The following is a 72,089-nucleotide window of genomic DNA, read 5'->3' as shown; positions in this document are numbered from 1 at the left end:
GCCAAAGTTGAGAAGAGATAGTGGCTCTGAACGCCAAAGCTGAGAAGAGATAGTGGCTATGAATGTCCCAATGAAAAACGCGGCTCTGTACGCCAAATGGAAGAAGTGGCTCTGAACGCCAAACCGAAAAAGTGGCTCTAAACGCTAAATGAAAAACGTGATAGCACTGGATGTCAAAATGAAAACACGGCTCTGAATGCTAAACTGAAAAAAACGGCTCTGAACGACAAGCGGAAAGCGAACAATGGCTCTGAACGCCAAAATGAAACAACGGCTCTGAACGCCAAATGAAAAAATATGATAGCACTGGACGCTGGAATGAGACTACGGCTCTGAACGCCAAACTAGAAAAGAACGGCTTTGAACACCAAAATGAAAACGAATAATGGCTTTGAACGCCAAGCAAAAACGAATAATGGCTCTGAACGCCAAACTAAAAAAAGTGGCCTTGAACGCCAAACGGAAAGCGATAGCACTAGATGTCGAAATGAAAATGCGGCTCTGAACGCCAAATGGAAAAAACAGCCCTGAACACCAAACTGAAAAAGTGGCTCTGAACACCAAACGGAAAGCGATAGCGCTGGATGTCGAAATGAAAACGCGGCTCTGAATGCCAAATGGAAAAAGTGGCTCTGAACGCAAAACTGAAAAAGAGGCTTTGAACGCCAAACTGAAAACGAACAATGGCTCTGAACGCCAAAGTGAAACTGCGGCTCTTAACGCCAAATGGAAAATGAACGATGGCTTTGAACATCAAACTGAGAAGAGATAGTGGCTATGAACGCCAAACTAAGAAGAGATAGTGGCTCTGAATGCCAAAGCTGAGAAGAGATAGTGGCTCTGAACGCCAAAGCTGAGAAGAGATAGTGGCTATGAACGTCCCAATGAAAAACGCGGCTCTGTACGCCAAATGGAAGAAGTGGCTCTGAACGCCAAACCGAAAAAGTGGCTCTAAACGCTAAATGAAAAACGTGATAACACTGGATGTCAAAATGAAAACACGGCTCTGAACGCCAAACTGAAAAAAACGGCTCTGAACGACAAGCGGAAAGCGAACAATGGCTCTGAACGCCAAAACGAAACAATGGCTTTGAACGCCAAATGAAAAAAATATGATAGCACTGGACGCCGGAATGAGACTACGGCTCTGAACACCAAACTGGAAAAGAACGGCTTTGAACGCCAAAATGAAAACGAATAATGGCTTTAAACGCCAAGCAAAAACGAATAATGGCTCTGAACGCCAAACTAAAAAAAGTGGCCCTGAACGCCAAACGGAAAACGATAGCACTGGATGTCGAAATGAAAATGCGGCTCTAAACGCCAAATGGAAAAAGCAGCCCTGAACGCCAAACTGAAAAAATGGCTCTGAACGCCAAACTGAAAACGAACAATGGCTCTGAACGCCAAACTGAAACTGCGGCTCTGAACGCCAAAGTGAAATTGCGACTCTGAACGCCAAATGGAAAATGAACAATGGCTCTGAACGTCAAACTAAGAAGAGATAGTGGCTATGAACGCCAAACTAAGAAAAGATAGTGGCTTTGAACACCAAAGCTGAGAAGAGATAGTGGCTCTGAACGGCAAAGCTGAGAAGAGATAGTGGTTATGAATGTCCCAATGAAAAACGCGGCTCTGTACGCCAAATGGAAGAAGTGGCTCTGAACGCCAAACCGAAAAAGTGGCTCTAAACGCTAAATGAAAAACGCGACAGCACTGGATGTCAAAATGAAAACACGGCTCTGAACACCAAACTGAAAAAAACAGCTTTGAATGTCGAACAAAGCGAAAAATGGCTCTGAACACTGAAATCGGGGACGCAAATCGGAACATCAAACTAAGAAGTGATGATGATGGCTCTGAACGCCGATACTGAGAAGTGACAACGATGACTCTGAACGCCGAACGAAGATGTGATGATGGCTCTGAACGCTAAAATCGGGAATGTGACTCTGAACGTCGAACGAAGCGAAACATGGCTCTGAATGTTGAACGAAGCGAAAAATGGCTCTGAAGGTCGAAATCGGGGACGCAAATCGGAACGTCAAACTAAGAAGTGATGATGATGGCTCTAAACGCCAATACTGAGAAGTGATAACGATGACTCTGAACGCCGAACGAAGATGTGATGATGGCTCTGAACGCTAAAACCGGGAATGTGACTCTGAACGTCGAACGAAGCGAAACATGGCTCTGAATGTCGAACGAAGCGAAAAATGGCTCTGAACGCCGAAATCGGGGACGCAAATCGGAACGTCAAACTAAGAAGTGATGATGATGACTCTGAATGTCGATACTGAAAATGCGACAATGATGGCTCTGAACGCCAAAACTGAAAATACTACTCTGAGCACCAATCTGGGTAGTGATGACGATGGCTCTGAACGCCGAACGAAGATGTGATGATGGCTTTGAACACTAAAATCGGGGACGCAAATCGGAACGTCAAACTAAGAAGTGATAATGATGGCTCTGAACGCCGATACTGAGAAGTGATAATGATGATTCTGAACACCGAACGAAGATGTGATGATGGCTCTGAACGCTAAAATCGAGAATGCGACAGTGATGGCTCTAAACGCCAAAACTGAAGATGTGACTCTGAACGTCAAACTAGGAAGTGATGATGATGGCTCTGAACGCCGAAACTAAAAAGTGATGATGGCTCTGAACGCCGAACTACAAGGAAATGATGAGAGAGAAATATGCCCCAGTGTGGCATGGCGCTGCAAATCTCAATCCGCTGGAAGGGTCTGAAAGAGACTCTATGAGCCCCGAAAAACGCTCTGCTAGCTAGTCAGAATGATCAGGTCGACGGTGAACATAGTCTCAGGACCTGCCCGAAAAAAAATCACGAGGTCTGCCAGAGTGTCGTAATAAGCCAAACTCCTCTAACTCATAATGCTCTGCCTGAAGGACCCATCGTCGTCTCGAACGGATAATCAGATAGTCTCAGGGAGTAGTCTGGTAAGAGACACACCATGATCTTAACATAACCATTTACTGAAAATTCCTGGCTAATGAGACGATCCAAACCCGAACATCGTGCTCCACTGAAAGCCTATCTCGCAGGAATAGCAATCAGTAAGGCAAATACAGTATATCCTGGCTGAGGGATGGAAACTGTGAAGGATCTGTGAGAGAACGATCGCCTCCCCAACTAAATGAGGGAAATATGCCCCAGTATGGCATCGTATGTACCCGATCTGTCCTGATAACTCAAGAGTACCTCCACGGGGACGTACAAAGGATCTAACATGTACTCCGCTGAAAGGGTGAAACAGGAATCCACGCACCTGAGATAAACTCCATCCAAGAATCACGACTATATCAGAAAACATGAATCGGGCTGAAAGACTCGAGAGAGGCTCCACAAAGTATCAGGACACGATGAAATCGAATCATCAACCCAATGTGTATCTCAAAATTGGGGGCGATCATGCCAATCAGTGGGGGATCTACAAATCTCGGCCGAAATGGGGAATATGCCTCAATGTGGCATCAAAACGCGACATATCGGAAAATCAAATGAGCTCGAATCATCCATATCTGCAACTGAATCAGGCCCACGAATCAAAGGGGCGCCTCCCGGAAGGAAAGCAGGATGACATCGAAGCGTCAAGAAGTGTAGGCCTAACTGGGTAACTCCCGAGAGGCTCCACCGAGGAAATCATCGTAAAGATAGCAGATAGATCATCGTCTCGATGTACGTCTCATAAATGGGAATAAACGCACAACTCCGCCAAGATCTGTAAATCTCATCCAAAACGGTAATATGCCTCAGTATGGCATCGAACGTATGACAGGTCAGAAATCGGGCGACATGAAATCATCTATCATCGAACATGCGACATAAGTGAAGAACCATAAATCACATTTGAAACGGAAAATATGCCCTAATATGGGCATCGGATGCACGACAGGTCAGAAATCGGGTGACATGAAATCATTTATCATCGAATACGCGACATAAGCGAAGAACCATAAATCACATCTGAAACGGAAAATATGCCCCAGTATGGGCATCGGGTGCACGGCAGGTCCGAAGAACAAATGTCATGAAATCATCTGTCGTCGCACATGTAACCTCCGTGAAGATCCGTAAATCTCATCCGAAACAGAAAATATGCCCCAGTATGGGCATCGGGTGCGCGACAGGTCCGAAGAACAAATGTCATGAAATCATCTGTCGTCGCACATGTAACCTCCGTGAAGATCCGTAAATCTCATCCGAAACAGAAAATATGCCCCAGTATGGGCATCGGGTGCGCGACAGGTCCGAATAACAAATGTCATGAAATCATCTATCGCCGCACATGTAACACTGGTTGTCCAAATCCATAACTGAATCGTGCACATATATCCAAGATGTACCTCCCAGATGGAGAGGCATGATGGCATCTAAGTGTCGAGAAGTGCGGACCTAGCTGGATGGATCTCGGGGGCTCTGTAAGGTAACGATCATGTCCATGTCTCAGTGAGCATCCGGTAAGTGATAATGATCATGCAAGTCTGCGAGGATCCATAAACCTCCAAATGAAGTGGGATATGCCCCCAGTGTGGCACCAGAGGTACGATAGGTCAAAAATCAGGTGACACCAAGTCAATCATAGCCAAACTCACGATCCCAGTAATCCGAACACAACTGAATCGGTCCTACACATCAAAGAGGCGACTCCCAGAAGAAGAAGCATGACGATATCTAAATGTCAACCAGATCTCAAACACCTGTCCAAGTAGAGGCTGTCAAAGACGACATTTGATCCCATGGCCTCAGGGTGGTCTTAAGACACGGGACGTAACGTAGGCTAGGGTGATAGGGTAATAGAAATGAATAGAAACTAGGCTCAAATACCCAATGATCAGAAAACCATGCCCTCATATATGAAATGCAACATGTATAGTAAGTCCCGTGAGCCATGGACTTGAGGATGCCTAACGTGGATATGATGTCGATAAGGAGACAAATGAAGCAAAATGAACTAATAGTGATATGTGTAATGATGATGCGAAGTGAGTATCAAACCCGAGATGGGTTGCTGTAAGGAGAGAAATAAGATGTGAAGGGAATGAGATGAATCACAAGCAACGATAAAAACGACAGCGGAACAATGAATATGTGAAGAAATGTGGTGATCGACTCAGATCAAACATGAAGTGAAGCCACATCAATAATGAATATAATGATGGAAAGGACAATGACTCGGAGTCCTTAGGAGAAGGTCACTCATCTCTCTCACAAATAGATATGACAAGGCAATACAAATAACATGGGATCTCAAAGAGCTCACATACGAACTCCCAATAACGAACATACTCGATAAAAATGACCCCCAAACATCAATATACATACCCAACAATGGAGAATACTATGCACATACACACATGTGCTTATTTTTCTTTCCTTTTCATCATTTTTTTTTTTTACATATATCCAAATACACATACCCTGAACATAAACAAATGAACCCCAAAGATGATATCAATAATGAATAGACACACTCCCAAGTGCTAAGGTAACAAAAACTCTCTCTGACAAGATAACCTTCTCAAACTAAGGATCTCTAAATCAGTGTCCGTATGATAAATAGTGGAAATGATGTGACTATCCCCCATGTAATGAACTGAGGAGGATTACCACTCGGGGTGGAGAGAATATGAAGCAAAACAAGTAGATAGAATAAATAATGAGAGATGAAAAACACAACTAATGGGATATGAAGGAATGTAGTAGTGCGATGGTAGAAAAAAATAATGAGAGAAAGATGCACTTGTAGGTCCAAGGCTCATGAGGCTTCCAAACAATGCATGCATACACTAAAGGGCCCCAATCCCGGTGTAAAAATGTGAGCAAGGCGATAAGATAGAAAGCTATAATGCGCATGCGAGGCTCAATGGGCTAGCAGTGGACTATGTATCAAAAAGGGAATAACAAGGTATATGGCTAACCGAAATGATGGCCACCCATCCTGCGACCATGGTCTCAAACATAGTACTTTTCCAACTGGTCTACAATAGTTGGCTTCGAGAATCGGTTTCCATCTAGATCCATCAACCATGCAGCGTCCTCTAGGGTCAGCTCCCTGGTGAAGTAAGGTCCGCTCTAATTGGGTCTGAACTTCCCTCTAGGACCTCTGATCAATCCCCTAATGACCCTCAAGATCATCCCAAGTTGCTGAACTATCAGATACCCTCAACTGTCTGATATGCTGCTCAATAAGATCCATGCATGTGTGAGTATCCTCAAGGACTATGGTATGTACTACTGCAGGTGAGGCAACCTCAGAATGACCATGTAATAGATAAGGTGGCACTGTCGAACCAAGTGGCGGTGGCAATGAATCATAAGGCGTCTCATCCTGAACTACAAACTGTCTACTCTGCTGACTGTCTATCTCCTGTTTGAGACTGGCCGAGGCCTCCTGAATAGAAGCCATGGCGGTTGTGAACTGATCAACTGCGACAACCCGCTGATCCATGTCTAATTTCTCGAAAAAAAAAACTAAGCTCCCCTCTACTTTGACCCAAGATGGTAAATCCATACTAAGAATGAAAAACCAATCCTGAAGAGCATGAAGCACGAGATAGAAAAATGCTAGTCTGAATTGGAATGAGCAAGGCATCAAAGTGTAAAAGGACTGTCCGACTGTAACTCAAACCCGTACTGATCTCGGTGCACCCTCAATTGGAGACTAAAAGATGGAATAATGAATCCAAACTATGACCAAAGAGGCTCTGAAGGCCCTCAGATGCACCCACGTGTAGGGAGGGAATCATAGTCGAATGATCTAAAGCTCAACCTACAGGGTCAAGGTGACTCTAAAAGGATAAAGATAGACTTTAAAAGATCCCTAGCAGAAACGATCATACCCTTCGGCGATACGCAACCCTCTGCATGCCTCTAAAGAGACGGGGCGCTTCCATGCAAGGTGGTCATCACCTCCACACATGCACTACCTCAACATCCCAGGGAGTTTCCTATGGTGAAACCTCTCAAAACTCTCAACACTCAGTAGTTGACTAAAGTGCATGGTGAGCGGTGTGGGTGCATCCGAAAATCCTATGAAGCTAAAGTAGAAAACGAGACACACTGATCACACAAATATCCATGAAACCTAGCTCTGGGCTATACAGGTCTTCAAATATCGAACACCAATCAACATCAATGTGTCGGCCTCCTCCAGAATGCTCCCAAACATCGATATAGCCCATCATTAAACCCTACTCCTAATCACTAGCTCGGTCGAAGAGCAAACAAAGTGACAAGTCTCATATCAAATACGAGATCAAGGAAAACAATGTTGAACCGAGACTAGGGACTTGGAAATAAGGGGATAAGTGTGTGTCCCACATAGACACACAACTCATGCAGTCACATCAGGATGAGAAGAGTCATGCAACAGACAGTCATGCAAAACAAGTATATATCATCCAAATCTACACACAAGCTAATCGATAGGAATATCTGACAATGATAGCATGCTCCATAATAATCAAGATAATATATAGCCGAGAGAATCAATCATGTCCAATCAAATGATATACAATGGTGAGTCTATACATGCGAGGTAATCAGAACAAACATGGCAAAATCAGGGCCACTACGCTAAGCAAGGTAAGATGAGCTATCAACATAATCAACATATCAATGTCCAAACATATATAGCTATGAAGCACGGGAAAAAAAAAATCGCCACAATCGGAATGCTCACTCAAGATAAACAAGCATCATAATCAGCATGTCCATGCCCTAAATGAATACAATATCTAAGCATGCATCCAATGACGTCTAGAACTCTCAATACGCAATCAAGAGACAAGTATCCACTGACCGACCAATCAAACGCCACATTTGCCTCAATTTATGTTCAAGCTTGACCCTCTAGTCGTCCCCAGCGGAGTCGCCATTTTGTGGACCCCGCATTTCGGCTCATGCGCTTCCTACTCGATGGCGAGCTCGATTTTTATTTTGAGAAATTGATTTATTGATTGAGAAAATGACTTGGAGTCGCCACTTATTTTTGTTTTATTTTTAAAGGGGTAAACAAAATAAGAAAAAAAACCCTAGGTGTGACTCCTTGTTTTGGAAAAGGTTGGTCTACGAAAAACCGGATCAGGTTCGGGGGTCAGGTTACTTATCGGGAAGGTACGGTAAAGACCGTCGCACCCCTTTAAGTCCCTAAAGACAGGTCTCTACTAATAAAATGAAGCAATCATGACAATTAATTAATCGAGCATGGATACTGAATGAATATCACTCAAAACAAAATAATTGAATGAACAAGAGAGGCAAATAATATACCTGAGTGATGAACTGGTTTACTTCAATGAAAACAAATGTTAGCAATTAAACACAAAATAATCGTGTGTGTATCATAGAATACTGTAAATCAATCACATATAGCAATCAAATCAATCAATCCACCAATCGATCATAAAATCACGCACGTGGGGCCCCTACCAAAGCCCAATCTATCTTGCATTAAAGATGAGTGACAGTTCAGGAGACTTGGTCGTCAGTATTATCGGAGTTTGCCCTTTGACTGTGGGCGGAAATGGATCCGGCGAATCGCGAGTGTCTGAGGAGCCAAGCTGTCCGGGGAATCTGAATTGTCGGCTACGGATGCTCTCCGGGTAAGCGCTATCAGAGGATCTGGACATGTCTGACCGGGGAAGTTGAATCGCCCTTCTCTCCCATCCGGCGTCAGGCGTCGGATGTGAAATATCCGGAGAAGGTGGAACGTCGGCTGGACAGAACTCCGGATGTGAGATATCCGAAGAAGGTGGAATGTCGACCGGACAGAATTCTGGATGTGAGATATCCGGAGAAGGTGGAACGTCGGCCGGCAGAATTTCGGATGTGAGATATCCGGAGAAGGTGGAACGTCGGTCAGACAAAATTCCGAATGTGAGATATCTGGAAAAGGTGGAATGTCAGCGGACAAAATTTCGGATGTGAGATATTTGGAGAAGGTGGAACGTCGACGGACAAAATTTCGAATGTGAGATATCCGGAGAAGGTGGAACGTCAGCCGGACAGAATTCCGGATGTGAGATATCTGGAGAAGGTGGAACGTCGACGGACAGAATTTCGGATGTGGGATATTTGGAGAAGGTGGAACGTCGGTGAACAAAATTCCGGATATGAGATATCCGGAGAAGGTGGAACGTCGGCCGGACAGAATTCTTCCCCGGGTGGAATGAGCTAATGTCACGCGTCGCAAGGGGACCGTCTGCGTGTGCAAGGGAGAGAGAGCCACGTGGCATTTTTTAGGGAGAATCCCACAAGTAGGTGAAGGTTTAGAGAGAGAAACGGGTTTGGTGGTATGGTTAAATGGGTGTACACATGGGTATGGTAGAACATGATTATGAGTAGCATGAAGGATGGGTATGGGTTGTATGGATATGGAGGCTTGGGTGAGTGGTTTTAATGGGTATGTGAAGGAGTGAAGGATAGCATGCACCCGTGAGACTCCATGTAAGTGAGGGAGTAGGATGGAGAATGAATGAGAGGAAAATGGGTGTGGTGGAGGATACTTGATTCCTACAAGCTTGAGTGAGGAAATAGGTATGGTTGACGCGAACAGTGAAGAAGGCGTAGGCATGTGGTAACCGTGTTATTCATCATGAGAACATGAAGCCTTTGCTTGGACAAGTTAAACTTTTCTCCATGCACATGGGCCATTTAGAAGGGAAAAAAAAACGAGAGCAGCAAAAAGGACCAAAACAGAGCATATATGGGCAGATAATCACATTCAACCCAAAACCATCTTGTGGCTCTTGATGTCCACAGAAAACCAACAAATAAAACCCAAAAACTATCAAGAAACAGGATAGATCTCTTGAGAATGTACAAAATAGTGCGGAAATCATACCTAGATCGAACTAACAAGCTCTTTCCCTGCTCTCCGCGACTCCACCTGGGCCTCCTCTCAATTCTTCTGCGATTTTTTCTCTTCCCCCTTCACCCAGACAACCCCCACTCTTCCTCGATACTCCGCTGGTCACCATCCCAACTAACACCATGGCCACGGTCAGCTGCTCCGCCATGTGTTTCATGCAGCTGATCTTCCAAGGAGCAGGCCCCCCACTCCAAACGCCCTTCTCCGAGTGCTCCAAAAGTGGCGGGAAGGCTCAGAATCGATGGGATACATATATATATAAACCAAGCCAAAAGAGGGGTCTACACCTACATATCATTAGTGCACCATTCAATCCTTTTTTTTGTATCATTTGAACTTTAGGATTTTGTGAGATCATTTCTTTGTAAATCTTTGAGATGAAGAATCTAAGTGTGATGTATCACTTAGAGATTCTCAAGTGTGGGGTATCACTTGAGGGGTTATTCAAGAGTGAGGTATCTCTTGAGGTTTGTAAAGGGTGCTTGGAGCCAAAAGTCCAAGAGGGTGGATTGGAACCATAATCCAATTGTATTGCTTGAAGGCTTAGTTTGAAAGTCTTGAACTAGTGGAACCTCAAGCTTGGGATTAAAGCTAGAGGAGAGTAGATGTAGGCCGGGTTGTCGAACCACTATAAAATCTTGTATTTGCATTGTCTCTTCCCTACTCTTTTAATTTATATGCAATTGTCTTTATATTGTTTTATTTTATACTTGTATATAATTGTTTCTTACATTCACATAGTTTGAATTTGCAAAAAGTAAGGATGAAAATATCGGTAATCATGGATATATCGGTACTTTTATTTTATGGATATATCGAATATATCGAAGATATATCGACTGATATTTTGGAAAAAAATATCAATAAACCTAAAATTGATCAAAATTTATAAAAATATAATAAAATTTTTATAAAAATGTAATTAGAAGTATAATGATATTTTTAAGTTGTTTTATTAAATAATTTGATGTATGTATAATATGATTTATCATATTTGATAATAATATCGTATGCATCGATAAAAATATGAATTTTATAAATGTACATTTATTATTAAATTACATCTAATATTATGATATTTGATTATAATATGTCTATTCTTAAAATATATATATATATATTAATATTAAAATTATGATACATTTAATTCAATTGTATTAAACAATATAAAATAAATTATGATATATGTACAATTTTTTAATATTTAATTCATTATTAATGATATTAAAAACACTATGAAGAAAATTATATAATTTTATATTTTTGGTAATTAATTAAAAGAAAATTTTACATTTAATTATAAAATAATTATAATTAATTTACTCTTTAAAATATTTTTTAAATATTTTATTTATATAATGAGTTTAACTATATATATGTTTAGTACATATTATATAATAAGGACAAGTTAGCCCAGATGGGGGCCTTTTTTCAAGCACTTAGCGACTGTAGCGCTTTGACTTACTCTAACGCGTTTGATCGTCGTTAACCCGCATTGACCATGTGATATATAGGGAAAAATCGGTGATTTATCTCCAAAATTGCCGATTTATCACGAGATATCGCCGATTTTTGGAGATTTCTCCCAAAATTTTGCCGAATCAATATTTCTCCATGAAATATTGTATCGATACCCTTCGATACACGATATATCGCCGACATATTGCGATATTTTCTTCCTTGACAAAAAGAAATCATCATCATTTTCACCCCTTTTAGGGTGATTACCTTATATTGGATTAACCTAATTTTTCTGACCGATAGTATTAATTTTTCTTATAGTAAAAAATAAAAAACAAAAATGTTTATAATAATATAATATAATATAAAGAACCTTGTTATGACTTCGATGAAATTTTTTTCTTGCTTCGAAAAGTAATAACTTCACTGCTATGTAAATAGTAGGAGAAGGGTATGGATCAAATAAAACCAGACTAAATGAAGGGGTAGGAGTGAGAATAAGAATAATAATAAAGTTGGTAGAGTATTTCTAAACTCGTGACTTTAATCACTTGTCATTTGTATAAGGTTTGAATCAATCGTGGGAGTCATAAATGAAGGGGTAGGAGTAGGGGTCTCCAATGGGCGGGCCGGGCCGTAAATAGGAGGCCCGCGCCCCAGCTCGGGCCGGGCCTATGGGCTCGTTGACTGGTCAAAGGGCCAGGCCGGGCCGGGCCATGCTAAAATACTAGGCCCGCGGCCCTACCTATGAGCCCGCGGGCTGGCCGGCGAGCTTTTTGAATTAAGCCAAAATGACTTTCAAAAAAGCCAAGAGAAGGGAGAAGGGGGGGGATTCAAACCCCTCCCCTCATGTTTAAACTTTAAGCTTCTAACCAGCTAAACTACATTCTTTTTATGTTTATTAATTGAGTTAGTTATATATATATAAAAATAAAGTATATTATTTTTTTAAAAAAAATTAAAGGCTCTAACGGTCATGTGACCGTTGGAGCCTAGCTCCAGCCCATGTGACCGTTGGAGCTAAGCCTCCAACGGTCACATGACCAATTATTTTGAATTTTGAATTTTTTTTTTAACCTTCCTATAAATACATTTTCTTCATTTTCATTTTTTCATCAAATTCTCTCTATTTCTCTCTCTACTTCTCTCACATTCTACAATATTTCAAATTCTTTTATTTTTCCCTCAAATTATACAATATTGTTGGTGGTGCAAAACAAGCATTGGTGGCTTCAAGAGTTCAAATTTGCTAGGAATTTCTGCATCGGTTCTCTAATTGAGTAACATACTTCACCCCTACTACTTTATTTTTTTGTTACATTTTTTTTTTATATTTATTACTTTATTATTTTTGGCATAATATTTTATCAATAATTATAATATGACAAGTGCTTCTTCATTTAGTCCATGTGATGAAATATCATCAAACAAAAAATTTACTTAAAAAATATATGGAATTTTTTTTATAGAATAGAAATAATTTTAGAAAATAATAAAAAAGAAATAAAAGCAAAATGTAAAATTTGTAATAAATTTCTTACTGGTGGCTCAAATGCAGGCACAAGTCATTTAAAAAGACATCATGAAAATTGTAAAACTAAAAATAATGTAGATATTAGAAATTATATGCAATTAGGTAAAAATGAAAGTGGAAATTTAAAAACATTTTCTTATGATGAATCTAACTGTCGTGAAGAAATGATTGATTATATAATAAGAGCAGAACAACCTTTCAACATGATGGAAACTCATGATTTTGCAGGAACAATTCAACGAGGTATTAATCCTCAATTTAAAGGTTGGTCTGGAAATACAGTTAAAAGAGATATTATGAAAAAAATTTATACACAAAAAGAAATTTTAAAATTTTTTTTTGCAAATTTTGAAGGAAATATTTGTTTAACATCTGATATTTGGACATCTTTAACTCACACTGGTTTTTTATGTATAACTGCTCACTACATTGATAATGAATGGAAATTAAATAAAAGAATAATTTCATTTAAATTAATAAATGCTCCACATAGTGGTAAAAATATAGCATCTTTAATAAATGATGAAATTATAGATTTAGGCATTCGTGATAAAATATTGACAACAACATTAAATAATGCTGCTAATAATGATGCAGCAATACATAGACTAAAACGATATTGGCATGTAAAAGAAGATCATGCTAAAATATTTCATGTGCGTTGTTGTGCACATATTTTAAATTTAATTGTAAAGAATGGATTAAAAAATGTTGATAGTACATTGGAAAAAATTAGAGGCATTGCATATAGTATTAATAGTTCTCAAGCAAAACATGAATTATTTTTTGATTGTTGCAAAATGTTAAATGTGAAAAGAAAAAATATAAATTTGGATATGACCATTAGATGGAATTCCACATATAAACTTTTACAAAATATTACAAAATATAGAAAAGTAGTCGAATTATATGAAATACAATTAATTAATAATGATTGTGAAGCAGATATTTATGCATTAAATGATTATGATTGGCATATTGCGGATCTTTTTGAAATTTTTGATACTTCAACAAACATTTTTTGTAGTGTATATTATCCAACTTCAAATCGAGTTATTATGCAAATAACTAATATTTTTATTGTACTTCAAAAATATTTAAGTTTTGAAATATTTAATGATACAATATTTGCAATGATAGAAAAATTTAGAAAATATTGGGGAGAAATACCTTTAATTTTTTATATTGCTTTAATTGTGGACCCTAGATTGAAATTTGAAGCTTTGGATGAATGGTTAACAATTATTTATTTTAATGACCAAATAAAAATTGAAGAAATTAAAAATGAAATAAATTCATTATTATATAATTTATATAACTATTATAAAGAAAAATATGGTAATGATATTAATACTATTAAATTACCACCTACATCTACAAACTCCTCATCTTTTTATAAAGGAGCTCTAGAAATGTTGAAAAGTCGAAAAAAGACAACAAATAGTTCTCCAAATAATACATCTGATTTAGATAAATATCTTAATATTGATATAATTTCATTTGAAGATCAAGAAGATTTTGATATTTTAATATGGTGGAAATCACATCAACACAATTATCCTGTGCTTTCTATAATTGCTCGTGATGTACTAACAGTTCCTGTGAGTACAGTTGCATCAGAAGCTGCTTTTAGTGCAAGTGGAAGAGTAGTTAGTAAAAAACGATGCAACTTAGCGCCAGATGTTATTGAAGCAGGGATATGTATGAAAGATTGGGAAATAGCAGATAAAAGGATGTACGATTCCATTCGAGAAACAGATATGCTTGCCGATATGGAATCTTTAAAATTATCAAGATCTTCATGGATGCATGATAGTTCGCCATCACCGCCAGAAAATAATGACTAAATGTATATTATATTTTTATTTTTATTTTTTGTGATTGAAAAATACAGATGATTGACAAATAAATAGGTCCCAACCTAGTTGGGATGTATTTATTTTGTAGTGATGTAAACTTTTCCCACATTTTCAAATGTAATTATACATTCAATGAATAAAATTTTGAAATGAATATTTTTTTTAATACTTTTTATTTTTGTAGTTTTTTTTTAAAGGGGCGGGCTGGCCCGCGGGGCCTAAAATTAGGCCTGCAGCCTGGCCCGGCGGGCTTGGGCCGAGCTTTAGCCCATCGGGCCGGGCCTTAGCCCGTCGGGCAGGCCGGGCCTAAAACGGGTTGCGGGCCGCGAGCTTTTTGGAGACCCTTAGGTAGAGTGAGAATAAGAATAATAATAAAGTTGGTAGAGTAGGTGCTCAAGGAAAATGAAAGCATTTGTGTACCAATTTCTAAACTCGGGACTTTAATCACTTGTCATCTGGATAAGGTTTGAATCAATCGTGGGAGTCATAACCGTACATCACTGATCATCAATGATTGTGAATGTCAACGTAAGCCCTATAACCCCATCTTCAAGTGTAAGTCATTTACATATTCCTCAGCCACTTGCATCTTGTTTGGGATATTTTTTTATGTTTTTTTTGTTTTACTTGGAAGTTGAAACTCAAACTAAAATCATAATTTTTCAAAAATAATATTGGGATTATAAAAGTTTTATTAAACAAAAAAAAAAAAAAAAGAACTTTTTACATAAGCAACACAAATTTTTTATAAAAAGTAGTATTTTTCCCACATTTGTATTAATTTTTGTGTTAAGGCATATGCATAATTTTACTGTAACTCTTGTTGTAAAAGAGGAAAAAATAGAGAAGTACCTAAAAAGAAATTCAAGTTAAGTTCAGCTCCTACTTATTAAATTCAAACTATAATTAGTATAGTAAATAATTTGTAATTATATAAATATCTCCAAGACTAATATAAGAAATGGAATATTCATGATTACTACACACAATTATAACATTTGTTACTACATTAGACTATATAATTTAAGTTGTAAATTTTGTTTCATTCATTTACTATAAGATTTTTCTAGATTGTGTATATTATTCTTTGTTGAAGATTAAAGGTTATTGCATGATCAATCAAGATGACACAAGTAAGTATAGAAAGGTTCGAAAAAGATTAATTGGATTTAATTTAAGGCATCAAGATGAGAAGTTTTTAATTAAGCAAAAAATAAATAAATAAATTGATTTTAAAAACTCCTTGAGTGCTTAGTTGTTGCTTGGAGTAAAAAATGTTTTAAAATGTTATGTTTGATTCCCAAAAAATATTAAGAAATGATAAAAAAAGAAAAAACGAAAAATGATTTTCTCATATTTGATTGTCCAATAAAAAATATAAAAAATAAATAAATATAATTAAAACTAGTTAAAAGCTTATGAATTTTTAACTTATTTAATCTTTATATCGATAAATTAAAATAAGTTTGAAATAATAAATAAAAATAATTTATTGAATTTTAATTTATTTTTTATTTTCTTTCAGTTTTTCATTTTTTCTAATTTTTCACTTTATTTTTTTTCCTTACATTTTCCCTCAAGTTTTTTAGGAACCAAACATAACCAAAATGATTTAAAAAACTCTTCGAGTGTCACGTGCGGAATTCAAAAGTGAGAAATTTTTTGTAAATTATGAATTTGTATTGAAAAATTCATTTTTTATAAATCTTGCGAGCTGAACTCAAGTATGAGGTATTACTTAAGAGAAAAATATAAGTATTATGTATTATTTGGGGAGTTCAAAAGTGAGAATCTCTTAAGCAAATTTGTAAGTGGCTATTCGAGTTGGTTAATCCAAATATAAAGCTTTAAGGCTTGGTTTGAAAGTTTTGATATAATAAAACCTAAGCTTAAGATTAAAATTAGAGGAGAGTGGATGTAAGCCAATAGACCAAATTACTATAAATCTTATAAATCTTGAGTTTGAATTTCTCACTTTTTTACTCTATTTATATGCTATTATTCTTTATTATTTTTATTATATTATTGCTTCTTTTTCTCTAACATTCATCATAGTTCATATTTGTTATAATTTGTAAAAGGGACCAATGTCCAATTCACCCTCTTCTTAGGTGTAGGTTGATATTATTAGAATCCTAACATAAACCATATATAATTGCTTTTGTAAAGTCCTCTAGATTTCAAATTAGTCGTGGGCATCAGAGATGAATGGAATCATTTTTTTTATTCAAACATAAAAGAGACAACCCTATAACGCCATCCCTAGACATAAGCCATTGAGGTTTGTTAGCCACAAACATCTATTTCACAACGCACTCCATATTTAATACTAGCTATCTTTTTTCAAAAAAAAAAAATAGTGAGATTTGATAAATTTCTCAATAACAAATACAACTTAAGATATTGTTTTGTTTGGAAATGCGGGCATAGCGTGTTGTTGTTTCTCAATAATAGCACTCAAGTAAAAACATCAAGGCTTATTTCGTAATTTTATTTTTCATAATAAAAAATTATTTTTAAACATAAAAAATACATTTGATAAATTTATAATAAAAATTTAATTTTTCAAAATTTATTCTAAAAACATATTTTTTTTAGAATGATTTTAAGATGTGTTTTTAATTATTTTTGTGAATTTTTTAATAACAATTAAAAAATTAAAAAAAAAAACACTTTTAAAATATCTATATTATAGATAAATGCACAATACCTTTACGGATATATAATAAGTCGAGAAAATTATTTATTATATTTGAATTCCCAAAAGAAAATTAAAAAATAATTATCAACTATTTTAAAATCTGATTTTAAAAACTTTTTTTCTTTTTTAGAGAATTGGTTTTAAAAAAACCATCAAATAAATCCCTAATTGCTTCCATCATTTTCCTTTTCTTTTTAACTATTTAATTTTCGGTCACAAAATTGAAAATAAAGAAGGTGGAAGTGAAAAAAATGTCAGTGATTCTTTAATGATAGTTTACATATTTTGTTAAAAATGAATATTGTTGGTCCTCACTAGGGATTTTTTTTTTTTTTAAATTTAAGTTAAACAAAGGTGGGAGGATAAAAGTACACTCTCCCTTAAGCATAAATTTATATTTATCTTTTCCTTTTATTTCCTTCGTTCTAACACACGATAAATAGATAAATTAATCCATTTTTATGTTACCTCAATGTGCCGATTAACGAGCTAAATCGACCACTCATATATATTGCTCTACTTACCACATTTTAGAATTATTAGTGTTGATAGATTTAAACAACATAAAAATCAAAGGGTTAACACAAAATTGGTAATACTTCTATTTGGTGGTGATGGAGAAAAGAATTAATATTTCTACTTTTTAACTATTCTATTAAAATTATATATAAATAATTAATTATATCTTAATAATATAACATAAATTAATAAAATAAAATGATTAATTAATGTGTCAATACTCAATCGAGTACAATTTTGTTTTTACTATTTTTTAAAACAGAAAAATAAATTCTTTTTCAATTGTATTTCTAATTTTTATGACTATTAGCCATTATAGTACCAAATTTGTTTCTAGTTGTAGAATAAAAATATCTTTTTATTATTATGAAATAAAAATAAAGAAAATATGTTATAATTATTTCTTATGATTTTTGAAGAATTTTTTCATCAGTCTATAAATATGAAACCTTGTTGGTTTAATAAAAATAAATAAATAAATTGCAAATAAGTTATCGTTGATGATTTTTTATTTTAAAAAATTTAGAAAAGAAAAAACTTTTTTATACTTTTATGTTTTATTCTTATTATCAAATTTAAAGATAATTAGTTTTAGTAGGTTATCAAAAAATTTGAAATTATTAAAACTTTGTAATATTAAAAAAATATAAAAACAAAACAAAAAAAATCCTAAATTAATATATTTTTAAGAGACATAATACTACAAATAAGTTTGATTAAATAATAAGTCAAAATTATTATTTTCTATTAATGTGTAGAGTCATGGAATGTATGATAGTGTTAGTACTTAAAAATACTTCCAATTTTATTTTGGTTTCAATGATACGATATACAAAATCTCTATTATTCTTGGTTTTCTTTTAGAAGTTTTTTTTTTGTTTGCTTTATTATTCTTTATGGTGTAGATTATGTTTAGTTGAGCTTTTAGCAATTTTATAATATTATGATAAAATTACATCATCTAACATATTTTGTACATAAAAATAAATTTAATCAATTAGCTTGTATCAATTAATTCAAATATATTTTTTGGAATATGCATAATAAACCATATATGATTACTTTTGTACTCATGTAAGACGTTAAAAGATAATAATTATAGTAAGCCAAAAGGTCCAAAACCTCTCAATTTTCAAACCCCAATTCATTGACATGGGTCTCACAACTCACATCACGATTAATACCTTTTATTTTCTTTATTTGTGTAGCTACTTTCATCAATTAAAGTTAGTACCAACGGAAGCTCATCCTTAGTGGACAATATATTTGAACCCCATAATTATTTAGACTTTGATGAGACTATTAACACATGATCAATGATGAATGGAAATAATTTAGCAGCCAAAGGAGACTGAAACCTAATGTGTTGTGAGAGTCAAATGCAGGTGTGGAATGGCAGACCAGGGAATTTAGAATCGCTGAGTGTGATTTCATAAGTCTCTGTCTTCTTCTCTATTTTCTTCAGTGCTACAGTTACCTCACTTATCGAGGGTAATAATGGAATTTATATTTTATTTATATCTTAAAAATTATCTTCTTTTTTTTTAATATTTCAATTTTGTAAAAATTTTTTATCTTTTTAATATAAACATCTAAAAAGTTCTAATATATCATACAAAAGACAATACCATTTTAATTTTTTATTTTTAATTCATATATATATATATATATATATATATATATATTTTTAAATATGTATAATGAATTATGATTGAGTAATTTCGTGGTCATTAAAGACGAGAAAAGGGAAATGAAGGGGTCTGAATATTGAATGGGTTGTGGGAGGCACATGCAGGTGATTTGAATATGGAAAAGGCAGCCACATGATACATCCCTCAAATTGTAGGCCCATCCACGCCTGGTTTCCATTCAAAATTCACATCATGTTTCATAATTGATGTTAATAATGGAAGCCCTTTTCAGTACTGCAGATACATGGGTTCCACTTGGTTTTGTTAATTTGTTTACATTTCATTTCTATTTTGCTTTAATTTACATATTCATTTTCATGCCAAAAATGTAATCCTGAGAGTGATTCTCTTTAAAAGCATTTATAATAAAATAAATTATTAATTAAAGTATTGTATAAATTAAGAATTTATTTAATACTGATTTTAGGAATTTGCTTCTAATATTTTAAATATTTAAAAATTTTATCGTATGAAAAAAATTAAATTTTTTTCTTAAAATCATTATTAACACACTCTAAATATATTTTTAACCAAAATCATTCTCAAATACAATATGATTGAGATTTTTTATTTCAAGTTGGATTATAATTTGAATATTGTCCACTTTTTAGACCTAGTTAAAATCATTCTCAAATGAATTGTGGTTGAGATTTCATCATCTTCATAGACATAGTTGTAAATTAAGGAATGGAGAATTGTTAATGAAAAATTTAAACCATGAACTTCTTACATACAAGCAAATTTAAGAATTCGAAGGTACAACACTTGTTTAACAAAAAATTAAAGATTGCAACCATCTCATTTAAAGTTGTAAAAAAAAGTTTTTAAATGATTAGTAATGATTTTTTTTTTTTTTTTTGTAGATTTTACCAAAAAAAAAAAAGAAAAGAAATGGAAAGTGATATAAATTTTACATTTCACACTCAATCTCATTTCATTTCTATTTTGCTTTAATTTAAAAATGATAGTTGTAAAAGTATTGAGGAATTTACAATAGTTTTAACCACGTTTAAAATTGTTTTTTGAAAAGATATTTTCAAAATTTTTATATCGATTACATGAATTTTGAAATTATTTAAAATCTTTTAATATTAAAAATATAAAAATACAACAAAAAAATCTAAATTAATATATTTTTTATACACATAATACTACAAATAAGTTTGATTAAATAATAAGTCAAAATTATTATTTTTTATTAATATGTAGAGTCATGGAATGTATGATAGTGTTAATACTTAAAAATATTCTCAATTTTATTTTGGTTATGATGATAAGATATGCAAAATCTCCACTATTCTTGGTTTTATCCGGGGATAAACTTTTTAGTCTACTTTATTATTCTTCCTAGTGCAGATTGTCCTTAGCCGAGTCTTTACCAATTTTATAATATTATAATGAAATTACAACATTCAACATATTTTGTATATAAAAATAAATTTAATTAACTAGCTTCTATCAATTACTCACCTAAGATGTTCAAAGATAACAATTTTAGTAAGCCGAAAGGTCCAAAACCTCTGAATTTTCAAACCCCGAGTCATTGACATGGATTTAATACCTTTTATCTTATTCTTTGTTTTCTTTATTTGTGTAGTTGCTTTCACCAATTAAAGTTAGTTCCAACTTGTGCTCATCTTTAATAGACATGGGTTCCACAATAGATAAGATCTCCTATAAGGAATCCAAGTCCCCATATATTTGAATCTCACAACTTTTTATACTTTGAGAGTCTTAAGACTTGATCAATGATCAATGGAAATAATTTAGCAGCCAAAGGAAACCAAAACTTGAATGTATTGTGGGAGTCAAATGCAAGTGGGAAATGGCAGATCATGGAATTTAGAATCGCTGCTTGTGATTTCATATGCGCTTGTCTTCGTCTCTATTTTCTTGATTGCTACAGTTGTTTCACTTATTGAGAGCAATAATGGATGAGAGCAGAATGGTTCATGTAAAGGAAAGATATTTGTCCTTGTTATTGAAAACTGACAGCCCACTTTGATGTGAGTTACATGCCACGTATTTGTATTCCTTTATTGGTGGTTATAGTCAAGGATTGAAATATCGGTTTTTACGGATATATCGGTACTTCGATTTTACGGATATATCGGAAATATCGGAGAAATATTGGAGAAATATCGTGGATATTTTTTCACAAATATCAATAAAGTGAAAATTATTTAAAATTAATAGAAATGCTTGAAAAAACTTTAAAAAAATGATAAAATAAGTAAAAATACACATTTTAAAGTTATCTTGTAAGTGTAATTGACATATATATAATTAAGAAGATATTTTAAATAAAGATATATTGGTAGATTCCATATTTGAATTTTAAAAATAATATATATGAATTTTGAAAGTATATAGAGTTAGAATTAAATTAAAAAATATTTGATTTTATTGAATAAAAACAATTTATACATAAATATAATACATATGATATTACAATAGTCCTTATACTAAGGAAGAGATCGATGTGATTTCATTATATTGTTAGATGAAGATGACCCAATTTGCTGAAGATAATGTTTATTTAAAAAATTTTAAAATATTTTTATTAAAACATGTTTTATTATATTTTAAATGAAAATTAAATTAATTTATATAAATATTTTATTTGAGATTTAATTTTTAAAATTTTATTAAAAACATATAATAACAATTTTTTTTTATTAATATTAATTTATTTAATAATCAAAATAAAATTCAATAATTTATAATTATTTATATGGGTAGAGGAAAATTGCTCTCATGATTTATTTATTTATTTATTTATTTATTTTTTTTTTACCTCTACTAAATCTAAAAATTAAAAGGGCCACCCACGTCTGAAGTTGCCCTCCAGCCGAGAGAATTCCCCTTTCCCCTTTTCTGAAGCTGCCCTCCAGCCAAGAGAGTTCCTCTTCCTAAAAAGACCTATCTTCCTCTGCCACTCTCAATCCTCGCAGGTACTAATCTAATCACGTTGATATTATTTTTTTTGCAACCCCCGTTTGATTCCCAAGAAAATCCATCCCCCATTTGATTTCCGGGAAAATTCATTCTCGTTTGATTTCCGAGAAAATCCATCCATTCAAAACCCCCAAAGAAAACCAAAAAATTTGCTTTTCTTTTGCTCCCTGTGTTTTCTGGATCTGTTTTAAGGGTCTCTTTGTTGTTGTGCCATTGGATTTAAATTTCACGAACCCTAAAGCCACGATTTTTGAGCCAGATTTTGTATCCTGTGCGCGGGCTGGACTGGTAGGAAAATATCAGGAAATTTCCCGATAAATCGGTATTTCGCCGATATTTCGCCGATATGTCGGCGATTTTGCCGATTTTTTGTCGATTTTTCCGTCGATCGATAATCGGTGACGATTATCGTTTCGACGCCGTCCGATATCCGATATTTCTTCGAAATATCGGCGACATTTTCCGATTTTTCAATCCCTGGTTATAGTTTTGTTTTTCATTATCATCAAAAGGAAATCAAATAAATTTTTTGCTATTTTATATAATTTTTTATTTTTTATTTTTTATGTTATAGCTGAGATTGAGACACCCATATTATTGGTTTAGTAAATAAGTAAATAAATAAAACTGGGTAAATTAGGTGATAATTTTTCATTTTAAAAGTTAAAAATATATATATATATATATATATATATATATATATAGAAGTGAAACAACTTTTATACCTTTTTTTGTTAAAATAGAATATATTAATAAATTCTATATAAAAATAATTTTTTTAAAAAAAATAGATTTAATTTATATCTTTAAAATTAAGATATAATTTTGTTTTACATCTCAACATTTAAATTTTTATCTTTTCAATATAAACATCTGGTAAGTTATATAAAGCCGTAATTTGTCACAATTCTTTTTTTTTTTTTTGTGAAAAAATTATTTATTTTGTTATAAAATTAAATTTTATGCTTAAAAATAATTGCACACAGATTTATAGCAACAAACTTGTCACAAATAAATTTTTTTTTTTTTACCACAAATACTATTTTTTAAATCACAACTTAATTTTTGGCAAAACCCTACATTTGTTGGAGTATAAAAATAATTACTATACACAAAATGATGGAATAAGTGCACGAAATGTTCATTTTTGTCCATTAACACAAAATTGGTAATACTTCTATTTGGTGGTGATTGAGAAAAGAATTAATATTTCTAATTTTTAACTACTCTATTAAAATGATACATTAATAATTAATTATATCTTAATAATATAACATAAACTAATAAAATAAGATGATTAATTAACGTGTCAACAATGTACAATTTTGTTTTTACTATTTTTAAAAACTGAAAAATAAATGATTTTTCAAGTGTATTTCTAATTTTTATGACTATTAGCCATTATAGTACCAATTTTGTTTCTAGTTGTAGAATAAAAATTTTTTTTTATTATTATGAAATAAAAATAAAGAAAATATGTTATGATTATTCCTTATGATTTTTGAAGAATTTTTTCATCAATCTAAAAAGTACGAAACCTTGTTGGTTTGATAAAAATAAATAAATAAATTGTAAGTAAGTTATGGTTGATGATTTTTTATTTTAAAAAATTTAGAAATGAAAATTTTTTTATACTTTCATCTTTTATTCTTATTATCAAATTTAAAGATAATTAGGTTTAGTAGGTTATCAAACATGAGTTTTGAAATTATTTAAAACTTTTTAATATTAAAAAAATTTTAAAAACACAACAAAAAAAAAATCCTAAATTAATATATTTTTTATAGACATAATATTAAAAATAAGTTTGATTAAATAATAAGTCAAAATTATTATTTATTTTCTTTATTTGTGTAGCTACTTTCATCAATTAAAGTTAGCACCAACGGAAGCTCATCCTTAGTGGACATGGGTTCCACAATGGATAATATCTCATGTAAGGAATGTTGAAATTTAATACGGAAATTAACACACAATAATCCAGATCATTGAATTCAAACTCATCTCTGATAATAAAATAATAAAAACATTAATTAAAAAATAGATTACATACCGTTTGAAGAACACGCAGTCATGAGAGATTTCCCTTCAGTTTATAGATCTTAAATCCTTGATCTCTTCTTCTCCTTATCAAACCTTAATACACAGAATTGTTTTCTGTAATTGATGGAAGAGAGCACACACCGCACATGAAGGGGTTTCTGCATATATATCTTATTGATAGGAGAAGAGGACCAAGAATACACGTTCAAAAACCGTTCTGAACGTGTTATTCGAATAACTGTTTTTTATTCCAAATAATAATATTACAATTATTATAATTTACCCACTCCATCAAGGGTAAATATCTTTATAACAGTTTAAAGATATTGGGTATTCTTTTAATTGGCTAAATACTAGGTTAGTGGGCCACCCACTTAATTTTAATGTGGAAATAACATTCTCCCACTTGGCCCACTAAACCGATTATGAAAACTATAATATATTTAGTTTATATATAATATATACTGGAAAATAAATTTGACACGTGATCACGATTTCAATAAACTTAGTCAATACATCCAAAATCATATACCATAATACTGAATCAGTTTAGATCATAAATGCGAGTCATGGCGGTCACATGACCATAATGTCATGTTTCCTTCCATGCACCACACATCAATAACCCTTACTAACCCAGTCCTTAATGCCAAATAGCCCCTGTAATTTGTCTTGTTAGGACAATTCTTGTTTATCAAACAATAAAACGTGCACCCATAATTGAAAACAAGAATAAACAGAAACAATTTTAATGTGCAAATTGTCAATTACATAACTACCATTCATTATCATACATATTATGGATTACTCAAAAGGCCCATCCTCATAACATGTTCCAAATATGCCTTTGGAGGTAATCCTTTTGTTAATGGATCAGCAACCATAAGTGTGGTCCTAATATTTTCAATTGACACTTGTTGTTTCTGGACTCTTTCTTTAACAACTAAATACTTTAAATCCATGTGTTTCGATCCACTAGAAAATTTGTCATTCTTAGAGAAGAAAACAGCTACGGTGTTATCACAGTATATTCTCAAAGGTTTAGCAATAGAGTCGACAACACCAAGCCCTGAGATAAAATTCCGCAACCATAAAGCATGACTTGAAGCTTCAAAACAAGCAACAAACTCGGTCTCCATCGTAGATGAAGCAGTAATTGATTGTTTTTCACTCTTCCACGAAATTGCCCCATTTGCTAGCATAAAGACAAATCCTGAAGTTGACTTTAAGTTATCGAGACAACCACCATAATCAGAATCCGAGTAACCGACAACCTCTAATTGTTCTGATCTTTTATATGTGAGCATATAATCCTTTGTCCCTTGTAAGTACCTCATCACCTTCTTTGCAGCTTTCCAGTGTTCGAATCCTAGATCACTTTGGTATCTTCCTAACATACCTACAGCAAAGCTGATATCCGGTCTTGTACATGTTTGAGCGTACATCAAACTCCCCACAACTGATGCATAAGGAATTTTCTTCATTTGCTCCATTTCCATGTTATTCCTTGGGCACTGCATTTTACTTAATTTGTCACCTTTCAATATAGGTGCAATACCCGATGAACATGACTGCATATTAAATCTCTTTAAAACCCGATCAATATATCCTTTCTGAGATAAACCTAGCACTCCTCGAGATCGATCCCTAAAGATCTCAATGCCAATAACATAGTTTGCCTCACCCATATCAACCATATGAAAGTTTTTAGAGAGATATTCCTTGGTTTCACGTAATAAACCAAGATCACTACTAGCAAGCAAAATATCATCCACATATAGTATCAGAAATATAAACTTGCTCCCACTAACTTTCAGATATATACACTGATCAACAATGTTCTCTTTAAATCCGAACTATGTAATGGTATTATTGAACTTAATATACCATTGTCTGGAAGCTTGTTTAAGACCGTAAATGGATTTCTTTAATTTGCAAACTAGGTGTTCATTTCCTTTCTTTGCGAACCCTTCAGGTTGTTCCATGTAGATATCTTCATCCAAATTCCCATTTAAGAATGCAGTTTTCACATCCATTTGATGTAATTCTAAATCAAAATGAGCTACAAGTGCCATGATGATTCTAAGCGAATCTTTCTTGGAAACCGGAGAGAAGGTATCTTTGTAATCGATACCTTCCTTTTGAGTGAAACCTTTGGCCACAAGTCTGGCCTTAAATCGTTCGATATTGCCTTTAGCGTCGCGCTTTGTCTTAAAGACCCATTTACAGCCGACGGGTTTACAACTATTAGGCAATTCGATGAGATCCCAGACACCGTTATGGGCCATAGATTTCAACTCTTCATTCATAGCTTCCATCCATTTACTAGAATCATCACTTTCCATGGCTTGTGAAAACGAAACCGGATCCTTCCTTATCCCAATATCAAAATCAGATTCCTGTAGATACACCACATAATCATCTATAATGGCAGGTCTCCTTTCTCTTTGAGATGTCCTCAAAGGTGTCGGTTGTGGTGGCTCTACAGCATTTTCAATGGCAATATTTTCTGGTGGTAATGAACCATCTCTATTATGTTGCTCATTTTCCTCAACTTGTTGAACAGGTTGAGGGACAATAATTTCTTGAGGTAAAAAAGGTGGTGGGATATCCACTCTTATCTCCTCAATATCTACCTTTCTTGGTTCATTACTCCCACTGATTTCGCCATTCTCTAAGAATCTGGCATTACCGGTTTCAACTATTCTCACACTATGGTTAGGACAATAAAATCTGTACTCTTTCGATTTATTCGAATAGTCAATGAAATATCCAGATATCATTCTTGAATCAAGCTTTTTCTCATGTGGGTTATAGATTCTTGCCTCCGCTGGACAACCCCATATATGTATATGTCTCAAGCTAGGTTTCCTACCAGTCCATATCTCGAAAGGAGTTTTTGGAACTGCCTTACTGGGAACTCTGTTCAAGATATACATTGCGGTTTTTAAGGCTTCACCCCACCATGAAATAGGTACAGAAGAGTAACTCATCATACTCCTAACCATTTCCATTAATGTGCGATTACGCCTTTTAGCAACACCATTCTGCTGTGGTGTACTAGGCATTGTGTACTGAGCACGAATGCCACGCTTTTCAAGGAATTTGGCAAAAGGACCAGGATTTTGTCCTGATTCATCATATCTGCCATAATATTCACCGCCTCGATCTGATCTCACAATTTTAATCTTTTTATCTAATTGTCTCTCGACCTCTATTATGAACATCTCGAAGATGTCAATGGCCTGAGACTTTTCATGCATTAGATAAACATAACCATAACGAGATAGATCATCTATAAAGGTGATAAAATATTTCTCTCCTGTAAAACATGGAACAGAGAGTGGTCCACAAATATCTGTATGAATTATCTCAAGGAGCTCATTAGTTCTTGTGGCACCTTTCTTTGTATGTTTAGTTTGCTTTCCCTTTATGCAATCCACACATACATGAAAATCAGTGAAGTCAAGATTTTGTAAAATTCCTTCCTTCACTAATCTCTCAATTCTTTCCCTAGAGATGTGCCCTAGTCTTCTGTGCCACAAGATTGAAGAATTTTCATTAATTAAGCCACGTTTTGAACCAACATTTGAATGCAGGGTTATCAAAGCTTGTGCAAATTCATGATTCAAGGAAATTTTATATAAACCATCACATAAAATACCAGAACCAACTGTAATAGAATTTAACATCAAACTTAATTGTCCAGAGCTGAATAAAACAGAATATCCAGTAGCATCGAATTTAGACAAGAAAACTAAATTCCTAGAGATAGAAGGTACATAAAAAGTGTTTAAAAGATCCATCTGATGACCCGTCTCTAATAGTAAGCGATAGGTACCAACAGCTACCACTTCAACCTTGAGACGGCTTCCCATATAGAGGAACTTTTCACTTTCCTTTGGTTTCCTGGTTGTAAGGAATCCCTGCATTAAATTAGTCACATGAGTTGTGGCTCCAGAATCAATCCACCAAGTATTTGAAGGAACTTCAGCAAGATTGGATTCATAACATACAAAAGAAAGATTTATACCTCTCTTTTTGAACCAAGCCTTGCGCTTGATACAGTCCTTCTTCACATGCCCTTTCTTGCCACAAAAGTAGCAACTTACCGTGAATTTTCCATCATGACTCTGGCTACCTTCCCCAGGTCCGCTTTTCTTAGGTGGAAAGTTCTTTCCTTTTTTGAATTTTCCTTTCTTCTTCGTGACTGCATGAGTTACAGCAAGAGCAAGATTATGTCCTTCTTGTCTTAATCTCACTTCCTCTTATATACATTTACTGGTGAGCTCATTCAAGTTCCACTGATCACTGTTAGTATTATAGTGGATTTTGAATGGAGCAAACTGTGATGGAAGTGAGTTAAGGACAAACTGTACCAAGAAGGACTCATCCATACCCATGCCTAGTGCCTTAAGCTTTGCAACCTTTTCAATCATGTTTAAAATATGTTGCTGAATACCTTTCTAACCATCATATTTCATGGTGGTCAATTCAGCCATCAATGTGCTTGCAAGGGACTTATCAGCGCGTTTGAAGCGCTCCTCAACAGATTTTAGAAATTCCGAGGCAAACTCGGTTGAGGGAAAGAGGTCTTGATATTATTGGCAATAGTCATTCTCATAAACATCAGACTGAGTCTGTTGGATCTTGCCCAGGCTTTTGATTGTTCCACTTGCTCTGGAGTACTGTCATCCGTAGCTTCAGGAGGTTTATCCGTTATTAAAGCCAGGTCAAGATCCAATACGCCCAGTGAGAATTGAACCCTTTCATACCATTCAGAAAAGTTCAACCCATCAAAAACAGTCATTCCAGATGCAAGAGAGTGTAATGAAGTGGGAACTGTACAAAATAGAACAATGCTCACAATAAGGCCTCAAGTATAAAATAAATAGCAATGAACTATTGATATCATTAAAATTCTCCTTTGGGTAAATTTTAACATATCCAGTGTTCACTTGGAAGGATCTTAAAACACTTTACTATTTTGTGTCATTTATATGTTACCTTTGGGTATCCATTTTACCTTTCTAAGCAACACAAAATAAAAACATTAATTAATAATTAGCAGAAATTGACTCTCCTTTGGGTTAGTCTCATTCTCCTAATTATGAAGAGAATTATTAAAAATTTTACAAGTCTCCCTTTATTCTTTTATGCAATTCAATAAATACAAGGCTCACTAATTTAGGTTACTTTGGCAACTATCTAAATTAGTTAACCTTACATTTATAAATTGTCATTTGGATAAAATTTCACAAGATGAAATTAATTCTTTTATTTGAGTTAATAATCATTTCATTCCACTCGGACGGGAATCCCTCATTCCACCCGGATATCTCATATCTGGCGCCTGTCCGACCGATGTTCCACCTCTCCGGATATCTCACATCAGGCACCCCTGTTGATACCATCACATCCGGCACCCCTGTCGCCGGATGGGAGAGGAGGACGATTCAACTTCCTGGGCAGACATGTCCGGATCCTTCGGTAACGCCTATCTGGAGTGCGCGCTTGACTTGTCCGCGATCCCCACACTTAGCTCCTGGGGTTTGAACCACCAAACCTCCAGGCTTTCCTTACTTTCCTCCTAGGCTCTCAAGGGTGTAAGGTCTACCCATGAGGCCTAATTCTCCGTGTCTAAATCAAGTGGCTAAGGGGTAGACAAACCAAATGACCAGCAATGGCGCCTGAAAATGGCCAGCAATGGCGCCTGAAAACAGCCATCGGACTAACACCAAACCAGCGCCCCTCACCGGCATTGATCCAGTCAACGTTGCAAGGAAAAATAAAAATCTTCCTTCTATGCGTTGAGGCTGGTCTTTACTTTGTTTAATTAATTTTTTTTTTATTCATTTTAGTGAGACGAATTAATCAAACATAAATCTCAAAATTTAATCTTTATAAAACAATGATTCTGAATATTTAAATTCAACCTTGCTCTGATACCAATTGTTGAAATTTAATACGGAAATTAACACACAATAATCCAGATCATTGAATTCAAACTCATCTCTAATAATAAAATAATAAAAACATTAATTAAAAATAGATTACATACCGTTTGAAGAACACGCAGCCATGAGAGATTTTCCTTCAGTTTATAGATCTTAAATCCTTGATCTCTTCTTCTCCTTATCAAACTTTAATACACAGAATTGTTTTCTGTAATTGATGGAAGAGAGCACACACCGCACATGAAGGGGTTTCTGTATATATATCTTATTGATAGGAGAAGAGGGCCAAGAATACACGTTCAAAAACCGTTCTGAACGTGTTATTCGAATAACTGTTTTTTATTCCAAATAATAATATTACAATTATTATAATTTACCCACTCCATCAAGGGTAAATATCTTTATAACAGTTTAAAGATATTGGGTATTCTTTTAATTGGCTAAATACTAGGTTAGTGGGCCACCTACTTAATTTTAATGTGGAAATAACAAGGAATCCAACTCTAAAAGTATTTGAACCCTGTAATTATTTTGACTTTGAGACTATTAACACATGATCAATGATGAATGAAAATAATTTAGCAGTCAAAAGAGACTGAAACTTAATGTGTTGTGAAAGTCAAATGCAGGTGTGGAATGGCAGACCAAGGAATTTAGAATCGTTGAGTGTGATTCCATATCTATGCCTTCTACATAGTTGCTTAACTTATTGAGGGTAATAATGGAATTTAGATTTACTTTATATCTTAAAAATTATCTTTCTTTTTTTTATATTTCAATTTTGTATAAATTTTTATCTTTTTAATATAAACATCTAAAAAGTTCTTATATATCATACAAAAGACAATACCATTTTAATTTTTAATTTTAATTCATATATATATATTTTAAAACATGTATAATGAATTATGATTAAGTAATTTCGTGGTCATTAAAGACGACAAAAGGGAAATGATTTGAGTGGGCAAAGGGGTCTGAATATTGAATGGGTTGTGGGAGCCACATGCAGGTGATTTGAATATGGAAAAGGCAGCCACATCCCTCAAATTGTATGCCCATCAAATGTTTAATAAATGCCTCCATCTTTTTCTAGTTTCTTCATTGCTACAGTTGTTTTCACTAATTGATGTTAATAATGGAAGCCCTTTTCAGTACCACATATACATCACTTGGTCTTGTTAATTTATTTACATTTCACACTCAATCTCATTTCATTTCTATTTTGCTTTAATTTACATATTCATTTTCAAGCCAAAAATGTAATCCTGAGAATCATTCTCTTTAAAAGCATTTATAATAAAATAAATTATTAATAAACATGTTGTATAAATTAAGAATTTATTTAATAATGATTTTAGGAATTTGCTTTTAATATTTTTAACATTTAAAAATTTTATCGTATGAAAAAAATTAAATTTTTTTTCCTAAAATCATTATTAACACACTCTAAATATATTTTTAACCAAAATCATTCTCAAATAAATTATGATTGAGATTTTTTATTTCAAGTTGGATTATAATTTCAAGATTGTCCACTTTTTAGACCTAGTTAAAATCATTCTTAAATGAATTGTGGTTGAGATTTCATCCTCTTTGTAGACATAGTTGTAAATTAAGAATCGGAGAATTGTTAATGAAAAATTTAAATCATGAACTTCTTACATTCAGACAAATTTAAGAATACAAAGGTACAACACTTACATATTGTTTAACAAAAAATTAAAGATCGCAATCATCTCATTTAAAGTTGTAAAAAAGTTCTTAAATGATTGGTAATGAATTTTTTTTTATTTTTTATTTTTTGTAGATTTTACCAAAAAGAAAGAAAAGAAATGGAAAGTGATATAAATTTTACATAATTTAACCCATTTTTTCCCCTACTATTTAACTTCTAAGAATTTAAGGTAAGGGTAAACATAATTTCTATTTAAATCTTGTATCCAGAAATACCATATTTTGCTTTATTTTTAAGTACGGATAGTACTAATGATCTTTCATGTTTGGAAATGGATCCACTTCTAAATTGAACAACATTATTTTTTTTACTGAAAATTTTGAATTATCATATTAAAGTCATATAAAATTAATTGCTTGAATTTTCATAAATTTAATACAAATTAATAAAATAAAATAAAATGAATAGATAGGGTATCATTTGGATACACTTCTATTTCTTTTCGAACCCCGAGTCATTGACATGGATTTCCAACTCACATCATGTTTAATACCTTTTATTTTATTCTTTGTTTTCTTTATTTGTGTAGTTGCTTTCACCAATTAAAGTTAATACCAACTTGTGCTCATCCTTAATAGATAATATCTCCTATAAGGAATCCAACTCCCCACATATTTGAACCTTACAATTTTTTCTACTTTGAGAGTCTTAAGGCCTGATCAATGATCAATGGAAATAATTTAGCAGTCAAAGGAGACCAAAACTTGAATGTGTTGTGGGAGTCAAATGCAGGTGGGAAATGGCAGATCATGGAATTTAGAATCGCTGCTTGTGATTTGTCTTCTTCTCTATTTTCTTGATTGCTACAGCTGTTTCATTTATTGAGGGCAATAATGGATGGGAGCTCCTTTTCAGTAGATATAAGAATGGTTCATATAAAGGAATCCAAGGCTCAACGTATTTGTCTTTGTTATTGAAAACTGATAGCCCACTTTCATGTGAGTTGCATGTCAGTATTTGTATTCCTTTATTGGTGGTTATAGTTTTGTTTTTCATTTTCATCAAAAGGAAATCAAATAAATTTTTTTGCTATTTTTTATGATCATAGTTGAGATTGAGACACCCATATTATTGGTTTAGTAAAAATAAAAAATTATGGGTGAATTGGTTGGTAATTTTCTATTTTAAAAGTTAAAAAAAAAAAAGTGAAACAAATTTTATACCTTGATACGTTTCTTTCTTCTTCTTCTTCTTCTTCTTCTTCTTCTTCTTCTTCTTCTTCTTCTTCCTTTTGTTTTTTTTTTAATTAAAATAGAATATATTAATAAATTCTATATAAAAAATTAAGATATAATTTTTTTTATATCTCAACATTTAAATTTTTATCTTTTTAATATAAACATATGGTATATTATATAAAGATAATATTATTTTAATCTTTTGTTCTTAAAATAAAAAATTAGGAAGGGTATATTTTAAAACACGTATAATGAATTATGATTAAGTAATTTTTTAGTCATTATAGAAGATAAGAGGGAAATAATTAAATTGTCAATAGCCAAAGGCGCCTGACTATTGAACATGGTGTGACAGCCACATCCCTCAAATTATATGTCTCCATTCAGAGGTCACATCGTGTTTCAGAAATGTCTCCATCTTTTTTCCACTTTCTTCATTGCTACAGCTGTTTTCTCTGATTGACGTTAATAATGGAAGCCCTTTTCAGTATTGCAGATACAAGGGCTCCACAACAACAATACTAATTGTAGGGAATTCGTGTACAGGAATCCAAGGCTGAAGATTTTTGTCTTTTTTTTAAAATGCAAGCATGATATGGCAGGGTCTTCAGTCTCGTGATTTCACACTCAATCTCATTTAATTTACATATTCATTTTTAAGCCAAAAATGTAATCATTAGACGATTCTCTTTAAAACCATTTATAATAATAATATTAATAATAAAAATTTACAGAATTATTTGTATAAATTAAGAGCTTGTTAGATATCAAACAAATTTTATATCTTTATTTTCAATTTTTTGTTATCAAATTTAAAAGTAAAAAGTAAAATACATTACCAAACATGTTTTACGAAATTAGTTTTAATTTTTTTATTTAAAAAATAAACAATGAGAAATAAATTTTGAAGAAATGGTTAAATAATATTATATTTTTTTTTTAAATCAGGCATTAAGATGTCATATATTTTTATTTTAAAAAATTAAAATTAAGATGAGATGTCTTTCACAATGAGTTTATAATATTACATTAAAATCTCATCATATTGTCAAGTTCTCGAGACAAAAAGGAATTAGTAACTAAGTGGGTGATCCTATAATACTTCATCTATCTGTTTTTGTTTTTTCTTTAAAAAAAAATAATAATAATACCAATGATGTTATAAGTTTGGAAATAGGCCGACTTCTAGCTTGTATAAACATTATTTTTAAGTTGACAAAAAAAAGTCAAAATTATGATTATTAAAGAACAACATAGACAATTTTAAGAATTCGAAGTAAGTGATCTTATGGTTTTTGTTTAAAGCATGTTTTAATGAGATAAGTAAGTGATCGTCATTGTGAATGCCCACCCACCTATTTGATAACTTAAAAACATGTATGATAAATAAATTATGATTATTTTTTATTGTTGGAGAAGAGATTAAATGGAAATAAATTAGCAAAAATTAGATCATATCACATATATTATATCTTAAAACACGTATGATAAATAAATTATGATTATTTTTTATAGTCAAAGAAGAAGAGATTAAAGCGGCCAAAGGAGACTGAAACTTGAATGACTTGTGGGAGGTGGTGAATGGCAGACAAAGGAATTTAAAGTCATTGAATGTGTCTGTCTTTTTCTTTATTTTATTTATTGCTACAGTATCTTTCACTGTTTGAGCCTAATAACGGGAGCCTCTGGGGTATGATATCCCGATTTTTTTCCTTACGTTTTAGCCTCTCAGACTCTGAGGTAGGGGTTAACACAATTTCAATTTAAATCTTAAATAAAAAAATATCACTCATCTACCACTTCTAACTTGTACAAGCATTACTTTTTTTTTTTTCCTTTTTTTATTCCTCAAAATTTTGAAATTATTATATTAAAGTCATATAAAATTAATTGCTTGACTTTTCATAATTTAATACAAATTAATAAAATCAAATAGAATTAATAGACTGGGTATCATTTGGATGCACTTTTATTTGGTTTTTTTAAATATTAAATATATTTGGTGCTTATAATTTGTTTTTATTTTTAAAAAATAAAAAGTAAAATATGTTTGTTAATTAAATAAAAAAAGGAAAAATACTATAATGATTTTTTTTTTTTTATAGATAAAATTTTTTATTCTTATAATTGGATCTAACATATTTGAAGTTGGAGAAATTGGAGAAATTCTTCACCTCTCTCAATCACTTGCTTTCAACATATTTGAGACAGGCTTCACATTGTTCCTCCCTCATGTTTGAAGGGGCATGCATTAAACTTCAGATGCAATATATTTTCCCTTAAAAAGATTAAAATTGAGATAAAATATATTTTTTCACTTCAATTTTTAGTCTTTGAACAAATTAAATAGTAGCACAATATAAAATATGTTATATATTCAAATTGATGTCATATATGATATATAAGTATTCAATCAAACATTGTTATTTAGTTTTAGTGGTGTGTCCTCAGGCTTATTGAGATTTGATTCTGGAAAGTGCAGCTTGGGTTTTTAACTTCTACAGAAAATTGGGAAAAAAATATTCTTAATAAAAAAAAAGTTGTAAAAGTATTTAGAATCTACTATAGTTTTAACCATGTGAAGATATCTTTCACAATTTTTATTTAGTGACATGTGTTTTGAAATTATTTAAAATCTTTTAATATTAAAAAATACAAAAATATAACAAAAAAAAATCTAAATTAATATATTTTTTATACACATAATACTAAAAATAAGTGTGATTAAATAATAAGTCAAAATTATTATTTTTTATTAATGTGTAGAGTTGTGGAATGTATGATAGTGTTAACACTTAAAAATACTCTCAATTTTATTTTGATTCTAATGATAGGATATACAAAATCTATCAGGATAAACATTTTTTGTTTACTTTATTATTCCTTTTAGTGCAAATTGTGTTCAGCGGAGTCTTTACCAATTTTATAATATTATAATAAAATTACATCATACAACGTATTTTCTACATAAAAATAAATTTAATTAACTTATTTCAATTAATTCACATATATTTTTTGAAATCTGCATAATGGATTGTGATTTCATATGTGTCTGTTTTTTTTATCTATTTTCTTCATTGTTATGATTGTTTCACTTATTGAGGGGAATAATGGATGGGAGCCCCTTTTCAGTAGAGATAGGAATGGTTCATGTAAAGCAATCCAAGGCTCAAAATATTTGTCTTTGTTATTGAAAATTGATAGAGCTACATGCCACGTATTTGTGTTCTTTTATTGGTGGTTATAGTTTTGTTTTTCATTTTCATCCTAATGAAATCAAATAAATTTTTTACTTTTTATTTTATTTTATGATTATACACCCATATTATTGGTTTAGTAAATAAAAAAAAAAGTGGGTGAATTGGGTGATAATTTTCCATTTTAAAAGTTAAAAAAAAAAAAAAAGAAGTGAAACAAATTTTATACCTTGATATGTTTTTTTTTTCTTGTTAGAATAGAATATATTAATAAATTCAATACATATATATATATATATATAAATTAGATTTAATTTATATTTTTTTAAATTATCTTAAAATTTTAAGGTATAACATTTTTTCGATGTCTCAACTCTTAAATTTTTATCTTTTCAATATAAACGTATGGTATATTTTATAAAAGATAATATTTTTTATTTTTTATTTTTAAAATAAAAAATTTAGGAAGCGTACACATTTATTCATATATATTTTTTAAAACATGTATAATGAATTATGGTTAAGTAATTTTGTGGTCATTAAAGACGACAAAAGGGAAATAATTTTAGTAGCCGAAGGTGTGTGAATATTGAATGGGATGTGGGAGCCACATGCAGGTAATTTGAATTGGGAAAAGACAGCCGCATCCCTCTTCCATTCACAGTTCACATCATGTTTCATAATTGTCTCCATCTTTTTCTTCTTTCTTCATTGCTACAGCTATTTTCACTGGTTGACGTTAATAACCCCTTTCTATACTCGGAATTTTGACCCAAAATAGTAGATTAAAAAAAATAAAAAAAATAAACATACTTTCAAAATAATACCCTACTGTATCATTTCTATATAAACTTTCATGTCATAATATCGTAATGGATGACAACGATTTTATTTTTTTTAAACCGTATGATTAAAAACCATAATCACTAACCCAGATTTGAATTTTAAATTTAAAGTCACAATTGATATGATTTTAAATTTGTTTAAAAATGGTCAAAATGGTAATTATCAATTACATACATGTATATATATATATATATAATTTTAATTTTTTTAAATACAAATATTATATTATTTTAATTTTAAATAAACTTATTTCATTATTTAAAAAATAATAACATATGAAATTAAATAATTAATATTTTTTATTTGCTGTAAAAATATTTTTAAAAATTTTATTAAAACAATAGACACTATATTTAATATAAATAAATTTAGTTAATAATATTTAAATATAAATAAAATATAATAAATTATATTTATTTAAAACAAATAAATTATGAAAGCCTATTAAAAAAATAAATAATACAAATTATTATATTAATTAATAATTTTTTTATATATATAGTATCACATGTATGTAAGTTCAATTTAAATTTAAATTTATTACATTTTAATTTAAGTTCATAATATTATATCGATAATAATTTATTTAAATATTTAAATAAAAATATGATAGATTTTAAACTTAAATTAAACTTTTATATATAGGTGATATTATATATCACTTACAAATAATACATAAAAATTTATTAATTAATATAATAATTTATATCATTTGTTTTTTTTTCTAAATAGGCTTTCATAATTTATTTATTTTAAAGAAATATAATTTATTATATTTTATTTATATTTAATTAATTATATTTATATTAAATATAGTACCAATTGTTTTAATAAAATTAATATATATATATATATATATATATATATATATATATATATATATATATAAATTAAAGTTTAAATAGTAATTAGTGATTATGGTTTTGACAATTTTAAAAAGAATTCAAAATCATAATCACCAGTAGTTTTAAACTTAAAGTTAAAGTCATAGTTGCTGACTATGGTTGCTAACTGTTTTAGAAAAATAAAATCATAGTCACCAATTACGATTTTATGATATGACAATTTATGTGGCAGATACGTATTAAATTGAACATTATTTTGGATATAAGTTTATTTTATGAATTTTTTCTTTTCAATGTTCTATTTTGCGTCAAAACTCATGTACTTGCATATACATGGGACCCATAATAATAATAATAATAATAATAATAGGGGATTTGTGTAAAGGAATCCATCTTGCTTTAATTTACATTTCATTTTTATGCCAAAAATATAGTCATTAGCCTGATTCTCTTTAAAAGCGTTAATAGTAAAAAAGAAAAATTACAAAAATATTGTATAAATTAATAAGCATCTTATCAATCATTTAAGTATTTAAAAAGTTAAAAATATTTTTTAAGCTAATATAATAATCCATAATAAATGTAATAATCCATGCTGCCGGCCATTGGAATCCAAGGCTGAAAAATATTTGTTTTTGTTAAAAATGCCTAAATACACTCAAATCATTAATCAATTTTCGTGGTGTGGTGAACCCTGCTGCTGCTACTCTCTCTCTTACCTACAACTCTAATCGCCTCTTCAGTCTTCACATTCAGCCTTACATCAGGGATCTGCTGCTTTTTTGCTTCCAAAACACCGTCTTTCCTTGTTCTCTTTGTGTCGCACTGAATCAAATTACAAGCATTCCTTGAGCTTTCTCCATCTCTTCACTTTCTACACCTTTGCCATTTTATCATCCATTGCTAACTTCACTCACAGACACCTCTGATCCCTTCACCACATCTCTGTTTGGAACAGAAACTCTCCTCCCTTCATTTCCTTGTTTATTTTCATTTCCTCTACTCTCTTCTTATTTTCCTCTTATTTTCTCATCGGTTCCCATCTGTTTTCCGACAAAACCAAATTCTCAAAAAAAGAAAAAAAAAAAATATTCTCATCTGTCTTCATAGTCGGGTAATCTAAATTCAGCCTTACATCAGGGATCTGCTTGCTTTTTGCTTGTGTTTTGTCACACTGAATCAAATTGTACGCATTCCTTGAGCTTTCTCCACCTCCACTCCCTACTTCTTTTTTAGCTTCACTCATATTCACTTCTGATTCTGCTTTTCATTTTCTTGGTGACCCGTCTCTCTGCCCCGTCCATTTCTTCCACTCTCTTAGTTTAGTTTCCTCTTGTTCCTGCTTTCAATTGTTTCTGTTTTTTCCTCATTTCCCTTCTGTTTTCCCAAAAAAAAAAAAAAAATCCAACTGAGACGAAATGACAGAGATCGTTAGTGCCGTTGTTGAAAAAGTTTCAGAGTACTTGGTTGCTCCAATTGGACGCCAGCTTAGTTATCTGTTTTGCTACCGCAGCCACATGGATGAACTCGACAAGAAGATTCAGGAATTGGGGCGTGTGAGGGGTGACCTTCAGATAACTGTTGATGCAGCTATTAGAAGTGGGGATGAAATCAGACCTATTGTTCAAGACTGGCAGACTCGGGCAGACAAGAAGACACGGGAGGCAAAGACATTCATGGAAGATGAAAAGAACAGAACCAAGAGCTGTTTCAATGGGTGGTGTCCTAACCTCATGTCACGTTACCAGCTAGGCAGAGAAGCACACAAGAAGGCGCAGGTTATTGCTGAAATCAGAGAACACCGCAATTTCCCCGATGGCGTATCATATAGTGCCCCCGCCCCGAACGTGACTTATAAAAATGATGACCCTTTTGAATCAAGAACATCAATTTTGAATGAAATAATGGATGCATTGAGAGATGATAAGAACAGCATGATTGGGGTATGGGGAATGGGCGGTGTGGGCAAAACCACGCTGGTAGAACAAGTAGCTGCACGAGCTAAGCAACAGAAGTTATTTGACAGAGTAGTGATGGCATATGTATCCCAAACTGTGGACTTGAAGAAAATCCAAGCACAGATTGCAGATGCGTTAGGTTTGAAATTTGAGGAGGAGAGCGAAACCGGAAGAGCAGGGCGGCTTAGTCAGAGGTTGACACAAGAGAAGAAGCTTCTCATAATTTTAGATGATCTTTGGGCGGGCCTTGCTTTGAAGGCCATCGGGATCCCTTCGGATCATAGAGGGCTGAAAATGGTGCTGACTTCTAGAGAGCGTGACGTTTTGTCTAGGGAGATGGGCACCCAAGAGAATTTTGCTGTTGGACATTTGCCGCCAGGAGAAGCATGGAGTTTATTTAAAAAAATGACAAGTGATTCAATTGAGAAACGTGATTTGAAACCTACAGCAGAGAAGGTGCTTGAAAAATGCGCGGGTTTGCCTATTGCAATTGTTATAGTTGCAAAGGCATTAAATGGGAAGGATCCGATTGCATGGAAGGATGCCCTACGACAACTGACACGATCTATTGAGACCACTGTTAAAGGAATTGAAGCAAAAATCTTCCTCACTCTAGAGTTGAGCTACAATTCCTTGTACAGTAATGAGGTGAAGTCATTCTTCCTGCTTTGCGGTTTGTTGCCTTATGGTGATACTCCAATTGATAACTTGTTTAAATATGGTGTGGGTCTCGATTGGTTCCAAAACATCAATTCATTGGAAGAAGCCTGGGATAGACTGCATACGTTGATTGACAACCTCAAAGCTTCAAGTTTATTGCTAGAAAGTGATGATGATGAATGTGTCAGAATGCATGACATTGTTCGTGATGTCGCCAGAGGAATTGCATCCAAGGATCCTCATCGATTTGTAGTAAGGGAAGACGATCGATTGGAAGAATGGTCAAAGACTGATGAATCCAAAAGCTGCACTTTCATCTCTTTGAATTGCAGAGCCGCCCATGAGCTTCCTAAATGCTTGGTATGTCCCCAACTTAAATTTTGTCTATTGGACAGCAACAATCCTTCTTTGAATATCCCGAACACATTTTTCGAAGGGATGAAAGGACTCAAAGTTTTAGATTTGTCCTACATGTGTTTTACAACACTACCTTCATCACTTGATTCCCTTGCAAATCTTCAAACATTATGTCTAGATGGGTGCACGTTGGTAGACATTGCTCTGATTGGAAAGCTAACGAAACTACAAGTTCTTAGCTTGAGGCGTTCTACAATCCAACAATTGCCTAATGAAATGGTGCAATTGACCAATCTAAGGCTGTTGGACTTGAACTATTGCTGGGAACTTGAAGTTATTCCACGGAATATCTTATCAAGTTTGTCTCGATTAGAATGTTTATACATGAATAGGTTTACTCAATGGGCGATTGAAGGTGAAAGCAATGCTTGTTTATCTGAGCTAAATCATTTGTCTCGCTTGACAATTTTAGATTTGGATCTACATATACCAGATATCAAGTTGCTACCAAAAGAATACACGTTCTTGGAGAAGCTAACAAGGTATTCAATATTTATAGGCGATTGGGGGTCCTACCAATATTGTAAAACGTCAAGAACATTAAAGCTCAATGAGGTTGATAGAAGCTTATATGTGGGAGATGGAATTGGCAAGTTATTAAAGAAGACTGAAGAACTAGTGTTAAGGAAATTGATTGGTACTAAAAGTATTCCCTATGAATTAGATGAGGGTTTTTGTGAGCTGAAGCATCTTCACGTTAGTGCAAGTCCAGAGATTCAATATGTCATTGATTCGAAGGATCAACGAGTTCAACAACATGGTGCCTTTCCTTTATTAGAGTCGTTGATTCTTGATGAGTTGATTAACTTGGAAGAAGTGTGTTGTGGCCCAATTCCAGTAAAGTTTTTTGATAACTTAAAAACTCTGGATGTGGAGAAATGTCATGGATTGAAATTTCTCTTTTTACTTTCCATGGCTAGAGGCCTTCTGCAACTTGAAAAAATAGAGATAAAAAGTTGCAATGTCATACAACAAATAGTTGTCTGTGAAAGCGAATCAGAGATAAAAGAAGATGACCATGTTGAGACCAACTTACAACCATTCCCTAAATTACGATCTTTGAAACTTGAGGATCTACCAGAGCTCATGAACTTTGGCTACTTCGACTCTAAGTTGGAAATGACATCGCAAGGAACGTGTTCCCAAGGCAATCTTGATATTCACATGCCGTTTTTCAGATATAAGGTATGTTAAAGCTTAATTAATACCTTATTTATATGGTTTTATTATTTTTTTCACATCACTTCTTTTAATAGATATATTAAAGGAAAAATTAGGTTGGGTATACATGTACATTCTAAATTCCACCTTGTAAGTGTATTAATAAAAGGAGAAAATATAAAGATGAGAAGAGAATTTAGTAAAATATTTTATTTGTAGATACTCTTTGATATTTGGAAAAAGTCCAAATTGAATAAAAAAACCTTAAAATATTAGTAATGTTTTATAAATAAATTAAAAAGGATTAATAAAAAAAATAGTCAAGTAAAATTAGATTTAATAATTTTTAGATGGAAAATAAAGATAAAAATGAATCTCTATATATTTAGTATTAAGATTTAATAATAAATTTCTTTGTAATAGTTGTTTGATTTTTTGGGAAATTTTTTGGGAAAATATTCCACTGCTTTGTTGGCATTGCACTTGGCCTCTCAGCCCGATCTTGTCCTAAACATCCCTCATTTCTGTTAGTTTTAACGGAAAATAATATAAAAAAAAAATTTAAGGGTATTAAACGATTTGTAATCCTTGATTTACCAGAGTTTTCCCTAAATATTCTATCGATGGATATAATTCGTTAAAGATGAAAAATTCTTCAAAATGAGCTAAAAGAATATATTTTCTCTTTCAAAAAAATAAAAAATTCAATGCGCTTACTCGTTATATTGTAAAAAGAATAAAAAGCCTATTGAGACGTTTTGGATATATTCATAAAAATTAATATTTTATTTGATACAAGGGGACTAATTAAAACATTTTTTTTTTCATATTTTATTAGTTTAAAAAAAAAAAAAAAAACTAGTGGATGATAAATAAAATATAAAGGAATTGAAAACAAGAATAAAGTTAAAAAATGAATTTTTAATTTTAAAAATATTAAGTATTAATATAAAAAACATAATAAAAAGGAAACATAGTAAATTTCATTTTAATTTAAATAAAAAAAGTTAATTTGTTAGTAGAAATAAATATAACAATGAATTTAAAAGTGAAATTATTGAAATTCTTAATAGAAAAAATAAATTTGAAAAGGAAATAATTAAAATTTGCATATGATTTGAGAGTGAATGAATTATATTGACCTATTATTTTTGTATTTATCACATTTTTACCATTGATGATATCATGTATTATATATTGTGTTTTTCATGTAGGTTTCATTCCCTCTTAATTTGGAGGAGTTGGTTCTAAAACAACTTCCCAAGTTGATGGAGATGGATGTTGGGAACCTTCCAAACTTAAGAATCCTACGGGTAGAAGAACTATGTCTTTTGTCTAAGGTTAGTTTTTTCCCATATTTTTTGTTTGTTCTTATACTACTTGAAATATTTAGGGAGATATATTATAAAAATATTTTTAAAAAGAAACTATGAGAAGAATACATTAATCTTGAATAATAATTTTATTAATTTGATTTTAAATAATAAAAATTGTGAATAATAAGTAAATTACAAATGAGTTGAAAAAAATAAAATTTTAATGTGAAAAATTAATTTAAAAAGGATAAATGTTAATATAAATAATATAAAAATGAGGAAAAAATGGAAGTTATTATTTTAATTTAGAAATGAAAAAAAATAGGTACTAATTGAAAGAAATATTGCATTGAATTAGAAAGGAGAACTAGTGAAAATTTAATTCAAATAATAATATTTTATTTAAATTTTAGAAGAGTTAAAATTAATGGCTTTTGGGAAAATTGGGTTAAGATGTTAGATGAAAATAAAAAAGAGGAAAACATATTTTATTTCATATAAGAAGACTAATTAATCTTGATTTAAAATAACCATCAAAGTTAATAATTTTATTATTTAGTTTCAAAAAATAAAAAAATAACTAGTGGATCATAAATAAAATATAGAAGAAATTGAAACAAGAATAAAGTTAAAAAAGGAATTTTTAATATGAAAAAACATAATAAAAAGGAAACATAGTAAATTTCATTTTAATTTAAATAAAAAAAAGTTAATTTGTAAGTAGAAATAAATATAACAATGAATTTAAAAGTGAAATTATTGAAATTCTTAATAGAAAAAATAAATTTGAAAAGGAAATAATTAAAATTTGCATATGATTTGAGAGTGAATGAATTATATTGACCTATTATTTTTGTATTTATCACATTTTTACCATTGATGATATCATGTATTATATATTGTGTTTTTCATGTAGGTTTCATTCCCTCTTAATTTGGAGGAGTTGGTTCTAAATCGACTTCCCAAGTTGATGGAGATGGATGTTGGGAACCTTCCAAACTTAAGAATCCTACGGGTAGAAGAACTATGTCTTTTGTCTAAGGTTAGTTTTTTCCCATATTTTTTGTTTGTTCTTATACTACTTGAAATATTTAGGGAGATATATTATAAAAATATTTTTAAAAAGAAAGTATAAGAAGAATACATTAATCTTGAATAATAATTTTATTAATTTGATTTTAAATAATAAAAATTGTGAATAATAAGTAAATTACAAATGAGTTGAAAAAAATAAAATTTTAATGTGAAAAATTAATTTAAAAAGGGTAAATGGTAATAGAAATAATATAAAAATGAGGAAAAAAATGGAAGTTATTATTTTAATTTAGAAATGAAAAAAAATAGGTACTAATTGAAAGAAATATTGCATTGAATTAGAAAGGAGAACTAGTGAAAATTTAATTCAAATAATAATATTTTATTTAAATTTTAGAAGAGTTAAAATTAATGGCTTTTGGGAAAATTGGGTTAAGATGTTAGATGAAAATAAAAAAGAGGAAAACATATTTTATTTCATATAAGAAGACTAATTAATCTTGATTTAAAATAACCATCAAAGTTAATAATTTTATTATTTAGTTTCAAAAAATAAAAAAATAACTAGTGGATCATAAATAAAATATAGAAGAAATTGAAACAAGAATAAAGTTAAAAAAGGAATTTTTAATTTTAAAAACATTAAATATTAATATGAAAAAACATAATAAAAAGGAAACATAGTAAATTTCATTTTAATTTAAATAAAAAAAAAAGTTAATTTGTAAGTAGAAATAAATATAACAATGAATTTAAAAGTGAAATTATTGAAATTCTTAATAGAAAAAATAAATTTGAAAAGGAAATAATTAAAATTTGCATATGATTTGAGAGTGAATGAATTATATTGACCAATTATTTTTGTATTTATCACATTTTTACCATTGATGATATCATGTTTTATATATTGTGTTTTTCATGTAGGTTTCATTCCCTCTTAATTTGGAGGAGTTGGTTCTAAAACGACTTCCCAAGTTGATGGAGATGGATGTTGGGAACCTTCCAAACTTAAGAATCCTATGGGTAGAAGAACTATGTCTTTTGTCTAAGGTTAGTTTTTTCCCATATTTTTTGTTTGTTCTTATACTACTTGAAATATTTAGGGAGATATATTATAAAAATATTTTTAAAAAGAAAGTATGAGAAGAATACATTAATCTTCAATAACAATTTTATTAATTTGATTTTAAATAATAAAAATTGTGAATAATATGTAAATTACAAATGAGTTGAAAAAAAATAAAATTTTAATGTGAAAAATTAATTTAAAAAGGATAAATGTTAATAGAAATAATATAAAAATGAGGAAAAAATGGAAGTTATTATTTTAATTTAGAAATGAAAAAAAATAGGTACTAATTGAAAGAAATATTGCATTGAATTAGAAAGGAGAACTAGTGAAAATTTAATTCAAATAATAATATTTTATTTAAATTTTAGAAGAGTTAAAATTAATGGCTTTTGGGAAAATTGGGTTAAGATGTTAGATAAAAAATAAAAAATAGCAAAACATATTTTATTTCATATAAGAAGACTAATTAATCTTGACTTAAAATAACCATCAAAGTTAATAATTTTATTATTTAGTTTCAAAAAAAAAAAAAAGAACTACTGAATAAAAAATAAAATATAAAGGAGTTGAAAACAAGAATAAAGTTAAAAAGGGAATTTTTAATTTTAAAAACATTAAATATTAATATATGAAACATAACAAAAAGGAAACATTGTAAATTTCATTCTAATTTAAATAAAAAAAGGTTAAGTGTTAATAGAAATAAATATAGCAATGAATTTAAAAGTGAAATTATTGAAATTTTAATAGGAAAAATAAATTTAAAAAGAAAATTATTAAAGTTTGTATATGATTTGAGAGTTAATGAATTATATTAACCCAATATTTTTTATGTTTATTACACTTTTACAATTGATGATGCTATGTATTGTATTTTGTGTTTCTATATATAGATTTCATTCTCTCCTAATTTGGAAGAGTTGACTCTAGAAAGTCTTCTGAAGTTATTTGATTTTTTTGGGAAATTGTTTAGAATAAAAATCACTTTTTATTTAACAAATGAAAAAACAAAAAAAAAATATATGTTTTTTTTTATTGTGCTCTAAAATTTAATTTTTTATTTTATTTTAAGTACATCTCCTACCTTCTTACAATAATAAGGTTTTTTTAAAATAAAATGATTTGATGTTTTTTTATTTAAATTTATCATGCTCTGGTATGTTTAATTCAATCTTCTTATATGCATTTATTAGATAAAGGTTTTGTCAATAATATTATTAAGTTAAGTAATTATTAATAATTTATTTATTTATATGTTATTTTAATTTTACAAAATAATTTTTTTGCTTAAATAGTATTTTAATTTTTATAAAATAAAAAAATTGTCATCAAATAAGATATTAGAAATATTAGTTTTAATCACCAGTCCTTTTATGTTAAATAAACTAAATTTTAATCCTTTTATATTTAAAAATAAAAGAAAATAATAAAAAAAATTCAAATATTTTAAAGCTAGTTAAGTAAAAATAATTTTGAATTTTTTTATTTATAAATCAAGTCGAGAGATTTTCACCCAAAAATATTGGGTAGTTTTAATATATCTAGTGTGCATATGCTAGATGGAAGCAGTTGTCTTAGATGTCACCTCTTCCCAAAACTAAATAGTAAATACCCTATTTCCATTTTCTACTGCTTTGCTGGCACTGCACTTGGCCTCTCACCCTAACCTTGTTCTGGTCGTCCCTCTTTTTTGTTATTTTTAACAGAAAAAAAATAATAAAAAAATATAAGGGTATTATGCTGGCACAATAAATTCTCTATGTTAAGGCGATTTTTAATCCTTGATTTACTGGAGTTTCCCCAAAATATTCTATCATAATTCTCCAATTGAGGGATATAATTCAATAAAGATAGAACAATTCTTCAAAATGAGGTAAAATAATATATTTTCCAATATTGACCCAATATTTTTATATTTATTACAATTTTACAATTGATGATGTCATGTATTATATTGTGTTTCTTATGTAGGTTTCACTTTCTCCTAATTTGGAGGAGATAGTTCTAAAAAGTCTTCCAAAATTGGAGGAGATAGATTTTGGGATCCTCCCAAAGTTAAAAATCCTAAACGTTGAGAAACTACCTCAATTAGTTTTGTCTTCTTCAATGTTCAAGAATTTTCACAATCTCAAAGAGTTACATATCATTGATTGTGGGATGGAAGACATGAGAGGTGTCAATACTTCTACTAATGATGAAGTGCTCTTCAATGAAAAGGTTAGTTGTCTCTCTCTTTTTCTTTTTTCCATTATGCACGACATTCTTAAAATATTAAACTACCATTCTTTTAAAATAACAACCAAATTACCTTTATTATCTTTATTTTAACATTTAAAAAATATAAAAATACAATCCTAGATATTATTTATTGCATATAAATTTTATATATACATCCTTTTTAATTTGAACCTCATTTCTCCTTTTACTCTTGTTTTTTTTTTTTATAAATATTATGTGTTATTTTGTTGTTAATATCAAAATAAATGTAATATTTTTCTAAAAACAAAGTTATGAACTTTTTCTTTGTATCAATTATGTAAGTTTTGTAATTTTATATTTTATTTTGTATGTTTTGATTAATTTTTAATTATTTATACTTTATTTAATTTTTTGTATGAAACCCCATTTAAATTATTCGACTTCTTAGAAAATAATAAAAAAAATTCAAATATTTAATCCCAGTTATGTCAAAATAATTTTGAAATTTTTTTTGTTATAAATCAAGTCTAGAGATTTTCACTCGGAAATATTGGGTAATTTTAATATATGAAATGTGTGTATGAAACAAAAAGCAAGCAGTTGTCTAGATGCCACCTCTTCCCAAAACTATATACCCTATTTCCATTTTTTACTGCTTTGCTGGCACTGTAGTTGGCCTGTTTGCCTGACCTTGTTTTAGTGATCCCTCTTTTCTGTTAGTTTTAACGGAAAATAATAATAAAAGAACATAAGGGTATTATGAGGAGCCCAATAAATTCTCTATGTTTAGGCGATTTTTAATGCTTGATTTACCGGAGTTCCCCAAAATGTTCTATCCCAATTTTCCAATTGATGGATATAATCCTAAAAAGACAAAACAATTCTTCAAAATGAAGTAACAGAATATATTTTCCCTCTTAAAAAATTAAAAATTCAATGGCAAAATACATATAGAGAATAGTAGAGGAGAGCATGGATACGTGGAAAATATATTATAAAATTAATAAATAGCTATAAATATATAGTATGTGGAAATACTATATGTACATTTTTTTTTTAATTTGGACTTTTTTTTTTCTCTTTTACTTTTTTTCTTTGGAAAAAAAATGTGTTATTTTGTTGTTAACATATTTTACAAAACTTTCAAAAAGAATTTTTTTGTAATTTTTTATTTTTAAAAATAAAAAGAGTAAGTCATACTTTATTTCTTATAAGGAGAGTAATTATTATTCTTTTAAAATAATAAAATTTATTTTTTAAAATATAAAAATACAATCTTGAATATTATTTTTTACATGAAAATTATACATATACATATACATATACATCCTTTCTAATATAAATAGTTTTTCTCTTTTACTCTTTTTCTTAAAAGAAAATTATGTGTTATTTTTTTGTTAATATCAAAATAAACGTAACATTTTTTTTAAAGAAAAGTTAAAAGCTTTTTCTTTGTATCAATGATGTAAGTTTTGTGATTTTGTATTTTTTTTTTATATTTTTTTTCATTATTCATACTTTATTTACAGTTTGTTCAGAAACCCATTTGACTTGTATTTCTTGAAGGATATTTGTATTATAATAGTTATTTGATTTTTTGGGAAATTGTTTAGAATGATAATTACTTTTTCTTTCACTAATGAAAATTTTATAATGTAACACAAGTGAACATGCGAGAGACTATTTCAGAATTGAATTGAATTATATTTAAGAAATATGTTTATGCCTATCATCACAACTTTCCAATTGATGCCTTATCTTGTGTTTTTGCTACAGGCTTCATTCCTAGAATCAAGACCCTCCACTCTGAACGATATTATGGATGCCTTAAGAGACGACAATATCAACTTGATTGGAGTATGGGGCATGGCCGGTGTGGGCAAAACAACACTGCTGAAACAAGTGGCTCAACAAGCTAAGCAACAGCGGTTGTTCACCAGACAAGCTTATATGGATGTATCCTGGACTCGAGACTCGGATAAACGTCAAGAAGGAATTGCTAAACTTCGACAAAGAATTGCAAAAGCGTTGGGCTTACCACTTTGGAAGCTCAATGCGGATAAACTGAAGCAGGCACTGAAGGAAGAGAAGATCCTTATTATCTTAGATGATATTTGGACGGAAGTTGATTTGGAGCAAGTCGGAATTCCTTCTAAAGATGATATTTGGACGCAATGCAAAATAGTGTTGGCTTCGAGAGATGGAGACCTATTATGCAAAGGCATGGGCGCACAAATTTGTTTTCCAGTGGAATATTTACCACTAGAAGAAGCTTGGAGTTTGTTTAAGAAGACAGCAGGTGATTCCATGGAGGAGAATCTTGAACTGCAACCCATAGCCATTCAAGTAGTTGAAGAATGTGAGGGTCTACCAATTGCAATTGTAACAATTGCCAAGGCATTAAAAAATGAGACCGTGGCTGTATGGGAGAATGCCTTGGAACAACTTAGGAGTTGTGCACCAACAAACATTAGAGCAGTGGATAGGAAGGTTTACTCATGTCTGGAGTGGAGCTACACCCATTTGAAGGGTGATGACGTTAAGTCATTGTTCTTACTTTGTGGGATGTTGGGCTATGGTGATATTTCATTGGATCTCTTGTTAAGATATGGTATGGGTCTGGATTTGTTTGATCGCATCGACTCATTGGAGCGAGCAAGAAATAGACTACTTGCATTGGTGGAAATCCTCAAAGCCTCAGGCTTGTTACTTGACAGTCATGAAGATACACACATGTTTGATGAAGAAATAGATTCAAGTTTGCTTTTCATGGATGCTGATAACAAGTTTGTGAGGATGCACAGTGTTGTTCGTGAAGTTGCCAGAGCAATTGCATCCAAGGATCCTCATCCATTAGTAGTCAGAGAAGATGTTAGAGTGGAAGAATGGTCAGAGACTGATGAATCCAAAAGGTGCGCTTTCATCTCTTTGCATTGCAAAGCTGTGCATGACCTTCCTCAAGAGTTGGTATGGCCGGAACTTCAATTTTTTCTATTGCAGAACAACAATCCTCCCTTGAATATCCCGAACACATTTTTCGAAGGGATGAAAAAACTCAAAGTTTTGGATTTGTCCCATATGCATTTTACAACACTACCATCATCACTTGATTCCCTTGCAAATCTCCGAACATTGCATCTGGATGGGTGCGAGTTGGGAGACATTGCTCTAATTGGAAAGCTAACGAAACTAGAAGTTCTTAGCTTGGTGGGTTCTACAATCCAACGATTGCCTAAAGAAATGATGCAACTAACTAATCTAAGACTCTTGGATTTGGATTATTGCAAGAAGCTTGAAGTAATTCCACGAAATATCTTATCAAGTTTGTCTCGATTAGAATGTTTGAGCATGATGTCTGGCTTTACTAAATGGGCAGTTGAAGGTGAAAGCAATGCTTGTTTATCAGAGCTAAATCATTTGTCTTATTTGACAACTTTATTTATAGAAATACCAGATGCTAAGTTGCTACCAAAAGACATTCTATTTGAGAACTTGACAAGATATGTGATATCTATAGGTAATTGGGGGGGGTTCAGAACCAAAAAAGCATTGGCGCTCGAAGAAGTCGATAGAAGCTTATATTTGGGGGATGGAATAAGCAAGTTGTTGGAGAGAAGTGAAGAACTAAGGTTCTGGAAATTAAGTGGTACTAAATATGTGCTTTACCCATCAAATAGGGAGAGTTTTCGTGAACTGAAGCATCTTGAAGTTTTTTACAGTCCCGAGATTCAATATATCATTGATTCAAAGGATCAATGGTTTCTGCAACATGGTGCTTTTCCTCTATTGGAGTCATTGATTCTTGATACTCTGGAAATTTTTGAAGAAGTATGGCATGGCCCAATTCCAATAGGGTCTTTTGGTAACTTAAAAACTCTAGAAGTGGAGTCATGTCCTAAATTGAAATTTCTCCTTCTGTTTTCCATGGCTAGAGGCTTTTCCCAACTTGAAGAAATGACAATAGAAGATTGCGATGCCATGCAACAAATAATCGCATATGAAAGGGAGTCAGAAATAGAAGAAGATGGACATGTTGGGACCAACTTGCAACTATTCCCTAAATTGCGATCCTTGAAACTCAAGAATCTACCACAGCTCATCAACTTCAGTTCCGAGTTAGAAACAACATCTTCCACATCTTTGAGTACAAATGCAAGGTCGGAAGACTCATTTTTTAGTCATAAGGTATGTTAAAGCTTATTAGCCAATTTCATTGGTTTTATTTATTTTTATTTTTTTGCACCACTTTATATTGATATAAGTCAAAAGAAAAACTAGAGTGGGCCCACATGCACTTTCCAAACTCCACCATGTTAAAATTATTTGAACATTTCATTCTAAATAATATAAAAAAAATAACAAATAATATATAAAACATGAAGGAGTTGAAAAACTAATAAGGTTAAAAGAAAATTTAATTTTAAACACATTAAATATTAATAGGAATGAGTATTTAAATAAGGACAAACTATAAGTATAATTTTACTTTAAATAAGAAAAAAAAGTCAAGTTAATAGGAATAAATTTAAGAGTGAAATCATAAAAAATTTTAAAAGAAAAAGGAAATTTAAAAAAGACATTCACAAGAATTTATTAATGAGAGAAAAATAAAAGAATGTATATGATTTAAAATAAGAAATTATTTATATGAGTACAAATAATTTGTGGCATCAGCATGAGAATCCCTTATCCTTTCATTTTTTTTTTATAAATATAATTAAAGTAAACATGTGAATAATCCCAAGCTGATGAATTATATTTAAGAAATATATTTATATTTATTATAACTTTCCAATTGATGATGTCATGTATCATATTATAGGTTTCATTCTCTAAGTTAGAGGAGTTGACACTCAAAGATTTGCCCAAGCTAAAGGATATATGGCATCATCAACTTCCATTTGAATCCTTCTCCAATCTACAGATCTTAAGGGTGTACGGATGTCCATGTCTACTCAATCTTGTCCCAGCTCATTTGATACACAACTTCCAGAATTTAAAAGAGATGGATGTGCAAGATTGTATGCTCCTAGAGCATGTGATTATTAATCTTCAAGAAATTGATGGAAATGTCGAGATCCTCCCAAAGTTAGAAACCTTGAAATTGAAGGACTTGCCTATGCTAAGATGGATGGAAGACGGGAATGACAGGATGAAACATATTTCCTCTCTTCTGACACTCATGAATATTCAAAACCTTCAAGAACTACATATCACTAATTGTAGTATGGAAGACCTACGGAAGATGTAGTACTCTTTTGTGAGAAGGTTAGTTTTTTTCTGTACTTTTTTTTTCTCTCCCATACTTTTTATTTCTTCTTATACTTTTTTTTTTGGAATTATTGACATAAATATTCTATAAAAATAAAAAAGTATGAAGATTATATTAATTTTTAATAACAAATTATTAAATTAATTTAAAATTTAATTTTAAATATATTTCATATAAGAGATTAACTATCATTCTTTCAAAATACCGTCAAATCACCCTCATTAAAAAAAATTATAGGATTTATTTTAATAGATTAAAAAAAATTGTAAATATTCTATCCTTTTACATTCATAATAATTAACTTCCTTTATTTTCATCTAATTTAACTAAATAATACACCTTTTTATAATGAAAAAAACCTTTTCTAATTCAAATTAGTATAGTATGCAAATGATATAATATAAATTTATGATAAGTATAACTTTCAAGATGAATATCAAACAAAGAATAATATTTTGTATGTTTACTATTAACATGTAATAATAAATTTCTTAAATTAATAAAATTTCAAATAATAAATCAAATATAAAGGAATTGAAAAACAAGATTAAAGAAATTTTAATTTAAAAAAATATTAGATATTAATAGGATGGAGGTGGAATCCATTTTTTTTATCCGGAAGTAAGAATATGTTTTGTTTCTTCATAATATATTCTATAAATATTATTGCTAAATTTTAGGTCATTTATATTTAAATGGTATCATTTTCTTTTGTTCTTATCATTTTTTTTAGGTACACTGGATATACTTTATGTTCTGCCCTATTTGAGATGAAGTACAGATGCAGCCTTTGAAAGAGAAACTATTAATGAAGTTTGAGAAATTGTCAATGATGTTTCCTTCAATCACTTCCTTCATTTGATAGAGTTTATTTATTCAAGCATCATTGTTATATCCCTAATAAAATTGTTTGTTAAGTGTGTGGTGTTGCACAATGATGAAAGTTTTATATATTAGTATTCGATTTCTTGTATTGCGTGAGTTGACATTTCATAAATTATAAAATACATATGATAAAGGAAGTTTTGTTATTTGCTAAATTTATGTATATTGTTTGAGTAAATTTTTAATCATGTCTTAAATTATGAAATATTGCTTTCAAATGTGAAATATGACACCGTGAAAATTCGTTAAATAAAATTTAATAGTAAATAAAGGATTCATAATATCATTTGATAGGATGTTCAGAGTTTGGCTTGACATATGAGTTTAGTCAAATATATTCAAGAATGTCTTATGAGGATAATCATTAGAGTAGAAATCTCTTCATGTATTAAATGAGTCTAATTGGTTAGAATGTTCTTGGATAATCAACCATAGATAACATGACTTTTTCACTTGTATGTTCATTGTGCAACAATCGATCTACTTATGTTTGGTTGGTTATTGATTGTTAGGAAAATCAAGTTCACTTGCAATTTACTCAATTATGATCTCTAATTACGCAAAATTTTAAGGCAACCCTCCAAGCCTTTCAAGGGCAATCAAAAGCCTACTTGAAAAATAAATAAATGAATAAGACTAACATGATGTCAATTTGATCATCAAATGGTTTAGGCTTTAGATGACACCATAATTATTATCAAGCTTTAGCATTGTAAATCATGTTCTCAAATTTAGGAATGATTTGGTACTACCATTATGTTAGAGGGATACCATATAAAACTTTTTAAATTGATTAACATTGAAAGAAAACCAATAAAAACATTAATATTAAAAAATTAAATTAAAAAATAATAAAAGAGAGAAGTTAACCAAAGAACTGAAATTAAGATAATAGATTGTGAGAAAAAAACTGAAGATATTAAAAAGATGTGTACAAACAAATGTTATATTTAAGTTGGAGACTAAAATAATCTTCTTTTTAAATTTTAATGTTTTGACTATTAATGAGCTTTTATTAAGATTAAGGTTTTTACCACAAGCTATATTTCACACTTGTTTGATCTTCTTAAGAAATCAATTAGATATAGAAAGAGTCGCATTCGAATAAAGAAATATCCCTAGACACATTTAGATGATACCACTTAAGTCTAAATCTGTTGAGGTTGATTAGAAGGGCTAGTAACCAAGGTCCTACCACATAGCTATGGTTCGCTATCCCACTCCGAACACATTAGACCTTCATATTCATAGTTTTATTCCCTATTTGATACACACCATCCAAACTTTCATTCTTAATGTCAATGCATATTGAATCTTTGTCTATCTTAATTTATTTTATCCATTCCTTACCAGATCCAACTAAGAGAACTACCAAAAACACTTGTGAGACATGCAAAACCAGAGGAAGTTTTAGATATAACTGGGAAATAACACAAAAGATTTAAGATCATAACATCATACATCACACCATAAAGGACAACCTTCTTCCCTTTATTCTTTCAAGTTTTTGAGTCTTGTCTAGGGATCTCTCATGCATGACAAAACAAATGTCTTCAACTACATGTGTTTACCATGAGTGTCGGTAGAGCTAGTTTTTTAGGCTTGCAATCCGATAACTCCTACAAAGAGGTAAACAAACACACAACGTTAGGGACAAATGAATAAGATAAAAACCTAAGAAATGTAGAAGTCTAATAGAGAACCCATATGCATCTTTTGATGATCCCAAATAACATTATAGACAAAATTTATCTTACAAGTGCATTTAAAGAACAAATAATAGTGCAATCATTCCGTTTTATCCCCATAATAATTTGGAAAAGAAATTCTCAGTCTGCTATGGTGGGGAGGAAAAAAAGAGAATAAAAAAAACTAAATATTGGAAAGCACTCACTCATACTTGAAATGATTATAGTATCTCAAAATTTTTAAATGCAAACAAAAATTGCATAAGAAACAAAGTGATTTATCTTATTTCATTTCAAATTACATGAAAAAAAAAAAAAACCAAATGCATGATTTGATTTTCATGTACCAACCAAAGCCCCCCCTGTCACTACAAAGGAAAGGAAAAGAAAAGAAAGAAATATGCTTACCACAGGCTACTCTGCCACCAGCATTTCCCGTGCTTTTGCTGAGCTCATGTCCCCCTAAAAAAAATATAGAAAATAAACTGTTATTGCATGCTCAGAAAGCAAAGATATGCTAAAAGGTAAAATAAGAATAAAAATAAGAAAAATAGGAACACATACGTCCATATTCTAACAAAGTCAAGCCATTCCCACTTGGGCCATATTCGGAGTTTTTTTTTCCAAACAATAAAAACAGACTAAACAAGCCAAGTATTCTCTTCTAACCAAATGGTACTGGTGAATGGCAAGCATATATCAAGGAACCAATCAACCTCGATACCAGGGCCTGAAAAACTTAATAATGCTCCAGCAGCTAGCATATGTGGCTTCTGGAGATCATAGCAGAAGCCCAAAAGTGAGTCAGAATTGTAGGGACCCCTCCCTCCGAGACACGTGGCACACATCTTACAGTGACACATGGCACGCATTGTCACCCGAGTCACCCTCATCCGGATCTCCCTATAAAGCGCACATGGCACACTTTTCCGGACTACCTCAAGGAAGACCAAACGACACTTATAGACATATCATCCGGAGGGCTTACACAATACATCCGGATGATCAAGAAGACCAAACGACACTTATAAACGTATCATCCGGATGGCTTACACAATACATCCGGATGATCAACATATGCCATCCGGATACAATGGTCCGGATCATTGACTGAAGTAAGCGAGTCTTACACGCTATCACAACAACCAGCCATGGCCCACGTCCCATCACCTGCAGAGTGAAAGGACGAGTTGGGGTGACAACAAATCACTTCCCACGATCATTCTACATGATCACTTCCCACGATCTCTGACAGCCGCTTCACCTACCACGGTTTCTGACAGCCGCCCGTAGGGTGGCGATGACCATACTGCCACCTCATGTCATCATAACAACACAAAATATCTCCTCACCATTAATGAGAGGAACAGTACCCCTGGCACTATATATAAACCTTCACACGAAGAGGAAGGTAATCTCCTGATACCTAGTAAAAGGCTAACTGATTTATCCCTCTCCCTAACCATGGCTAACAAAACCATTGGAGGGTGCGTCTGGACACCCTGTCCGGATGCCCTTTTTGCAGGTATAACGATTGAATCAAGAACCTATTTTGGTTGAGGTCGCGCATCCATCCATTTGGCAACTACGTGGATCGTCAGGAATGCGAGGCATCAACATTGGCGCCGTCTGTGGGAATTTTTATTTTCATTTGATTCAGTCACTTGCAAAGATGGCCACACCTTCCCGAAGCCATTCAGCCGATAGGGGAGGGGATGATGATCGTGAATGGCGTAAAACCATCGAAAGGAGACAGTTGGCAAGCGAGCGACAACTCAAAGCTCTCCTCCAGGAGACAGAGAGATTAAAAGAAGAAAACGCTGTACTACGCATCCAGGCTTCGACATCAGGGCCTCCTCGTCGTCAGCGTTCAAGAGGCCAAGTAGCAAACTCAAGGACAGAACCAGAATCAATATATCCTGGATCAGCAGGAGCTATCCCAGGAGCATGCAACGTGAGGCCTCATGAGCCGCGCACACCTATGCCTCGAGCCCCACGTGAGGAAAGCTCAGACTCTACTCACTTTTCAGCGAAAAGACAACGTGATAAAAAATCTCAGTTGTCAAATTCGATGCGCGCAAGACTAGGCCCACAAAAGCCTGGGCGATCAAGGCCACCAGTAGCCACAACCTAGGCACCACGCCCTGACCCTATGGTCGCCCCCATGGTGCAGAATGTGCACCCGCATCGTGACCCCATGGTCACCCCCGCGATGCGAAACGTTCACTCGCACCTAGCGGAACAACCGACTGGGAGAAACCTCCCAAACGAGCCACCCATCGGCTCCATCAGCAAAAGGCTGGATGACATGCTCTCCACGCCTTTCTGCTCTCATATCATTCACTACGAGCCCCCAAGGGGATTCCTCGTACCAAAATTTTCCACATACGATGGAACCAACGATCCCTTCGATCACATCATGCATTATCGACAGCTCATGACGCTCGATATTGGCAATGATGCACTACTATGCAAAGTATTTCCCGCCAGCCTACAAGGACAGGCCTTCTCATGGTTTCATCGCCTACCTCCCAACTCTGTTGGCAATTTCAGGGACCTGTCCGAAGCTTTCGTCGGACAATACTTGTGCTCCGCTCGACACAAGCAAAATATTAGCACCCTGCAGAACATAAAAATGCAAGACAACGAATCCTTGAGGGAATTTGTGAAACAGTTTGGCCAAGCCGTACTTCAGGTAGAGGCTTGCAGCATGGATGCTGTCCTACAGATCTTCAAGCGAAACATCTGTCCAGGCACTCCATTTTCGAATCACTAGCCAAAAAACCTCCTACAACGATGGACGACTTGTTCAGACGTGCCAATAAATATTCAATGCTCGAAGATGACGTACGTGCAGCCACTCAGCAAGTCTTGGTTGCCAGACGGCCATCTAGAGGTGACGCGGAAAGAAATACTAAACCTTCGGACCGACCGAGGCCATCTGACCGAAGGCAGGAAGGGCCAAGTCGCCCGGAGAGGCGCCTCTCACACCTCTTTCCATATCATATGAAAAACTTCTCCCTATGATCCAAGGCTTGTCTGACTTCAGGTGACCAAGACCCCAAGGAACAGACCCATCCACAAGGGATCATAACAAGATATGTGCCTTCTACAAAGATCATGGTCACACAACAGAGACATGCAGGTGCCTCCATTTTTTGGTCGAAAAGCTCATTAAGGCGGGACATTTAAAGCAATACCTCTGCTCAGGTGCTGGGGAAAGAGACGTTCCCCAAAATCTCAACTCTGGAGCCCCCAGAGCCCCAACTGCACCCAAGGCCGTTATAAGCTATATTAATGGAGGCCCATCTGACGAAGAGTACGACTCTAGGCGAAAAAGACAGAAGTTGTTGCGTGCCGCATCAACACGCGAACGCATCAATTCCATCCGGCCCGGGCTAACTGGAGGGGGTCCTCGCCCCATAGATGGGACAATCATTTTCCCACCAGTTGACCCCACCCGGACACTACAGCCACATCGAGACGCCCTCATCTTGTCCCTAGAGATAGGGGACTTCGATGTGAGACGCATCTTGATTGACCCGGGCAGCTCCGCCGATCTTGTGCAAGCATCGGTCGTTAGCCACATGGGACACTGTCTCACAGGCCTTGAAAACCCCTGACGAATCCTGTCCGGATTCAACGGCTCATCAACTACATCCTTAGGAGACATTGTACTGCCGGTCCAAGCAGGCCCAGTTACTCTCAACGTACAATTCTCAGTGGTACAAGATTTATCACCCTTCAATATCATCTTGGGGCGCACATGGCTACACTACATGAAAGCCATCCCCTCTACATATCATCAAATGGTGAGTTTCCTAACCAACGATGGGCAAATTGACTTATATGGTAGCCAGTTGGCCGCTCGCCAATGCTATCAGATAGCACGAGAAGCAGGGGCCAACCAGGAGGATGCATCTCCCCCTTAACTCAGCCATACACATGACCAATAACAATTATTAGGTCCGGAGGACAAAGATCCCCCGACAGCGGATCCCTTACAAACGATCCAAATTTCGGAGGAAAACACTCACCTCACGAACATCAGTTCCCTCATGACGACCGAAGAAACTCAGAGCATGCAAAATATTCTCAGACAGAATCATGACATCTTCGCATGGACACATTCCGATATGAAGGGAATTCATCCCTCTATTTCCTCTCACAAGCTTAACGTCTTTCCAGCTGCCAGACCCGTCCGGTAGAAGATTAGACGTTTCCACCCGGATAGACAAGAAGTTATCCGGAATGAGATTGACAAATTGCTAGAAGCCGGATTCATCAGAGAAGTATCTTATCCGGATTGGTTGGCAAACGTAGTGGTAGTACCCAAAAAAGAAGGAAAATGACGAGTTTGTGTAGATTACACCAATCTCAACAATGCATGTCCAAAAGATAGTTTTCCCTTGCCGCGAATAGATCAAATTGTGGACTCCACTTCCGGGCAAGGGATGCTCTCTTTCTTGGATGCCTTCTCAGGATATCACCAGATTCCCATGTCCCCGGATGACGAAGAAAAGACAGCATTCATAACGCCACACGACCTCTATTGCTACAAAGTCATGCCATTCGGACTCAAAAATGCTGGCGCCACTTACCAAAGACTGATGACAAAAATCTTCAAACCTCTCATAGGCCACACGATAGAGGTATATATTGATGATATCGTGGTCAAAAGCAAAACCCGAGAGCAACATGTCCTTCACTTACAAGAAGTTTTTCACATCTTACGAAAGTATGGTATGAAGCTGAATCCTTCTAAATGCGCCTTCGGCATAAGCGTTGGCAAATTCCTGGGGTTTATGGTCAGCCAAAGGGGCATAGAGGTCAGTCCGGATCAAGTCAAGGCAGTTATAGAAACACCACCACCCAAGAACAAAAAGGAGTTGCAACGCCTCACAGGCAAACTTGTCGCACTAGGGCGCTTCATAGCCCGCTTCATTGATGAATTACGACCCTTCTTCTTGGCAATACGAAAAGCTGGAGCACACGAATGGACGGACAGTTGCCAAAATGCTTTTGAAAAGATTAAGCATTGTCTTATGCAACCACCCATCTTGAGCAGCCTCATCCCAAAGGAAAAATTATACATGTATCTAGCGGTATCAGAATGGGCAATCAACGCCATTCTATTCCGCTGCCCCTCACCAAAGGAGCAAAAACCTATCTACTACGTCAGCAGGACATTGGCAGACGTAGAAACCAGATATTCAAAAATGGAGCTAACAGCCTTAGCCCTTCGAAGCACTGCCTAGAAGCTCCGCCCTTATTTCCAAGCTCATCCAGTGATCGTACTAACTGACCAGCCCCTTCGTAACATTCTGCACAAGCCAGATTTAATCGGAAGAATGCTATAATGGGCCATTGAATTGAGCGAGTTTGGAATCGAATTCTAACCCAGATTGTCTATGAAAGGCCAAGTAATGGTTGACTTCGTGCTAGAATATTCCCGAAAACCCAGCCAACACCACGAATCAAGTAAACAAGAATGGTGGACTCTACGAGTTGACGGAGCCTCACGCTCATCAGGCTCTAGAGTTGGGCTCCTACTACAGTCCCCAACTAGGGAACATTTGGAGCAAGCCATCAGGCTGGGATTCTTTGCCTCTAACAATGAAGCAGAATATGAGGCCATCTTGTCCGGATTGGACCTTGCCCTTGCTCTATCCGTCTCCAAACTCCGGATCTACAGCGACTCACAACTCGTGGTAAAACACGTCCAGAAGGAATATGAGGCTAAGAACGCACGCATGGCGCGATACTTAGCTAAAGTAAGAAACACCTTGCAGCAATTCACCGAATGGACAATCGAAAAAATCAAGCGAGCCGACAATAGGCGCGCTGACGCCTTGGCCGGCATAGCTGCCTCCCTCCCTATCAAAGAAGCCATTCTATTGCCTATACATATGCAACCCAACCCCTCTGTCGCAGAAATCTCCACCTGCAATACCATTGAGGCACCCCAAGCGGACGGCCAAGAATGGACGTATGACATCGCAGAATATATCCGGACAGGAACTCTACCCGGAAATCTCAAACAGGCACACAAAGTCCGGGTACAAGCTGCCCGTTTCACCCTGATTGGGGGGCACCTGTACAAGCGATCCTTCACAGGACCTTACCTTCGATGCCTAGGGCATTCAGAGGCCCAGTATGTGTTAGCTGAGTTGCATGAGGGAATATGTGGGAATCATTCGGGAGGACGATCTCTGGCACATAGAGCTCATTCGCAAGGATACTATTGGCCAACAATGAAGAAAGACGTGGCAGCATATGTCAAAAGATGTGATAAATGTCAAAGGTATGCCCCCATTCCGCATATGCCATCAGCAACGTTGAAATCAGTCTCAGGCCCATGGCCCTTCGCGCAATGAGGCATGGACATAGTGGGACCCCTCCTAGCTGCACCTGCCCAAAAGAAATTTTTGTTCGTTGCCACAGATTATTTCAGTAAGTGGGTGGAAGCTGAAGCATACGCTAGCATCAAAGACAAGGATGTCACCAAGTTTGTATGGAAAAACATCATCTGCCGTTTTGGAATTCCACAAACTATCATAGCTGACAATGGTCCTCAATTTGACAGCATCGCATTCAGGAATTTCTGTTCAGAGCTGAACATCCGGAATTCATACTCCACACCGCGATATCCCCAAAGTAATGGGCAGGCAGAAGCCACAAACAAAACCCTAATCACTGCCTTAAAGAAAAGGCTTGAACAAGCCAAAGGGAAGTGGGTGGAAGAGTTACCCGGCGTCCTATGGGCCTATCGAACCACACCCGGACGCCCAACAGGAAACACTCCTTTCGCCCTCGCATATGGAATGGATGCAGTCATTCCTACTGAAATAGGTCTTCCTACTATCCGGACTGACGCGGCAAAGCAGAATGATGCAAACACAGAATTGGGAAGAAACTTGGATTGGGCAGATGAAGTGAGGGAAAGCGCAGCCATCCGGATGGCAGACTATCAACAAAGAGCATCCGCCCATTACAATCGTAAAGTAAGGCCCAGGAGCTTCAAAAATGGTACGCTAGTCCTTAGAAAAGTTTTTGAAAACACTGCTGAAATGGGCGCAGGCAAGTTCCAAGCTAACTAGGAAGGACCCTATATAGTGTCTAAAGCAAGTGAAAGTGGAGCCTATCATTTACAAAAGTTAGACGGAACTCCATTACTTAGACCATGGAATGTTTCCAATTTAAAACAGTACTATCAATGAAAAAGCAAGACAAGTACAAATGGGAAAAAGAATTGTTTTATTGATATATGTCAATGTATGTACAAAGAGGTCTCCGGACCACAAAAAATACAGAAAGAAGATTACAGAAGAAATTGCAAAAAGAAAAGCTATCACGGAGTGGGCTTGTCATGAAGTTTCTTCTCTTCACCCGGAGGAATTGAAGGGACGTCTCGCTTTATGCCATTCTTCTTCATACAGCAGCGATAGCCAAAGATGAAGGTATCATCCACTTGCTTTTGATAGTCCGCTTCAAGCTCCTCCCTCTCTGCAGCAAACTCCCGCTCTAGCTCTTCTTTTTGCGCTGTTAAGCGCAGCTGCAAATCTTCTTTCTGCTTCTTTTCAATTGAAGCCTCTGTCCGGAGTTGCCTCACCTTCCCCCTCAGCCGGGCCACCTCATCCTCTGCCTCACACAGACGGGTGAATGTTGATTCCTCCCGGCTCTTAGCCTCAGCCAAATCCGCCCTGAGGGCTTCGTTGTCCTCTTGAACGGTGGATAAGCTGGCTTCAACCTCCTCCAGTCTCAGGCGCAACTGGTTTTCACTATCTTTGCGCCGAAAGGCAAAGGTCTTCATATAATTAGTGGTCCGCAACAGGTCAGTGAAAAGATCGTGTTGTTGGGCCATGCCGCGGAGACCACTCACCAGCTGCAGGCAAACACACAAACGAGAAAAACAAAGTTATAAGTCACACCACAAACACATATCAGAATGACAAAGAATCAAGAAGCACAAAAAAACAATATACCGTTTCCACCATCTCGAACATCTTGGCTGAAGGTACGATAGCAGTCGAGCCGGGTGGAATCTGTTTCAGCTTATCTTCCAACTCCGCGTAGCTAAAAGGGCTAGCGGAGGTGCAAGCCGCGTCATTAACAAGATCCCCACCTGATGAGGCGACAGAAGGCGACTCTTGTTTCGGATTCGGGGCCTCAACATTTACGGCTGGATGGGTCTCCCTGGGTGCAACCTCATTCGGGACCATCACCGGGACGGCTGGAGTCTCAGTTGCCATCTCTACTTCACCCCCCTCCGGATGAGCGTCGTGGGCGGATGAGCAACTAACTTCGATCTCTTGCTGACGATCTTGAAGCCGCCCGATGAGTCCGGACCTCAGATTGCGCGCCGAACGAGGCCTCTTTGAAGGTGGCCCCTTCACCAAAACAAGAGCCAGACGGTCCGGATCGTCAGAGGGCTGACTCTGACTTTCTGCCGCTGCTTCCTCCATCGGGGTTGCACAAACGGCTTCAGCTGCATCGACATCCGGATTAGGGGAGTCCGGATGGTTGATGGACGCAGCTTCCTCAGCCAAATTATCCAGACGGGCAACCGCTGCCAAGGAAGTACTCGAGTGGTTCAGCCCCGCGACGTGTCCTGATCCGCTTGAGATAGAATGAGGAGCAGGGTTCACTGGCTCCTCTATTATTACCTCCGCCTCATGAGTAATTGGCGGAGGGGCAAAATCCTTGGGAGGGGTGGGCTCCTTCACCCCCTTCCCATTCTTCACCAGCTTCCTCTTTTTCGTTGGAGCTTTATTTGGAGGAGAGGCTGCGCCGCGTTTCTGTCCGGGAGCCTTATGAAGGGTTCCTTCGTTCTTCTTCTTCTCCCGATTATCCAGGAGCGCTCGGCGTTTTTCAGCGTCCGCCTCTTTAAACTCCTAGTAAATTGGGAGATCCTTCACAGTATAATGCTCCCCAGGCACTACCTCCTTTGGCATTTTCCTGGGGAGAATGTTGACAACATACTCTTGGGACTCCCGGACGACCACCATCAGGTTCCGCGCAGTAAGCAGCGTCTTGTAGCACCTCTCCGTGGCATCTATCTCAAACAACTTATTGAGACAGGCAAAAGACACCTTTTCCACCCAGTCCACGATATGGCCCCTCCTTTCCTGACCTACGTTGACAGTAACAAAAGGTGAGAAAACCGTCCGAAAAAATCAACAAAAGACAACAAAATAAAAGCCGGACAAAAGTGTCAAAGCAAACTTACCCGGAATCACTAAGGAGTAGTTTGGAGAGAAGGGCCTCCCCGGACGTCCTGGTGACCCCGCCCATACACCCCGGACCGCTACGTGTCCCTTCGCCCCTCCCTTTATCGAATCTGGCAGCTCCGTCACCAATTGAAGGAAGGGCAGGTGAGCGGACATGCTGAAGATATCAGTTTTTGCCTTCTTCAGTGAATAGACAAAAAACACCTCCAGTAGCGTCAGGTCGAGGTTGTACAACATGTTTATGATGCTGCATCCCATTAGCACCCGGACGATGTTGGGATGAATAAAGGCGGGTGGAATCTGGGTGAAATGGAGGAATTCCTTGAACAACGCCGGTAGAGGGAACCGAAGCCCCGCGTTGAATTGCTCCTTTGAGAAGATGATGGTATTTTTTTCGGCCGGCACAGGCACCTCCTCATCATTTAGCAGTTCCACAATCACGCCATTGGGGATACAGAACCGGTCCCGGAATTCCTTCACATCCAGTTTGTCCGTCGCTTTCTCACAAGCATTGCCGGCCTCGGAAGATGAAACAGTTTTCTTATTCGAAGACATTTCTTAGCCCGAAAGTTGAATAAAAAGCCTACATACAAGAAGCTCAACAGTTAAACACAGCAATCCAGAAAATCAACAAACACCAACATTCAACACACAGTCGCAAGCGATTTGCCCAAAGCAAGTCAAAAATCAAGCCAATGAACAAACAAGCGCAACAAAGGGAAAACAAAAACAAAATGCACGTACCAAATAGAAATGCCGCGAAGAAAGGTTGATGTTGCGATACAAAATCACCGGCAAGAAAAACTCTAGGGTTTTTTACTCAGAAAAGCAGAGGAAAGCATAGGAAGAAGAAGAAGCAAAAACTCTCAGAAAAAACGCAGTAGGAAAAATACAACAGTAGGCACAGTATGCTATTTATAGGGGGACAGCCCCTCGGAAAGCCAAACGCCCAGCAACGCCATCGTTGAAACGACATGCTGCCTGGGAATACCCAGAGTCGGCGGCTCACCATAAATGCCTTTTTTGGCTTCCGCACCCCCACTCGCCACGTGGCCCAACCAGACAAAAGGTCGACTTCGGTTTTCAAAAAACCAATTATTTTTTAACCCGCCCATTTTTGCTCTGGCAAAATAGGCAAGTTAAAAAGGGGGGCATTGTAGGGACCCCTCCCTCCAAGACACGTGGCACACATCTTACAGTGACACATGGCAGGCATTGTCACCCGAGTCACCCTCATCCGGATCTCCCTATAAAACGCACATGACACACTTTTCCGGACTACCTCAAGGAAGACCAAACGACACTTATAGACATATCATCCGGAGGGCTTACACAATACATCCGGATGATCAAGAAGACCAAACGACACTTATAAACGTATCATCCGGATGGCTTACACAATACATCCGGATGATCAACATATGCCATCCGGATACAATGGTCCGGATCATTGACTGAAGTAAGCGAGTCTTACACGCTATCACAACAACCAGCCATGGCCCACGTCCCATCACCTGTAGAGTGAAAGGACGAGTTGAGGTGACAACAAGTCACTTCCCACGATCATTCTACATGATCACTTCCCACGATCTCTGACAGCCGCTTCACCTACCACGGTTTCTGACAGCCGCCCGTAGGGTGGCGATGACCATGCTGCCACCTCATGTCATCATAACAACACAAAATATCTCCTCACCATTAATGAGAGGAACAGTACCCCTGACACTATATATAAACCTTCACACGAAGATGAAGGTAATCTTCTGATACCTAGTAAAAGGCTAACTGATTTATCCCTCTCCCTAACCATGGCTAACAAAACCATCGGAGGGTGCGTTCGGACACCCTGTCCGGATGCCCTTTTTGCAGGTATAACGACTGAATCAATAACCTATTTTGGTTGAGGTCGCGCATCCATCCATTTGGCAACTACGTGGATCGTCAGGAACGCGAGGCATCAACAAGAATAACTTTAAACCATAACTATTAGAACCCCTCTTTTGCAATCACTCACATCACATAAAATTTGTGATGTCAACAAAACCTACTTCTATTTTGTGAAGAAGCTTTCAGTTCTAATAAAAGTAAGGCCCATTTTACCCCTAATCCAAACATGAACTTTGTTAACAATGTTAAGCGAGGATGAGATGGATATTTAAGTTCTCACACAGATGTCAACCATGCAATGGATAAACTAAATTTTTCAGCTTGATTTTTAAGGCAAGCTGGGTGTCGGATGACTTGGATCTCAGCGATATTTCAAAAATCTCCCTGTGGGTTTCTAATATTTAACTTAGAATCCCCCGATTTAGTGTAGTATATTAGTACTTCCTTGTAAAAATGAGGTAACTTCAAATGCCTCCTTATTGACTCAACAAAGGCATAATTGTAAAACACAATTGATTCTATTTTCAAAGCATTTCTTTTCTCTAAAATTCATCTTGCACAGCTTGTATCAGATTAATAAAAATAGCCATCCTGCACAGCACCCATGATAAGAATAAAAATAATTACTGTGCACAAAATGATGGAATAAGTATACATACGTTTGTCCAAACTTTGTAAGATGGAACTTAATAATGTTCCAGCAAAATATAAATTAACATTTGTCATAAGCTAGGACTGGACTGTTCATTCTTATCCATTAGTAATCCACAGGTCATAGAATAACAGTAGCATAAAATGGAAACACCTGAAAAAAAAGCTCCATAGATAGAAGTTTTACAGCTTACCCTTTCAACAATGGAGTTTGATCCAGTGAGAGGAATCTTTAAACAGAGACAAATACATTTTTTAGATAACAAGAACCAAATTTCAACCTAGCTGGTAAAAAGAATAAAAAGAAAAAGAAGACAAAGTGGTAAAAAAAAAAACCTACCTGCTTGTCAACAATTTTGAAATTAACAGTACCTGAAAAGCACACAATCAAATGAAAACACCTTAATGACTAAGAAAGTTCAAATAACATAACTGAACTAGATATACAGTCCAGATATTCCATTCATATCACATAGCTTGATATCTATACAAGGATCTAAGAAAAATGATTGCCTAAAAAGTAGCAATGCCGGGCAAACAATAATAATGCTTCTAATGGTATTCTAGTAATAGTTAATTACAATGAAGTACATAGTACATACCATCCTCACCAACAATGACATTTCCTAAATCACCAGCATGACGATTCTCGTCTTCAGGAGCACCATGCTCTTTTCCAGCAGGATTGAAATGAGGTCCTGTAAATAATAAATAAATAAGTAATCTAAATACTTAAGCTAAAAAGAAACATGCAGGAAATCTAAAGAGTGTAAGTCTAACCCAGTGGCAAAGGATGTAAAAAATAAAGTAACCAATAATTAGACAATACCAGTTGACATGCAACCATTTGTTGTGTCCCCAAGGGCATGCACATGGAAGCCATGAAGTCCAGGCTTAAGGCCAGAAAGACTCCCAGTCACTGTAGTTGAACCTAAAGAATTGAGAAAAAAATAATGAATTTATAGGCAAATATAGCAATCTAAATTTCATTACTTATCCAGAGAAACTTGGTAGATTTCTTGATTACCATCTCCTTCTTCAGCGAGTTAGATAGTTCCACAAACACCCTCATTACTGTTAAGAACGGCAACAGCCTTCACCATTTTCTATGTGATCTAAGAGACAAAATAGTAAGAAATACAAACTTAAAGCGCCCTATTGTATGAGAAACCACAATATTTTTAAAATTATAGCAACTGATAAAGAGGTTTCATTTACATATAAAATGCTTGGATTGAAATCAATAATCAATCCAATGATAAAAGCAAAAGAAAATAAATGGAAAGCAAAACACCTACCAATAATTTTAGAATAAATAATGATTTGCTACCACCAAGGGAAAGGTATAGTCCATACACAAATTAAAATATAATCCTCCTACTCTACCCATTAGAGATGGGATACAAATTAGTGCATTACTACATAATTTTAACTCCATTTTAGCACAATGCATTCAGAAAAAAAAAAAGTTAAAAAAAAAAAAACCACTGCTTCTACAGAATCTCCCAGAAAATCCCTAATTAAAATAAGCAAGCGACAAGTACTTTAATTTTTTTTTACTCTTCTCAGAGGCCCAAAAATCTCCATAAATGAAGACACGGTCATGTTCCTAAAAGACAACAGAGGTGTTCTATACCTTGCACAGACAACAATATTCTTTTTCTTCGTTTTCTTTCTTTTCTTTGTCCTCGGTCTTCTCCTTTTTTTTTTCCCCCTTTTTGTAGAAAAAGGGTTCAGTGCATTTTACCAAGAAAGAGAAGCTCACACAAAATTTCAACAAAAGAAGCGAAATTATAAAAAATTAAACTAAATTATAAAAAATAAAAACACCCTTTAGCCACGCTATAACATGTAATACACAAAGCAATTCAATATTAGAAGGAAGTAATGACATATATGTATAACTTCCACCACTAAAAGGCATAGGAACAAATAAGATTACCCATCAAATTCACCAAAACGCAGAAATAATTTTGAAAAGAAAAAACCTCCCTTATGAGGGAAAAAAAGAAAAAAAATTCAAAGTTTTCCAAACAGAACTGAAGAGATCTGCTAAAAATCATTTATTCACAAATTCACATAACAAAAATGAAACACAATCTAGCTACAGAATCCGAACATCTATGGTCAACTATACTAAAAATCACAATATATACACATAAGAAATGAACACAACACAAAAATCTAAAAGCATCGTGTATAAAAAATAAATAAATAAATAAAATAAATAAACCGATCCTCGACAAAACACCAGATCAACACAAAATCAAACCCAAAACTCACAGATCAGCTACAAAAAATTGAAACCTAGCAAAAAAAAATTTACATGAATCGGATCGAAGAAGCAATTTATAGAAGTGAAGAGTAAGGGTAAGAATCGGCTCATTTTAGTCTCTATTCTCACCTACCACTATCTTGCGCTTAATTTTCCTATTTTCTGTTTGGATAAATGACCTTTTCTCGAATCACACCTATCACCTACCACTATCTTTTGCTTAATTGTCCTATTTTCTATTTAGATAAAAAATCTGATTTTTTTTTTTTAAATAAAAATAAAAATAATTAATTTTTAATAGAAATAATATATTTACACGGTGGATATAATTTTTTTTTTCTTCATAAAATTAAAAATACATGTAGAAGGTTTGCTACTTTTAAAGATAAAACATATAAAAGAAAAAAAATTGAAATATTTTTTAAATGGATAAATAGACAAGCAATGAATTGAATTTAATAATTTCCGGCCAAAGGGAGGCAAAAAGGAAACTTGGAATATCCTTGATTTATTGTTTTATCCTTTTATTGGTTATAATTTTTTTTTCTTAAAATTTGGACTAAAAAATAGGGAGAATTATCTTTTGGGGGTAGATTGCCCCCCAAATTAACAAAAGGTCCATATAACTCATCAAATTGAGTTGAAGGATATGAAATAGTAACGGACAAATATACCCTTTAAGAACACATATAAAATATTTTATAAAATTAAGTTAAATAATTTTTTTTAATTATTTTTTTTTCAAAAAAACTAAATTAAATAAAAGTAGTTTTCAAAAATATTAAATTAATTTTTTTTTTCAAAAATATTAAATTAAATTAAAGTATTTAAAAAAAATATTAAATAAAATAAATTTATTTTTAAAAAATATTAAATTACATAAAAGTATCTTTTAAAAATATTAAATTAAATAAAAAATATTAAATTAAATAAAAGTATTTTTCAAAAATATTAATTTTTTTCTCAAAATCAACAAATGACATTTTTGAAAATACTGAAGGATGATATCCTTCAACTCAATTTTCATACTTTTATTGGGTCTTGGGCTCAATTTGAAGAGTTACGTGAACCTTTTGTTAATTTGAAGGTCCATCTACCCCCAAAACATAATTCTCCCTAAAAAATATTTGATCAAGATGGAAAAAATAAAAGAAAATTAAGAAATTAATTAATTATATAGGGAATTTAGTATTTTGTTTTTAAATTTTTTTAATTTTCTTAAAACATAAATGGAATAATTTCAAAAATAGAAACTAAGGAAAGGCAAAACAAGGTATTGTTTGGTGGATAATGGATAAAATCATTTATAATTTTTTTTTTGTAAGAATCTAAAAAATAAATGCTTTCATAAAAATGGAAAAAGGAAAATAATGCATTAATTTAATTAATAAAAATCATAAATTTTATGATTTTATTTTGGGTTATTTAATTAAAAAGTTATTGAAAACCCAATTTTAGAAATCTAATTCTTTATTGTTTGTTGGCCTTATTTTAACAAAAATATCCTTAATTTTTTTTATACATATAAAAATAATTTTTTCTTTTAAAACATACATGTAAATACTTGAAATAATTAAGAGCATTGATATAAAAAATAAGTTACTCTTCAAAACAATATGAGAGCAATTAAATTCATAAATATGAGATTATTTCGTCATTTTACCCAATTAAATCTTTTATTTTGATAAATTTGTCAATTGCATTTAATGATGAAAATATTGATAATCACATATGTACTTGAAGCTTCAACCAAGCTTCTAATCACCTTTATGCTTGGATTCCAATCCTAATGTACTCTTACACAATCTCTTCAAGTTTCAACTCACTTTAAAGCTTTAACACTCAATTAACATATATGAATATCTCAACTTAGCTCAACAATAGCTCAAATATAACTCAATGGTAGGATGAATCACAAAGGTGCACTAAAGAGTATGCAAATGAAGATTTAATGCAC

General features: G+C 33.5%; 3 protein-coding genes across 7 annotated transcripts; 1 reads left to right on the top strand and 2 right to left on the bottom strand.

The window, feature by feature from the left end:
- The first annotated feature begins 39,096 nt into the window (after nucleotides 1-39,096).
- Nucleotides 39,097-54,489, top strand: LOC100248775 (uncharacterized). 4 transcript variants are annotated; one of them, XM_019225122.2, is made up of 8 exons: nucleotides 39,097-42,646; nucleotides 43,837-43,962; nucleotides 44,855-44,953; nucleotides 45,898-46,023; nucleotides 48,017-48,262; nucleotides 50,021-52,429; nucleotides 53,067-53,512; nucleotides 54,250-54,489. In XM_019225122.2, the coding sequence occupies exons 1-7, from the start codon at nucleotides 39,845-39,847 to the stop codon at nucleotides 53,493-53,495; spliced, it is 6,237 nt and encodes a 2,078-aa protein (XP_019080667.1). In that variant the 5' UTR covers nucleotides 39,097-39,844; the 3' UTR covers nucleotides 53,496-53,512; nucleotides 54,250-54,489. The 4 variants fall into 4 exon arrangements, with proteins under 4 accessions (XP_019080667.1, XP_002270338.2, XP_010659968.1 ...); XM_002270302.5 differs by having other exon boundaries at nucleotides 44,855-44,980; XM_010661666.3 differs by lacking the exon at nucleotides 45,898-46,023 and having other exon boundaries at nucleotides 39,098-42,646; nucleotides 44,855-44,980.
- Nucleotides 54,490-55,788: 1,299 nt separating this feature from the next.
- On the bottom strand, nucleotides 55,789-70,260 carry LOC100247035 (uncharacterized). Of its 2 annotated transcripts, none has more exons than XM_019225126.2 (10): nucleotides 70,184-70,260; nucleotides 68,885-68,972; nucleotides 68,687-68,788; nucleotides 68,460-68,555; nucleotides 68,198-68,229; nucleotides 68,052-68,087; nucleotides 65,319-65,902; nucleotides 64,075-65,222; nucleotides 56,498-63,974; nucleotides 55,789-56,020 (listed from the first exon to the last, which is right to left on the bottom strand). In XM_019225126.2, exons 8-9 carry the CDS (start codon nucleotides 64,552-64,554, stop codon nucleotides 63,441-63,443), a joined length of 1,014 nt encoding a protein of 337 aa, XP_019080671.1. In that variant the 5' UTR covers nucleotides 64,555-65,222; nucleotides 65,319-65,902; nucleotides 68,052-68,087; nucleotides 68,198-68,229; nucleotides 68,460-68,555; nucleotides 68,687-68,788; nucleotides 68,885-68,972; nucleotides 70,184-70,260; the 3' UTR covers nucleotides 55,789-56,020; nucleotides 56,498-63,440. The 2 variants fall into 2 exon arrangements, with proteins under 2 accessions (XP_019080671.1, XP_019080668.1); XM_019225123.2 differs by lacking the exon at nucleotides 70,184-70,260 and adding an exon at nucleotides 69,494-70,155.
- On the bottom strand, nucleotides 67,979-68,929 carry LOC132255050 (superoxide dismutase [Cu-Zn]-like). Its single transcript, XM_059742676.1, has 5 exons — nucleotides 68,851-68,929; nucleotides 68,687-68,788; nucleotides 68,460-68,555; nucleotides 68,198-68,229; nucleotides 67,979-68,011 (listed from the first exon to the last, which is right to left on the bottom strand). The coding sequence occupies exons 1-5, from the start codon at nucleotides 68,927-68,929 to the stop codon at nucleotides 67,979-67,981; spliced, it is 342 nt and encodes a 113-aa protein (XP_059598659.1).
- Nucleotides 70,261-72,089: the final 1,829 nt, after the last annotated feature.

Source organism: Vitis vinifera, chromosome 14 (genome assembly GCF_030704535.1).
Source record: "Vitis vinifera cultivar Pinot Noir 40024 chromosome 14, ASM3070453v1".
NCBI lineage: Eukaryota > Viridiplantae > Streptophyta > Magnoliopsida > Vitales > Vitaceae > Vitis > Vitis vinifera.
This window is presented reverse-complemented; position numbering and strand designations above follow the sequence as displayed.

Bases quoted from the DNA above. Each gene is read 5' to 3' on its own strand.
- LOC100248775 (XM_002270302.5), top strand. From the start codon at position 39,845: ATGACAGAGATCGTTAGTGCCGTTGTTGAAAAAGTTTCAGAGTACTTG. The intron at 42,647-43,836 runs GTATGTTAAAGC...TTTTTCATGTAG, and splicing joins TGCCGTTTTTCAGATATAAG to GTTTCATTCCCTCTTAATTT. The intron at 52,430-53,066 runs GTATGTTAAAGC...ATCATATTATAG, and splicing joins ACTCATTTTTTAGTCATAAG to GTTTCATTCTCTAAGTTAGA.
- LOC100247035 (XM_019225126.2), bottom strand. From the start codon at position 64,554: ATGGAGGAAGCAGCGGCAGAAAGTCAGAGTCAGCCCTCTGACGATCCG. The intron at 63,975-64,074 runs GTATATTGTTTT...GTTTGCCTGCAG, and splicing joins TGTTCGAGATGGTGGAAACG to CTGGTGAGTGGTCTCCGCGG.
- LOC132255050 (XM_059742676.1), bottom strand. From the start codon at position 68,929: ATGAGGGTGTTTGTGGAACTATCTAACTCGCTGAAGAAGGAGATGGTA. The intron at 68,789-68,850 runs GTAATGAAATTT...TCAATTCTTTAG, and splicing joins TACCAAGTTTCTCTGGATAA to GTTCAACTACAGTGACTGGG. The intron at 68,556-68,686 runs GTATTGTCTAAT...TATTATTTACAG, and splicing joins AAATGGTTGCATGTCAACTG to GACCTCATTTCAATCCTGCT.